This window comes from Cavia porcellus, unplaced genomic scaffold (assembly GCF_034190915.1).
Source record: "Cavia porcellus strain 051 isolate PalLab524CR breed Dunkin Hartley unplaced genomic scaffold, mCavPor4.1 scaffold_18, whole genome shotgun sequence".
Classification (NCBI taxonomy): Eukaryota; Metazoa; Chordata; class Mammalia; order Rodentia; family Caviidae; genus Cavia; species Cavia porcellus.
The window spans coordinates 64,389,020-64,461,108 of NW_026947501.1; the positions used below are offsets into that span (position 1 = coordinate 64,389,020).

The 72,089-nt window shown below is 37.3% G+C and overlaps 1 protein-coding gene across 1 annotated transcript; it reads left to right on the plus strand.

Moving 5' to 3' along the window:
* The first annotated feature begins 1,736 nt into the window (after positions 1-1,736).
* On the plus strand, positions 1,737-22,402 carry LOC100733382 (regulator of microtubule dynamics protein 1-like). Its single transcript, XM_013146533.2, is given in 6 exon segments — positions 1,737-1,882; positions 4,508-4,691; positions 19,679-19,788; positions 21,550-21,578; positions 21,581-21,813; positions 21,815-22,402. Coding segments are annotated over 6 exon segments (1,290 nt in total).
* The last annotated feature ends 49,687 nt before the right edge of the window (positions 22,403-72,089 follow it).

A 72,089-nucleotide genomic window follows, 5' to 3' on the forward strand; every position in this document is an offset into this window, starting at 1 on the left:
AATTCAAGATAAGAGAGCAATTATATTGTATATCATTTATCCAGTAGCAATATAAAATCAAAAATACCTACTCTAAAATGCCAAGAAACTGGCAACATGGTGTTGGTGTAAATCTGTAGAGAGATCATTACAATGTCAAAACAAAAATTTTAGCAGTCAATGCATGCTGAATGTACTGACCTCTGAGACTGGCTCACACTGCCAAGTTGAGAGGGAATTTGATCTTCTCCGCCATCAGGGGAATTTGCTCCGATCAGTCTGGGGATTAGTAAAGTAGGAAGCGCAGAGCTGTTCTCCATCTGAGCTTCACTACAAAGTCATGGGAGTAAAACGGAACCAAATGCACATGCTTCCTCTCCATCGGCCTTCATTCACTGCAGTATTCCAATTCTAGATTCCTCATCCATCACTCAACTGAGAGGAACAGCAATCTCTCTCTGTTCATTGTGCTATTACCTAAAACTTTTTCGGGATTTTACTTGGTCAACTTTACTGTTTGTTTAAAGTTTTTCTCCACTATTCAAATAACATCTATTCAAGAGGTTGTTTATTATTAGAATTTATAACAAATCCAAAAATAGTTAACTTAGGACCATTTTTGTAGAAAAATTCATATTCTGTTATGAAAATCCTTAATTCTTTACTGTAAGCACTAATACATAAGTATGGAATATAAATAATAGAGAAGGTTCACATTAATGGATTCTTTTTGGTTAAGCAGTTCTGTTTGCAAGTTTGGCCTGTGCAATAGAGAGGTCTTTACTTCCTTTTATATGGCTTATACCATTTTTGCCTAATAATTTGTCTATTATGGTGACTAGACTTTGCTTTATGATCATTATTATTTTTATTTTTGTTTGATCATTTCTTTAAATACTAAATTATTATCTTTTTCTTCCTAAATATTTTAAGGCTCTCTTTACTGTAATCCTCTTGTCAGCATTTGAATGATTTTAAGTCTCTCTAAATATGAGCAAAATTAAGCAAATAACAAAAATCATGTCTACCTTGGCCTCTTGCTGTCTTGCAGGTGCTTTCAGCAATAAACTTCTGAGAATCAGTCTCTCCGCTCTCCGCACCTGACTTTCATGTGTCCCTCAGCTCATTCCAGTCTGGATTTTACCTCCTTGGCCTACTCCTGGGAGCAGCTCACCGGAAGATCACCAAAAACCTCCAAAAGTACCTCATCTCTCACAGGATACTGTTCATCTACCTTTTGCTTTGCTTTTTCACACAATGATCAGCTTCCCCCCTATTACATCACCATAGTCCAGTGTCCCATCCCTGTCCCTCTGCCCTTCCCTTCTCCCCATGATCAGGCCTGCTTCTCTCATCACTTGGTTCCCAGACAGACCCTCACCGCATCCCTCCTTCACTCTTGCTTTATGCTCATCTTACTGCCCATGACAGCCAGAAGGATGCACTGTGTGGTAAAAAGTATGGTGAATGTTTACATTAAAATTTATAGTGCCAATTAAAGACAGACTGCCACTAGCTCCCCTCACTTTGAACATGTTTATCTCATCATTTTTGGCATCCTGAAGCAGTTCTGTGAGACTTTCTTCATGACTGTCTTTAGTTATGTTGTGGGTTCCTTGATGTTCTTATTCAACATAAAAAGCTTACCTTTCGTGGTCGCTTTGATTTTGGGGAAGAGTCAGCAGTCACACAAGCCTAGGTCTGTTGAATAAGGTAGAGGAGGACGCACGGTAGTGTTTCTATGATCCTGCATTTCCATGCGATGGCGCTGTCGCTTACCTGTGCTCACACTGCAAGAAGACACTCACCAAGAAGGATTCCAGAACTGTGTCAGCAAGCAGCAAGCCTGTGTGCTGCGCAAGTTTGTTCAAGACGAGATTTTCGTGGAGATTAATGATGATGCGTCTATACACTAATACGTTTAAGACCTTTACTTAGATTCACAGTACTATTTGAACACATCTCCTACTCCCATCACATTAGCTGAGTATGTCACGTATGTCTGAAACCTTTTCAGTGGTTCTCATTTTTCTTAGGACAAAGAGCCAAGTCTTTCTCCTGTCCCACAAGTTGCTACAAAGAGCCTGGCTCTGGCCCCTTTTGGTCTAATTTTGATTTTCACTTTTCCCAAAACACTGCCATGTTTCCTCTGCCACAAGGCCTTGACAAGTACTTTCCCCTCTACTGAAATGTTTCTTTTTTCTTGACATTTACATCTTTGGTTCTTCCTGTCTCAGTTTGATTGTGGTCCTGTTAGGAACCTGCTTCACAGCTAAGCTAAGCCATATCTCCTCTACTCGCTTTCCTACAGACGTAATCTTCTTTCATGTCATTCAGCACAAGAAAGAAACTGTACATTAATTTTCATAGTTGTTCTGTGCTTCCTGGATATTTATTGGAAGCACCAAAAGGGCTGGCTCAATCAGTCTTTACTTGATAATGTGGCCAGCATTTAACACAATTTCTTTCCAACTGTAAACACTTCTCAACGCACTGTTGTGGAGGGCTTCTTTTTCCCAATATGCTCTGACAGTTCATTTACGGGTTTTCAGTGCTATAGCTGTCTAGGTTTTTCCCTTTCTATTCCCCTCAGGAGTTACTCAGGTGTATGTCAACAATATCTGTGAGTCTACATTATGTAGACTGTGAAGATGGCCCCCGTCTCATACATCCGTCTTTATTTATTCACTTTTTCATGTGAGTTAATTGCTCCTCCTATTAAAAAACAGAGTGACTTTTCTCAAGCTTATTTTTGGTGCCAGATGTAGGACTTAGTTTGATGTTCAAGATCTGGGGAGCACTGCTACGGTGGGGTTTCTTCTTTTGTACCATGAACTTTTCCTCAGCAAGATTTTGCCAAGCATGAGTTGCTATTCCTAAAGCAACAGAGATAGAGCTCTCTATAGCTGAACTGGGTCGATCACCACACCTTTAAAGATCTATGAACACAGACACTAACTACATGTTCATTACCTGTTCATGCTTTGGGAATTATTGGAATTTTTCACTGCACAGTATGACTGTGACTGCAGTTAAGTGATACCGTGTTGGGGAAGATTAGAGAAGACGTGGAATATTTAAGCAGAGCCTGCTCCTTTTCCAGCAATCTTTGTGGAGCTTGTAGGAAATTATATATTGCATAGCCTCATACTTTCTTAGAAGCATCCAGCCAGAATTCTGATGTGTCTTAGTAGGATAAGACAGAAATGTAGTTCCAGTCGGTTACACAGAGCCAGAGGCAGGCAATTAGGGTGGCGTAGGCAGAAGCAACTATTTATCGAGCACGAGCTCTTCTTGGAGTTTCATTGATCTTTTTTATGGTGTCTTTGCTTACTCTTTCATCCCACTTGTCTTTATTATTTTCCTTTCTGTTTCTTGGACTTATTTTCAGATGCTATTTTGGGGCTAATTTTGTTGTTGTTGTTGTTGTTTGCTTTTTTCTTTTTTTTTTTTAGTTCTAAGTTTTTAGCTGAAGAATTCATTTACAATTTTAATCCTTTTTTGTTTTCTTTTATGAACACTAATGACTATGAATCCTGTCTATTTATGCCCAGAAACTTTTATTGCATTCCTCAATTATCTTTGTGATGTTTCTCTTGATCCACTCTTAAATACTATATTGTGTCATTATGTCCTCTCTGACATATAGTTATTTTATATTTTTAAAGAACAAAACAGAAAAAAGGGTAGAAATAATACAGAATTTAAAAAAACACAGTAAGAAATCAACACTAGTTAACGATACTACTAATTCTCTGTTAGTTCATCAAAAAAGAATAGTTTGTGTTGTCATTGATTGATTGTTTATTTTCTATGCTTAGATTTTCTAACTTGAAAAACTACTTCTAAGATAATGATAGTTATTTTTAAATAATTTACATTTTTACTGTGGTCTCAGTATATATCTTGCCTGTGTTGATGTTTAAATTTTTCTACATATTATGTATTTTGACAGGAAAATCCTTTCCAATTGAAGTAAGATAGCCCTTCCTGAAGTAATCAATTATTAAAATAGTAAGGATCCCAGAAACAAATGAATTAAATAAGGTAGAGATATTAAAAATACAAGAAGGTAAACTTTTGGAAATGGGGAAAGGGACCAGAGGTAGTGGAAATAAGGGAAAAGAGAAAAGTGAAACAATAAACAATGGTTAGATATACTATATGTATGCACCAATTTCCTGAAGTGAGTGTCACTATTCTGTACTGCTAACACATACACAAAACACAAAAAGCAAACAAACAAAAAACAGAAAAAGGTTCATCTAAGAACAGCTTTGGACCTATAGATTGACCCGAGAGAGCATTTTTGCCTTAACTGTTCCAGGGCTGGGTGCAGCCATGTAACCTAGAGCCAGACAGAATTGTTCAAACTGGCTCATAACCCTACAGCGTTCCCCTGCCCTGCATTGCTGCATCTTGCTCTATTCAAGTTTCTGTTACCAAACCACCACCACCACCACCAACAACAACAATAAACCCACTACAAACTGAATCTAAATCAAAATAAGATCTGGTGTCTGGGCAGCCCAAAATTCAGGCACCAGCAGCTGTGGTGTCTGGTGACGGTCGGCTTTCTGTTTCACGATGATGCCTTCCAAGCTGTGTCCTCCTGTGGTGGAAGGAGAAGACTGATCTTCAGCTCCTTTAAGGGCTTGATTCTCATCCTGGAGAGTGCAAACCTCAGGACCCTCTCACCTCCAAAACACAAGGTGAGCCTGAAGCCTCAGCATGTGGAACCCAAGGGTGTGGGGTTTGGGGCGGAGAAGGTCCAGTGGTCTCCCCCACTTCCATAGTCTACTTCCTGCTCATGAGTCTTTCCCATGCAACTCTCAGGGCACACTTCACCTCCTGTCTAGTCTAGCTCTGTGTGGTCTCAGTTGATTTACCATTTAATTTTTAAAAAGTAATAAAAATTACAAAGCATATATGGTCATAATTTATTTGGGGGCTGGATATAAGTTTCTAATTTTATTTTATTATATTCAAAGATGGACTGTATACAAATTATAAATCCTTGACTATTTGTTAAGGTTAAAAAAAAAAAGTTCATCCAGTGTTTTATCAAATGAGTTTGTAGCAGACAGACCAGATCTGCCCTGGTCCCAGGTCCTACCCCTGCCCAAGTACCACCCATGGGGAACAAGTCCACTCCTCCATGATTTCCTCACACAAGGAGCCATTTTTAGGGATCTAGTCCTGCTACTAGTTTGTTCCCCTGTGGGGAGAACCAGGATCAATGACAAGGAGACACAGAGTCAGTTTAACATGTGGGCAGCCAGGGCAGTCTCCTCTCTTGTTGGCAGAGGAACCCCAAGCCTCTGGCTCATTCACCTTTTATTCACTAGAACATGGGTACTAGCAATTAAAATAATACAAAATTCAACTGCCTCATGTTGGCTGTTAATACATGGTTAAACAACTTAATCTCAACGGTGTAACCTTTTCCCTAGATCCTGCAATACATCATCACCCCTGAATGCCGTCTTTCTCCTTTGTGCTAACAGAGGAGATTAATTAGGCCTCACTTTACCTCTGGTCCTCCCGCATGAGTTCAACAGTTTCTCTATTGCTAGCCAGGTATAGTGAGACAAGCTTGTAATCCCAGTAATCCAGAGTCTGAGGCAAAAAGATCCACTGGTTTCAAATATTTGCATTTGTCATTGTTTGGGGAAGTTAAAATTCTGGGGCAGGTCAATTTTGAAAAATCAGTATTTTTTCAAAACTTTCTTATAAGTTTTATTTTTCTCTAGGGTCAGATAGATAAAATAATTTTCAGTATAAAGCATCACCATTAATACTTAAAAGAAACTTTTGTCTTAAATGTATCAGATATAAATACTTTTGGCTAATTTATTTTTGGTTAATGTTTTGAGATACTCTTTCCTCTTCTACTTCAAACTTTGTTGTTTTGTTACCTTATAGAAATTTCTTTTGATAATATTAAGCTGCATTTGGTTGTTTGTGAATTCAAAGTGAGGCACTATTTTAGCAAATATCCTTAGACAAATTTGCGCATATCTGTTGTTTGAAAGTTATGAATCCTCTTTATTATTTGAATTGCTCCCTTTAACATAGGCCACTCTGGCTATTAGTAGGTGCCCTTTTGGGTGGCTGTGATATCAGAGAGTCACACATTTTGATTTTTTTTTTTTTTGAAGTTGAGTTTAAAAATGTGTTTCTATAGAAAACTGTTTTATATTTTAAAAACTTTCAACTTAAAATTTGGATTTAATATTTGAAAGATGCTCATTTTATTTCACCAGAATTTCTATAAATTCACTGCAGGACTGAGACAGGAGAATCTAAATTGTTCCGTCCTATGGCCAGAGATTGCCTTTGATTTTAAAATTAAAAAAAAAAAACTGATGGCAGAGTGTATTAAAAGTTTCCTGAGAAACTTTTACAGCTTTTAGGCAACAGCATCAGGACTCAAACCCACATCTCACAGTGTTTAGTGTTGTGTCTGACATAACACAGACTCTCAAGAAATGCTTAAGGGTTAGATGCTGAGAAAAGAAAATAAGGATTTTTCTTTCCTTTTTCCTGCCATCAATGAAGGAGAAGGTCTGAGCAGCAATGTTTTTGATTTCTGAAACTGGAAGTTCAAGGATACTTTCCACAGGCAGCGGTTTCTGGACCATTTCTATGTTTTAGACTCTGTTATCCAGATTCCTAAAAAAGAAGTAGTTAACTTTTCATGCTGGCTAGTCAAGGCAAAGAGATTGGAGATGTGAAGTTGGCAGTTTAGCAATGCTCAGTAATTTATCATTCAATTCTTTTGCAAATGCTGTATTTTCTTTGCCAAACCATCCTGATCCTTCTTCTACCCCGGAGTCACGTTTTCAACAAAGCAGTTGTTAGCAGAGGATAAAGCACCCAGCATTTTAATCCAGCTTTAAACACTGACTGCATTTCAGAAGAGCTTTGAAGAAGAAATATATATAACCTGTATTATTTCCAGTGAAGAAGAAGAAAAAAAAACCCTTTAATTCAGTTACATGTAGTGTATTAAATTATTCATGGAGAAATCAGATTTTGATTTCCAAGACAAATATTTTGTTTAAAACCTCTACTTGAAGTTTTCACATTTCTAGTACTATTTGAAAATACCTCCCCTTTCTCTCACCTTGTCTTGTGGGTGTGACTTCATCCTCCTGACTGATGCTGTAAAGTATATATTGGACCATGACCCTCCCTGCTGTCCCAGTGTGGACATTAAGCTCCTAACAATGGTCTATTTTGCTAATCGCATCTCTGCTCATCTCTCTAAATGTACCATAGTTGCCCATTTGCTGTTTTTGAATGTAAGGAGGCTCACCTGGGGCCTCAGAGTTCCTCTCTTGGTCTTCCCCTCGGAAAACTCCTAGCTTGCATACTCTTTCTTCCATCCAGCCTTGGTCAAGTGTCAACCTTCCAATGAGATCTTTCTAGACCACCATTTACAATTAAAACTTATTTTCTCTGTTTCAGCTCTGGTATTCTCTACTCCATGCTTTATACACTCACTCATCTAACCACTCTGCATAAAGAAACGTGCACACATATACATAGAAATATTTTAAAGTTATTTTATCTATTGTTTAAACACCACGACTACAATATTTGCTTCACAAATTTTCTCTCCCCACTCAATACATTCTCAAGCCCTAGGTAACATGATAAAGTCAGTTGCATTTAGATAATCTCCTTATCTAAGATTAACTGATTTCTGAGCTTAATTATACCTGAAACAATTCCCTTTGCCACATAATGAACCACAATGATGGAAGCAATTGTCCATCATATTTAGTGGATACAAGGGCATTTACACTAAAGGAGCATCAGAAGGCATGTTAAAATGCTGTCTATTGTACCTCCTCCTTTATATTCCCTTCATCCTGCATCAAATATGCATTGATTCTCAGATAATTTCTGCTTCTCTTTATGGAAATACAGTATCAACCTGACCCACACACAAAGACTGCTGACCACTGACTTTGGACTGTTCTTCTTATCTTGTTTTTGAGGCCCTGAGGTAGGCTGACAGGAAGGCAAACATGAAACCAAAAGGCTTTGTATAGCAAGTGCACTCATTTCCTATGTCATATGGATCACCATAAATCTGGAAGCTTAATAAAATGTACTTCTGCACAGGTCTTTAGGCCAGAACATTAGCTTGGGCTTCATGAGACTAAAAGCAAGGTGTGCACAGGACTGCATCCCTCCTGGGGGTTCTGGAAGTCAGCCCAGATCTCAGATGCTGCCCATATTGTGGTTTATGGGCTCATATCCTGCACTGCCAGAGCCAGCCGTGTTCCATTTCTCGTCCTTCTTCCCTCACTATTCTCACTATTCTCTATCTATCTATCTATCTATCTATCTATCTATCTATTTATGTATCTATCTATTTATACACACACACACATATATGCAGAAATTCTCCCATTTTAGGTACATATTTACTTAGATTGGATAATCCAAGGTCATACTTACCCCATGTTGCCATGTAAGGTGACATATACACAGATTCAAGCTTCTACAATCAATCTGAATAGGAGGTGGGCTCACTTCATAATTTTCTGAAGATGAGTTGAATTAGCTAAGGACAAATCTGCTTTTAGAAAGATTGGTCAGCTCAGTGGCAGAGGATTTACATAACATGTGCAAGGGTCTGAGTTCAATTCTTGATACTGCAAAAGGGGAGGGGAAAGGAGAGGAAAAGAAAGGAGAGGAGAAAGAGGAGAGAGAGGAAAAAGAAAAAGGGAAGAAAGAAAGAAAGAGAAAGAACAAAAGAAAGAAAGAAAGAAAGAAAGAAAGAAAGAACGAAAGGACAAGCTTGGTCTGCTCTAGGGGTAGATCTATCAATTACAGAAGAGGAATATTAACTAATCATAACTAATTCATAAGTAACTCAGTGTGCTGGCATAACCATATTTTTGGTACTGTTTGAAGAATGTTTCAATCCTTAACTTATGTGACCATTATCACTTAGAAAACATTATATTAATAATAGAAAATACTAACAATAGATGACGAAATATATGCAAGAAGAATTTAAATGACATTGTGCAAAATTTTACAAGAAGCAAGTGCCAGAGCCAGGATTCTGTCCAGGGACTCTGTCCCCCAGAGCCGATGGTCTCACCCCTTCATGGAACTGAGACTGACTTCTGCCAGACATGGAGAGAGGAACAATATTCAGGGAATGCATTATAGATGCCGTGGGAAATGGCAAAAGGTCATAAAAGGAGGGAGCATTCGAAACAGTAAAGAAAAGGGGAGAAAGACTCTTGATAAAATACCTTAGCTGCAGTCAAATCAATGCCTGCACTTTTCTATGAAATAGGAACCTTGGCCCCTATAATTGCACAACTCTTTAAATATTTGAAAGAGTAAATCAAGGATATTACGGAACAATACGTGCTGATGGGTATAGTCTCCCCCTTTGATTGCTACTTTGCAAGTTTCACAAATAACTAACTACCTGAGAACTTGCCTTTCTCAGACTGAATTTCATTTAGATTTTTTCTACCTTCTGGATTCTTATCCTTCCATGCCAAAATTATATTTTTCTAAAGATGTTTTCAAAAGTGTTTTTGTTCTGATTTAATGGGCTCTGTTTTCAGTGTTCAGGCTGAAATTGAGGAGATGCTTTATGAAAAGTGAATGCACCTGAATGGTGAAGGTTCCTGTGAACAGAAATGAAGTATTGTTCTCCTCTGAAGCTGCCCCTGTTATTTCACTTCTAGGTTTCCTTCTATGTTCTTCTTTAAAACTTTTCAAAGTGACATCAAACAGCCTTACTCTTGCTATGAAATAGAGAAAGCACTTTCATCTACAGGTAGGCTGATGGTGTGGGAATTATCAGGCTGGGGCATCCAAGGCTATATTCTGGTGAAATATATTAACTTAAATTAAAAAAAATACTTTCCTTACCAGCTACTACCCAGGAATTATCTGCTTTATATCTAAAGTCATTAAACTTAGAGAGAACCGTAAAAACAGGCACAGCGGCAGCGTCCACAGGAGGAGACCATTCACATGTGCATTCTCCTGGGGTGAGGCAAAGGTAGCAAAAGAGAAAAAGAGGCATCCTTGATGGATTAACTATTTTGTCCTAAGCAAAACTGAGTGTCATGCACTTTACACACATTAAATCACTTGGCCCTTTGAAAATCCCCTTAGCAAACTCCTCTTATTTTCTTGAACATTTTGTGCCTGGCCAACTTAATGTTAGAAGTCAGGTGTTCAAGAAACTGATAACTGATGTCATTTGCCCTGTCAACTTAGTATTACTCTGACTAATGATCGTGTATAAGGTTTCTGTTTCTCAGGTCACATAAAGAAGGAGCCAGAACACTGCAAAATGTTGTGCAGACAGATGAGGATTCATCCTAGCATCAAAGAAACATGTCCAATATGTAACTTCACTCTAGCCCTATCCTCAAAGCACAGCTTAGTAATATGATGTATGGCTTATTCTCATCAAAAAGCTTTCAGTATATGCTGAAAACCAAGTATTTTATTTCAATAATAGAGTTAATGAGTAGCACCCAATTGTGCTCAATTTTAGAGCGCAGACAATAATGTCTGGGATTTCACCAGTCCTTTTGAGTTTGCAAAGCCTTTCCCTACATCATCGGATCTACTTGCCCTTCCTTCCAAGAGGGAAGTATTCCTTGACTTACTGTTCTTTCATTAAAGTGATGCTAACGGCAGTTCAGCAGCATGATGAAGAGAACGGCTGATAGATTATGAAGCCAAACCCGGAATGCTGTTCTTCAAGTAACCAGACCTAATTCTCCAGACCATGTAGGCTGATGTATTCATTAGTCTACGACTAGAAACCACGAAGTCTTATAAATACAGGAAACAGCTGTTGTCAAGTAGTAGAAGGACATTTGCCACTCCCAGGAACTATCTACCTCTAGGTTATAAAAATACTGCTTCTCTCTTCTCCATTTCATGAACTCAAACTTCAGGCTCATGTTTGACCACTTCGGTGCTGGCATTTGGGGACACTCTTTCATTGTTGTTTTCCTCTCTTTTATAGCTTTTGTGTGGTTTATGTCTCTCCTGAGCCTTCCATATGATTGACTTTTTTTGCTATGGACCTGAAAATCAAAATGCTACATATCCAGGCCAGTTTAATCCTCTTCCACAGTGTCACATAGACCCACAATTCAGTGAGGTAGAAATCATGGGGAGAGGCTTATAGCTCAGAATAAAGCAGATGAATTTTGATAATGAGGAAAATATACTGAGATAAGATGAAGGACATGAGGCAGGAATAGAGCAGAATGAATTTAAAGACTAAAGGTTCTGTGGGCCTGGAGTGTGTAGAGAAAACTGCAAGAAGCTGAACTTTGTTTAACTAAATTCCAGAGATCCCTTGTTACAGATCTATTTTGAGTCTTTTTTCTGCTCTTGAATTATTTACTTTCAAGTACAAAACCATGTGCACTCAGACACAGAGATGTAACTATGACTATAGATTCACAGAATTTTTTTAATTAGTACTACCTGTTTGCAGTAACACAATGGTTACAATTATCATATGAAATTGGTACACATACATAATATATCTTAATTCCTTTTTCTCTATTGTTTTTTCTTTTCATCTGCTACCCAACCCCTCCCTCCTTGTTCCCTAGGACTGTTGGCTCTTTTCCCAATTTGTAAAGCTCTATTTTCACCATTTTCTCCCTCTGGTTAGAAATGTGAACACAAAGGGCTTTGGAGAATTTTATAATGATATCATCATAACAAATGCACAGTTTTGTCAGTTTTCTTTTAGAATCAAAGCATTTCAAGAATTTCACAGTAAATATAATCCTTGCTTGCTATAAATCTTTGAAGTCAGTATCATAAAAAAATGAAGTAAGAGACAGCTTCAGCAAATAGTGGCAAACATTGTAGTCCTAATGTTTTGATATGTGACTTCCATTAGTAATATCCTGAAAAAATCATAGCTAATGAATATTATCCATTATCTACTTGACATAATACACAAAGACAAAGAAGGCCCGAGAATAGATCAAGCAAGTTGTAGATCACTCGCTAAGTGACAATAAACATACTTGCTGCATATTTTACACGTCAGTGTCCTCTGACAGTAGTTTTATGTTGTAAACATTATGCAAATTTACAAGAGAGCTAAAATAAGAAGCAGAAGCTAATCTGCCAATATCAAAACCACTTACTTTTTGGGAATCAGGTTTTCAGTTTAAATCAGTTAGTTGCCAATGGTCGTTACTTGTTTTCAGTTGCAGGGTCTGACTGAACAATAAATATGTTGCCATCACCTTGTAATATACATATAGAGCTCCAGAAAATAGACAGAGCATAGCCTGACTTGACTCACTCATTGATTCCATTGATGTATTCATGATTTATTTGGAAGCAGATGCTAATTTTTAAAAAATGTTTTAAACTGAGATAAAATACATAGGGATGTATAATTACAAATATAAGTCTATAAATAATATATAATGTTATATATGTATAAATATTATAAAATGTATTTCAGATACAATGAAAGTACTTTGCTCCTATGATTTTAGTCAGAATGGATCAATTGTATAAGGACAAACTCTACATGTCAGTGGGTGAACACAATACAAGTCTCTCACTTTGTTTTTCAAGTAGAGAAATAGTGAGTGAGGAAATGTTTCTTCTCCATGCAGTATTTCCAAGATAAAAGGTCTCTTCTTCTTAAAATTCTACCATCCTTAGTACATATGACCCAAAGGAAGAGATCATATTTAAGGAACAGAGTACGTTAAAGCCAGAACCACAAAATCAACACAGAAGTGGTTTACACAAAGTTTCCAATAATGTTCTATTGGCCAGCACTAGCCACATGGCCCTACTGCTGTGAAAGGGGAAGGAGATGTGTTCCTGGGTTGAATTTCTTCCCCATAATAATTCTAAACCATGAAAAAAGCCAATTAATTCTTGATGACCTGAAGGTAATCTCTTTAACTATCATCTCGCCTTCCATTCACTAAATATACAAGCCTAAATATATCAGGTTTCAGTTATAACATATCAAATCACAATACTCACAATGCTATAAATCCACTACTTAACATTTTTAGAAAACTCCAAGTATGGCTTTGGCTTAAGGTTCAACAAGCTTACAAATAATGGGCTAGATTGTATTCTCAATGGGCAGTCCAGCAAGGAAAGGCTTATCTTCTAGCTCTCTTGAGCAACAGTGTAATTCATCTCTAGCATATACAGTGTCATATTCTTATTTCAAGTTAGAGGTGAAGAGATAAAGAGAGACACTCTTCTAGAGTGTGCCTGCCAAAAAGACGGTCTTCTATAAAGTGACGCAATCTTATCTCATCACTATTGCCATAGAATGCACTGGAAGTGACCTTTTATCTTGTTTGCTATTGAGGATGAGTGATTGCTATTGGTCCATTATTTAGAAGTAAGTCATAGCTCCTGTCTGCACTCCATGAATGGAAACTATACGAGGGTCTGTAACTCAGGGAGGGAGGACTATGGAGAGCACCAAACCATGCTTCCATGTTTCCTGCAAACATTAAACTCTGTAGCACTTCTCCAATAAGTAAATCCAAAAGATCCACTTTTTTCTATAATTAGCTGAAAGTCCTGTATTATTGGGTTAAATACAGTCTTTCCATCAGATATGAGTGTGGCCAGCAGCCCATGAACTAATAGTATCAGTTATTAATTCCCATATGCTACCACACATACCATAAGAAAGCAAGTACAAAGTCAATCCAGGATGACCACATTAAAATATTTCCCTCAAAAAGCAGAACACCAAAACAACCACGATAGACCCCAGCCCCTCATATGTATGAGATCTGGCTCATTGGACGTTATGAAGGTCTTGAGAATGGAAAGTTCCATAACTCATGAGTGACACTGCATGTGAGATAGAGGAGATGAGATATTCACAGGTCACCAGCCTTGGCTGCCCCTCTTTGTCCCTGGTCTTACTTCTCTGTTCTCCTGCACAGACTAGATTCAGGCATGTATTATCCAGTGACTCCCAGAACACATAACTAGTATTCTGTTTTATCATTTCTTGTCTGAGAATTATGAACTGTTTTGTCACAGAGTAATCTGCTCACCATCTTTCCAACCTGAAACATTCATTTCTTAGCTACCTATTATGGGCTGTATCTATATGTTCCCCCAAAGCCTCATGTGGTCACAGATGGGGCTTTCAGAAGTGGCTGGATTTAGCATGGTGCCCCTAGGACTAAGTGTCTGAGGCCGGGATAAAAAGTGTGATGCTTCTGTTAAGGGTTCTCTGCTTGGTTATGGGTGATACTAATTAATAGACTTACACTTTGGATAGAATATAAAGGGAAAAAGCTGTTGCTACCTTCTGCCTGCGATGAACTGTTCCTCCTTTGTGATGCCCCTCTGCCTGCCTCCCTGTCTTGGAGCCAACTGACTGTGAACTCAAAAACCTCTATACTCTGAGCTGAAATAAACCTTTCTTCCTTTAACTCTGAGTATTGGGTATTTTTGTTTCACTAACACAAAATGTAAGTAAGGTTCTGCCCTTTAGGAAAAAGACTCTAAGGGATTGATATTTGCTAGAAAACTTGTTTCTGACATCATATATGCAATTATCACAATTCAACCAAGAATAAGCAAACAGAAACACACGAAATTTTGGACAAAATATTTAGCACTGAGATATAGAGGCTTCAAAAACCACTGAAACAGTTTGCAAGAGTAGAGGACAGGACTTCTATGTATACCTTTTTATACTACTTGGAAAAAAGCAAATCTTTTTCCAGAAATTATAAATGCCACTGAATGAAGAAGACAGATTTACGTGGCATATCTGTGTATTTATTGAATTAATTACAAAATTATACTTCCATCCCTGACACTTGGGCATAAACGTAGAGGTCAGGATACCTGTCAAGGGGCCCACAGGATCAGTCTAATTCCTTTTAAGGACCATCCAACCCACTAGAAGAAGGATGATAGAGAAGTAAATACAAAACAGTATTTCTTGATACTATGGCACTGGTAGTTTTGGTGGTTTATATGGTAGTGTGTTGGAACAAATGGGAATAAAACCATTTGTGATCTCTTCTTAATTTCTTCCTAATGAGCCATGGGGAAATGTTCAATCCTTATCGCCTAACAGTGAGACTCAGTTAAACAGTTAGAGACAGAATGACCCGAAGCACATGGGAGATTCAAGAGTCCACACTGTGGTAGATCATCATTTAGCTCACTTGATAAGGAGGTGAAGGCTTTCGTATCTACATCCATTTCTTTCATATCTATAGACACATGGCTTTGATTTAGAGCTTGAATGAATCTGCCACTTATGATTTATATGATCTTGAGTAAGGTACACGTATTTTTGACCAACTTATTCTTGTCATCAAAATAGAAAACTACTATATTTCAAAATTGAAATAAAGAGCTGGTGGTTTATCTCAGTGGCTCAAGTGCCTGCCTGGTAAGCGTGAGGTCATGATTTCCATCCCTGGTACAAACAAAATAAAACAACAAAGGAATAGATAGTACTTAAGATTAATATAAAATAGGTGTTCAATGAAAGTTGGGAGATTTTTAATTACTGAAAAATAAAATGCAAAAGGAGAAGTAAAAAATGAAAAAATGGATAAATGAGAAGAGAAAAAATAAATTTAAAAAGCAGACAATGAGAAGACAACCATTAAAAACCCCAGATGAGTATGTAAAGTGAATAGTGTTTTAGCAAGTAGATCAAAGATTAACTTCAATGCAACTTACTTTTTGAGTGGATTCTCATGTTCTTGTTGGTGTAAGTGTTTGGCTTCTGCACACTACACTGCTTCAATGTGTTTCCATTCAGGAAATACATACACACCTGTTATGGATACAGTGAGCTCTGACAGGCATTCTGGTGTAGACTATGCTGGATGCTGAAACAGAAAACTGAGACAAATGTTACTAAGAGCAACTCCAACAACCTATGATGACAATCAGAGGATAATACTTGTTTTAATATTGTTATAATATTGGTCATAGGAATAGATTTCTGAAGGAGGTATTTCTCAACACCAACAAACTACACAATCTTATTAAGGTTATCAACAGGTAGAAACCACCATCCAATGGGCCCCTGCCCACTTTCTAAATATGATGGTTTAGTTTGTTTCTAAGTTTAGCTGTTGCCAACTGAGCTGCTATAAACATGGGTGTACATACATCACTATGGTATGTTGTTCTTAATTCTTCTGGAATGATAGCCAAAAAAGGGAATCATTGAGTCAAATGGAATATCTCGTTCTGGTTTTTTGAGAACTCTTCAAACTTATTTCCATGCACATCAGTCGATGAATGGATAAAGTAGTTTTTTTTTAAATAGAGTACTACTCAACCATAAAGAGGGGTAAACCAGAGACATTCATGGTTAAATGGTTGCACCTTGAGAACATACTCTTAAATGAAATAACTTAGACACATGTGTGTGTTTCTCTGGTATGAGAAACTGAAAGTGTAAATAAGAACCAAAATATACAATGGGCAATGTGAAATAGGAAGAAACTGCTTAAAAGGAAAAGGGGGTGACATATGGGGAGGAAAGAAGAGAAAACAAAAGAAAATGAAAAAGTGTAAGATGAAAACAAACCTTTTAAAATACGGAATAGAAGGGTCCAGGGGAGAAAAGAGAAATTGGAGAAAACAAAAAGAGGTATTAAAATGTACCGTGTACAAGTACAAGTTTCCTATAATAACATGATCAATATATCTATCTATATATAACTAATGATCTTAACAAAAATAAATAAATGAATATGGTGGTTATAAAATATTGGCTTAAGTTAATTTGCTGACAATTTTCAGTTTTCAAATACAAGCAAGGTACTATAGACTCTGGCAACTACAAAATTAAACAAACAACTAAAAATACTATTAAAATACCATTAAATTTACTTCAAGAAATGGAAATCAATAATTCATTAGGATCTAAAAAGGTATTTGCCCAATGGCTTCAAAGTTTGTTTCAAATTATAACTCAATCTTATTTTAGTAAAACTCTGCATGGTTTCTCATAAAACCATGTAAGAAAAATAACACAACAAAACACTCCATGAATGCTTTGAAAAATACATAAGCAATTCCTAGATTCTTTAAAAATCATTCTCTTTATGGAAATAATGCATGATATAGTGAACAGGCATTGATTTAGAACAGATATAATTTCAAATCTTAAGTATTCTATTCAATATGTTTGAGGCTTTAAATACTCTACTTAAATATCATCTGTCCAGTGAGAAGAAAAGTGCTGGTGGTGGTATTCAAAGTGACAGTGACTGCATGAAAAATACTTGATACAATGTAGATGCTCAAGGAGTAATAGCTGATCAAGACCTTGGGTCTAAACGCTAGTGCAGACTCTTCAATCTTTTCACTGTGCAACACCCACCAGGGCTCCATCGAGCGCATGGCTCACATGCCCCTTCAGTGCTGGTTTTCCCAGCTGTGCCCCATTTTCCACTCTCTGTCAAACAAAATTCATTTTATTTGTTTATCTCTAAGAGACAATGGAGGTAGAGTGATTTCCAATCTTCGTGCTCCAGAATAATTTGGTTCAAAAGAGAAACCCTGCCATGTCATATCTGAGACCAACTCTCCCTACTGGACCATAACAGAAAGTGGTGGAATCAGAATACAAAATGATTTTTGCAAAATAGAAAAGGCTTATCTCTGTAAGAAATGAGTTTTGTGGTTTTGTCAGACTCCTGGCATGCAGTTGCATTGATGAGCACCGAATCCACTGAATCATAGCGACTACAAATAGAACATCAATTTTTCATTATCCTAACTGGATACATAGCTTGCCTTTCATCACACTCTGGAGACAATTTTTCCAAAATAAGATACCAACAAACTTTATCAGAAAATGAAAATTGCTATTTGATGTGTAATCCAAACTTTCATGTAATTAGGTGGGCTTTTTTTTTTTTTGTGTGTGTGTGTGTCAGTTTATAAATGTGCTACTTTTTAACTTATTCTTTTTTTATTTTATTAAAGAAGCTTTGAGAAAAAACAATTTAAAACAATTTAAACTTTTGGAACTCTTGTATGAGTTTATTTGCCATCTCTTATGCTAAAACTGTTTCACAGAGGGTTTTCATGCTTTGTCCCTTGCCTACACCAGTGATTTCCCAGTATGACATCCTCCTGTGTGTTTATGATATTGCTCTTCTTTGGTTCTTGTTATAAAATTGGAATTATTCCTCCTTGATCTTTGTCTCTTTGTCTTTGTGGTGCACTCATGTGGCTTGCATATCTATAGTCTGCCCATATTTCTCTTCTTTCTCTCTCCTTCTCCATCTTTTGTTCTTCCTAATTCTTGCCCCTTGTCATTATCCCTGTCTCTTAATCTTTCTCCCTTTCTCATTCTTTCTGAATTTCCCCCTTTATCTATCATTTGTAGCAGTCACTCTTTTTGTGTTTCTTATTAGTGTTATCTAGATAAAAACAAGATCTACAAGTAGGCAACTTCCTCTTTACCTATACAACCACATATCCAACCAACTTCTCTTTACTTTCACTTGAGTCATTCAGCAGGAATCTGACAAAATTTTTCCTTTTTCCCCCAGGCCTTTCATCTGCAAAGGTGCATCTTATCATAGCTCTCTGAAAAATCCCAACCGTTTCTTTAAGTCCAACATGGGACGAGGTTGGATGGGAGATAATTTTTTTACCTGACTGTATAAACAATTATTGTCTAGAAAGGCTGAAGAAGTCCAGCTCTGTTAGAAGGCACGGTGTAGAAGATTGGTAACTGGTAAGTCAACTAAAATATCAGCTGAACTGAATTAGCACGGTGCTGAGTGTAGATGGTCCACCGGAGGATCATTGCCAGCAATAAAAAAGGGACCTGGAGAGGAAGAGTAGTGGTGTGGGTTCTCTTAAATGTTGTTGTTTGGAGCGGTTGGTTCTCCTAGAGGAGCTTGTCATTTTGGCTCTCCTAATATGAACTCAGCTGTTACCATCTGAGAAGCTTGGGGCCTTGTTGCTGAGAATGGCTGTGGTTCACTTTGTGGCGGGGGTGGGGTGGGGTGGGGCTTTGGTCCTTACTTTGAGCATTGATTCCTGGCTCTGGAGGGACTCATGTATGCTGTTTAATCTGCAGGAGAAGCTTGTCATGCTGGATTTGATATGAACTTGGCTGTTCTCATTATAGGAAGTACTTGGGACCTCATTGTCACTGAGGATGACTGTGTATTTTTCAGGGGATCCTTGGTCCTTATTTTGAGCATCAATTCTTGGCTGTAGTATAGAACCTTTAACCTGCTGGCACAGATCCTTCACCCTGCTAGCATACACTTTCTAACTTCCACCACTGAGTTTTGGACTCTCCCAGCACAGATACATGAAATTGACTTGCATGAATCGTTGTTGTGAGATTTAGGTCTTCAACTGAACTCATGCAGGTTATTACCATAGGATCCAGGCCGTTGGCTGGATTTTCTATGTCTTTAGTGTTGTGGACAAATTTCCCACACCTTCTTTGCATTTGCCTCCTTGGGTGATCATTATAAACAACACTGTCAATTATGTGTCCTGTATGTAATTTTTCTCCTTACAACCCCTGACTTCAGTACATAGTGTGAATAGTTGTTACCTCTAATACCATGTTCATGAAGATGTCATCCTACTATCTTTAGATCCATTTGCTTCTCATTCTTTGTTTATTCCACAGAGAAAAGAGAAAAATCCAAGTGAGAAAAAAGTGGTTTCACCAGCCAAGACGAGCTTGTGCAGAAATCCAATAGGTAAGCACCAGATCATGGATTTCTACAATCCAGACCTGTAAGAAAGTAAACACCTGGGGGTTTAAAACATCCCGACCAGGACAATTTTTTTTTAAATAGGATCACTTCAACTAGACTAATGCTTGCAAGATACTATTCAGTAAACAAGGAGGCCCACTGAACTTAAGTATAGGCATCATTCTTAAGCCCAATATTTACTTATTAAATATTTATTTAGCATTACTGTTTCCTTATTCTAACCAGTGTATTTCTAGTAGAAAATCTGGAAAAGCATGAGAGGAATAATTTTAGTATACGTGTTGCCCAAGTGAGCACATGTGTAAGAAGAATAAAATAGAAAAGCTATTAGCATATCAAAGCCACAGGAAAAGAAATCACACAGTTTTGAAACTTTACCAACTTAACCTTTATTGATCTGTGGGGAGTAGGTTGTGCAACTGATGGCCTTGACAACAGTTCCAAGCACCAAGAGAGGGAACATTTTGCATTTGGGTAGGAACATTTATCTAGTTCTCTGCCTGTTTCCAAGAGGGACCTCTTTTAGAATGGAACGTGATCAGTGCCTTTTACTCACTCCTCTCTGGAAACACAGGCTGTTTTCTTCCATCTGCCTTAGGCTTTATGGAAGTGTCACCAAGTGAACACCTCAAGTTTTTCTTTCCTCTTGGAAGACAAGTTTACTTAACTCAAGGTAAAATAGCATTTCAATTTGGCCATAAACCTCGATCCAAACTTTTGATAATTTATTTAAAGAAATAAATTTTAGTCTCAATGTCTAACCTTATTGTTGCTTCAGTTGGTTCTGAATTCCGATAGAAATTTTTTAAAATGTTGCTTTACAATTGGGCTATCTTAAAGTGACCAGAAAAAGTTTTTGTCACACTTTGGCAAATTGCAAAAGCACAACTGGATTTGTAAAAAAAATCTGGATTATTGTCACTTATATTTGGTTTCCTTCCATTTTCTCAAGTTGACCTCAGCCTGCTTAGAAAGTGTAAACGCAGTAACAATAAACCTAGGAACTGGGATTGGGATTTGCACACGGCTAGAAGTGATATATTACATTTTAAGAAGACAGGAAGGAGAGAAAAAGAACATTTTATCGAAGAAGACCTGAGAAATGAAAATTTTACTTGCCGTTTACTGGACTATGAAGTCAGAAGAAAATGTGATCTTTAACTCAGCAGGAAAAGACTGACATTCACCTAGACAGGGCTTGGCACCCAGGGCAAAATATAACCTGGGTATCCATAGGTTCACTAGATAATGCAAAGTGACTTGCTTTTTTATATGACCATTTCTGGGTTGATTGTAAGTTGTAATTATGACTTAAAAGTCATAAAATATATGTAACACAAAGTACTTTTATTTTAATATGTAATAAAGTACTTTTATCAAGCCTTGTGGATATTTTGTTTCTGATAATGATTTATAAGGGAAGCAAATTTTTATGCTTTTAGTTAATTACCTTTAGAGCACAAGGCATTCCTAAAAGAACACCAAATCATAAAATATAGAAGTGTTTTATTTTTATCTAGGGAAAAAGCAATAAAGGAGAAAAATATAAATGAGGGTAAAAAGTGGGAAGTGAATTAAAAATGTATTTTCCGCGGACCTTGGAGGAGGCCGCTCTCTCTTGGAGACTGAGTCTTGTTTCTGCTCCGCCCCTCTTCTTAGCGGCCTGATGGCTTGTAAGGTCTGGTGTAAGAGTATAGGTCATGGCGCTGGCCTCCCGACTATGGTGCTTTGTTTAAAGCTTGGGACATGGGGCTCCTCCGGGGCCTTGATTCCCTGCCAGGACTCCGAGCAGCCACGGGCAGTGCGGGCTTCGCCATTCCGCTGCTCAGAGGTGATAGGAAACCCAAGAATTTCCAGAAGAGGCCTTTTATTCCCAGCATTGTCTTACTTGTGTTTTGAAATTTACCAAGTTATTTCTCAGGCTGCTGTAGTTCATGCCACGACTCAAATTGAAGACATCCTCGAGCAAGCAGACTACCTGTATGAAAGTGGAGAAACAGAAAAACTTTATCAATTGCTAACTCAGTACAAGGAAAGTGAAGAATGCAGAGTTACTGTGGCGTTTGGCACGGGCATCACATGATAGAGCTCAGCTTAGCAGGACTTCAGAAGAGGAGAAGCAGCTTTTTATTTACGAAGACCTTGAGTATGCGAAAAGAGCACTCGAAAAGGATGAGTCAAGTTTTGCTGCCCATAAGTGGTATGCAATCTGCATTAGTGATGTTGGAGATTATGAAGGCATCAAGGTTAAAATTGCAAATGTCTACATTATCAAGGAACATTTTGAGAAAGCAATTGAACTGAACCCTAAAGATGCTACCTCAATTCACCTTATGGGTATTTGGTGCTATACATTTGCTGAAATGCCTTGGTATCAAAGAAGAATTGCTAAAATGCTGTTTGAAACTCCTCCTAGTTCCACCTATGAGGAGGCCTTGGGCTACTCTCACAGAGCAGAACAAGTGGATCCAAACTTCTACAGCAAAAACTTGCTTCATTTAGGAAAGATGTATCTGAAGCTAAACAACAAAAAGCTTGCTGCTTTATGGCTAATGAAAGCCAAGAACTATCCAGCACACACTGAACAAGATAAGCATCAGACAGAAGCTGCTCAGTTACTTACAGGTTTGTGAGGAGAACTGACAACCTGCAGAAAAGAAAATAAATGAATAACCAGTAAACTGCCTCTTCATTGAATTACATATAATAATTAACCACAGTGTTCTGAGCCTTTTTCTCAGTTCTTTTAATGTTGTAACCATTAAAGTGACTAAATGTTCAAAATTCTCACTTTCTTCACAAAGAAGGTGACAAGAAAAGTAACTGCCATATCATCCTAAGGGTGGTATATGCAAAACTCCCATGGCACAGGCAGAAGGATTATTTTGCATCTGAAACACCAATACAAAATGGAATGAAATTTCTAAGTACTGATCAGATCCAGAAGAGAGGGTATCAAGAAACGAATGATTTATAGAACTAGAAACACAGAGCTTATGAGTGTGGATTTTCAGGCTAGATTTGATACAGAGTTGTGGTCTTACAGAGAAGGCACACGGAAAGGCGCTTAGGATATTGAGGGATTCTTGGTATGAAGCACAGTAGGTTGATGTGTCTTGGAGCCAGCCTGCAGGAGGAGAGAACCCAAGTCAGGAGATGGAGGTGGAGTGGTTTCTTTTTAAATCTAGACTCACAAGATCACTGAACTTGTCACCAAACAGTCCAAACTGTATTTCTTTTTCTTTTCTTTTTTTTTTTTTTTTTGTGTTTTTCCTTTTTATCTGTACCGGGGATCGAACTCACGACTGCCTGCTTGCAAGGCAGGCGCTTATGCCGCTGAGCTAAATCCCCAGCCCCAAACTGTATTTCATATTGAGATGAAAAAATAGAATTTCAGAGTGAAATGGAAATTAAGATAATTTAAAATAAGTTCAATGTTACTTTCTGGTAGCGTTGTGGTTGGGGTACAACCACTGTAAAGTCTTAAGCCTTGTAAAAAGGAGCCTCTTGAAATGCCACTTATATAAATCTGAGAATGTATGTGTTGGTAAATTTTCCTTCATTTCTTTTATTTTGTGGTGCTTGGGATTGAATCCAAGGGCCTTGTGCCTGGCAGCCAAGTTCTCTACCACTGTGCTCTATCCTCAGCCATGTGGGTGCATTGTTCCACAAAGGATTTAAAAACTGTCATGTTACAATAGTATATGCTATTTCTGTCATGTAAATCTTCAGACATAAAAAATGAAAACGTTCTGTATACCTTTTTCTCAGATTCAACTATGGTTAATCTTTTGTTGTAATTTGTGTATCTGTATTTATTTTTATTTGAATTTAATTGCAGATGTATTTCAGTATGTATCCTCTATCCTGAGACTGTCTTCCAAAAAACAAATACATTACCACAACTATTAAAAAATATATTTTCCTTTTGGGAAAATACAAGAATATTTAAAAGAGAAGAAAAAATATAGATTTCTTTTTGAGATTTGAGATTAGAAAGGACCTACATAGCATAAGAAAATGCTCAAAAAGAAACACAAAACGCAGCATATTAAATAATAATTAAATAATACACATTTTGGAATGTGTTAGGAGGTAGGTGAACTAAAGGCTAAACCAAAATGAGAAAAAGTGAAGAAAACAGCTTTTAACTATTAAGGAAACTATTGATGAATAGATACTGCTAAAATGAATCAGGTTATTGTCAGACTTCTCCATTTCTTATATCTCTAAATGTTAGACAACAAAATTTGGGGGAAAATACAAAGTAGCTAAAACCCTCCACATTGTCATTCACATTTGAAAATGGCAGAAAACAATTTTAAGTAACAAACAAATATTATCATGCAGTGATTGAAAACTATGGTTAAAAGTGTCATAAAAGTCAGTGTTTTGCTTTAATTGTTAAGGAGGCAAATCAAAACTAGAAATAATAAAATAGAGAGTTTGCAGTTCTAAAGGATTTAGAGATCTATGCTTATCTCAAATGTACCCAAGTTCATTAATAATTGAGGTTATATGTGTTCTCTTTTGATTTTTACCTTTGAGAAAAAGCTTGACCCTTTCTGTACATTCATCCTTTGGCAATGTCAGCAAATGCTTTCCTCAATAAGCACATTTTACACTTGATGTGTTCAAGTAATTTCAGCCAATTATTGGTACTGTTTATTTCCATCATTTGACTATGGCCAAATGTGAGGGACATTTGGATGGAGAAATATTGTTAAACAAGCCATATTTTATTTCTGCCTTTCTTCTTCATTAAAGAGGGTAGTATTGAGCTACTTATAGTAATTTTCATAATTGAGAACATGTAGAAATAATTCCCTATGGTTATAAAGATCATTTCAATTATTTTGTTTAATCTGAGGGGTAAACACCATACAAGGGCTCCACTCTTATACTTTGTGTTTAGGGTGCCTATATTCCAGACTTTGAGACTGTGCCTGGAACAAAATATAATAGCTACAAGCAGAACTCTATAATCTAATAGGTGATATGGATGGACACATTGGCAATGTTTATAGAATATTCATCAGGAAGAACTATATGCGTTTATAGAAAACCTGTTTCCTATGATCACTCCTGTGCTATTTATTGTCACTGCTGTAGTTAAAATGCTAGAATATGGAGATTGGTTTCAACAATGGAAAGTAATCCAATAAAAAATTATAAAAACTTTAAAGTGTCCATGGTACTCATCTCTGGGAAATAAGATTCTGAGCCATTTCTCCTTCTTTTCCTTAATCTTTTGTATGTATTGTTCAAAATTCAAATTGGGAATCAGAAAATCAATGAAATACGCATGTTTATTTATCTATATCATGATACCAAGATTTGAAAAGTCAAATAATAGAAAGTTCAACCTTGTTTCCCTTGACCTTTTTGAATCTGAAGTCTTTTTCAAGTTTTAAAGATGATTACAATGGGCAGAATTATTTTATTACATGTTAAAGAAAAACATATGAGAGGGATAGTATTAATATTCAATTAGTATGTTTTTATATATTTGAGAATGTATTTGTATGGTTAGCTTTATAGTTTTAATATTTCTACACAAGAATTTTACATCTTTGATTTTAACTATTAAAATATGAGTTAGAGTTTTTTAAATTAAATTTGTGTGGAAATGTCATTACCTAGTGATTTTTCATTGCTGCCAAAAGTAGTCCCATGAGTAGATTGAGCCTCAGTTTTTGTCTGGATCAGAATATTTCTTTATAATGCAGTCTCAGACCTGAGAACACAAGGATGACAAGAAAGTAATAACCCATGACCATTCTACATGTTTATTCTGTTTTGGGTACAGAGGAAAGACCTTCTCCAGATTGTCTGTATCACTCTGGAGAGAACTTCTCTAACCTCAATCCTTTACCCATAAAGCAGGGCTATTGAAACCTCACATGTGGATTAAGGATGAAGTGAGAGGATGCGCTTACTTTATAGGATTTAATACAGCACTGGATACAGAATGGATAAAAGAGATTGTCCCTCCCGGCCCACAGTGATAACTGTGTCTTCTGCAATCTCAGAATTCTATCCCAAATCTCTGCAATTCACTTTTCATCCAGCAATCAAGAATACCCCTCTAACTCTGCTTTATGTAGCTTTGCCTTTCTTTTTGTATTTCTTATTCCAGTGACATTGCCTGTGCCTCATCTATATTAGAAAGAGCTTATCTTATTTTTCCACTCTATAAATAACAGACTGCTGATAAGAATAATAATGAAAAGTCAGATTGAAGCATAGTAGAATCAGGGAGAAAATAAAGGTAACACTGAGTGAACTTTAACTGGGAAGAAAAAAGACATAGTGGATAAGTGATTCTATACCCACGGGTGATAAATGCCATCAAGCAATAAGTATGTGAGTCAAAAAAGGTCAGTTTGAATATGAAGTATTGAAAAGAAATCAAGAACTACTGAAAGAACAAATGGGATACAAAAATCCAGGTCCTGAATTAAGAGTATAGAAAAATGATGAAGGATGTGAGTTATAGATGAAACTCGGAGAGTGCTGGGGTTGGGAACAATTGAGTTCACTATGAAAGAATTTCAGACTCAAAAAGATGACGAGGTATTTGAAAGAGCCAATGAGACCAGCAAAAAGTGGCTATGGTAAGATATTGATGTTGAAGTCCTTAGAAAACCAGATATTATTTTAATCACCTAGACATGAATGAAAATTTAAAAAGTAAGCATTAAAAGTCAATATTTAAAACACATCTAAGCTTATTTGAAGATAGTGGCTGTGTATAACTGTCTGATGGGCCAGTTACCATTTTTTAAAAAAATAAAGAAGATTTTTACCATAAGTCTAGTTTTGAAAGATGTCTAGCCTTTATATTACCTGTGACCCTTCAAGTGATCATTATAAGTCTTTCTGGTTGACTTTTTTTTTTTCCTGAGGATGAATTCCTAAAACAAATTTTCAGTGAGTCCTCTATTTCTGATGGTGGCTCCCTTAGGGATATTTTGAAGCTGAACTTAAAAGATGCATCCTTTTACTCAACACTTCTATGGCTTATTACTGGCCACATACTAGATCGTAAGGTCCTGATTCTGTCACCAAGATGTTCACCGGTTTTAGACCCAAGTGACCATTCCAAATGGATTCTCCATACTCCACATAAGAATTTTTAGGGTGTGCATCTACAGACTTTTCCACTGTGTGTAGAAAAATGACACTGCCGTTCGTCATGATGAATCGTTAATGAAAATGGTAAGCCAACGGTTTCACATACAACACACTGTAGAGAAGAGACAGGTAACACATTGGGATTCACTCTATAAGTAAATCTTTAAATGTCACGACAATGATCTTTGTCATAAGTTCACTTGTGCTGGTTATACTTCATTGTCAACTCTATTGACTTGAGCACTGCCTGGAAGCTTAATAAAGCACAATTTTGGGTATGTCTAGGTGGTTCTTGAAGGTATGATTTTGCAACTCAATTAGGTCCTAGCCTCTCCCTCTTTGGCGCTACTTCCTTCTGCTCAGCAGTGTTCCATTATGTCCTTCTACTGTGATGAACCTATCTTGGAACCAATTAATAATGGACTGAATTCTCTGAAACTGTCACCAAATAACTTCTCTTCATTTCAATTGTGTCACATATTTTGTTCAGCAACAGAAAAGATGTCTAATACATACAAGAACACATTTTCTCCTGCAACCTTCAAAAATAACTACAAGAGATAGAAAAGGGCTCTCTAGTTTTATAGATTTTATAGAATTATTATTCTCACTGTAGATTAGACAAGACAGGCAGTTTAAAGCACAAGCAGCATGTGCCAGAATCAACTATCTTGCAAATCTTGTGCTTTAATGACGATGTGTTATTTCTGCTTCTAATTTGTTTATTCTTCAAATATTTTATGCTCTACCAAACTGTTTGTCCTTTTTAAATTTTTAATCTGAAATTTTGATCATTCCTTATTATTTGCATCTTTCTAAGACTGTAAAGTTGATGTTATCATAGCCCATTTGAGAATAATCAATTCAGCTTGATAAAAGTCTTCCCCTTGGGCTTTGGAGTCAGAAAAAAGCTTAACTTCAGTGTAAGCTGTGCTTTCTGGAACATTTTCCAATGACTTGGGTAAGTCCTTAAAATTGTCCACACCTCAGATTCTAAAGGGAATGAAATCAAGAAGGAAAAGAGATATTTTCTTGGCCAATATTTAAAAGATGTTGAAAGAGTTTGATTAGATCACGAAAGTGGTAGTGATTTGCAACAAAGGAAGTGCCACACAAATGTCAGGAATGATTATGATATCATTTTACCATCATCATTTTTATGTCACTTAATCCAGCCTCAGACCAAATCTATCCCTAATCCTTTATTGGCCCTTTGATGCCCTTGACTATCACCAAAATACCAACAGTTCTTGTAATAATCTCCTTAGGATATTGAAAAAATTTTTCTGAAATACTTCAATCCTGGATCGAATTAAATTTAGGGATTTTCTCACCTGATCCAAAGGGCAAATCATTATACCAGAAGTCATATGTGACTTTATATTTTTCTTTACCTTTAAGTATGTCTACCTCTGTAAATTTGTCAAAAGGAAGAATGTCAAGAAGACGAAGCAATTACACACAGCAATTTATTTCTACATCCAATAGTCATGGTATAATATAGAAAGAATATATTTTCACAGATTTATTGCTCTACCAATTAAAAAGTCATTTAATCAGGCTTCATTATAATTTTCCTATTGTGCAGAAGCCAGAGGAACAGTTTTCATTTTTTAAAGGCTAACTTTCCTATGTCTAATAAAGAAAGTGGGAAAATACCAGACTTTCCTTCTAGAAGTTTAAGAGTCTCCAGATCTCTTTTTTTGAAACCCCTAAATTCTACTTACATAATAGAGAAACTTTATTTTTCATGACTATTTTATTTTTGGCCATATTAAGGGAATATTTGAACAATAAATTTGTAATCTATGCTGATAATAGTGACCTTTTAAAATGCTTTATCATGCATATGTGTTTGCTTCTATAGTCACTAGATTAGCACAAATGAGATTCTAAAGGATACACTCAGAACACCAGGTGAAGAGGCAGTTAGTAAGAGGTCTGGTAGAGTTGTAAACACAGCACTGCTGTCCTGGTGGAATTGGGATACGCCACCTCCAGGCCCATACCAGTGCTCTTATTCAACTTCCTAGTAACCCCTTCCCCTTTACAACTTACATAGCAAAGTTTGAATTTACTTTATTACTAACCACTATGAGATAGAAAGCCTCAAACTCATTTTTAAGATGAATAAATTAAGTCTCAGAGATCTGAAGTTGCATGCTGAACAATCCAGAATAAAATACTCCAAAACCTGCAGAAATAGTCTAAAATATTAGACATTACAATTAAGCTATGTGATTGTATTATATGGTCAATCACCTCCTCCGGACAATGATTTCCTTTTGAAAATGTATGATGCTTAGGTTGTAAGAATCATGGAGCTTCTCTTCTATTTCCCAACTAGGGAGGTGTCAGGCCATGGGGTGAGCCCAGGCTTTTCTTATTCCAGAGTATTATGTGGTCCATGAGACCATATATATTTTTTCCTTGGAAATCAGGAAAAGGCACATAAGGTTCATGAAAACAGTTTCTGGACGAGAGCACAGTGATAGGATCACTGTAGGATATTGACTGTAACCCACTGCTTTCACTGGACCCCAGAGGAGGAGCCACGCATAATTGAAACTCGGTTTTTTTGACTTCCTATTGTTAATACTTTTGTCCAAAATGTTCTCAGACAGAGGGCTCACTAGTTGACCTGATGGGACCTTGAAAAGCTCCTGAAACTGACCTCTGGTTCAGTGTACAGTTAACCTTGCAAAAGACATCTCCTCTGTGTAGATAAAGACATGAGCATAACTCAGAGGAACTGAGCCACAAAAGGAGTTTATAATAGCAGCTGAGGACATGAGAATGAGACATGGTTGTGGAGTCTGCCACCTCATCCTTGGCTGCCTGTCTAGGGCATTCTGTGGCCTTGGGTGTGTCCCATGTGTCAAGCTGTAAGAGTCTTGACCCTGGAGATGTGATGGGCATGGTGTAGTCTAGCATAAGGCATCAGGTTCCCCTCTTTTTTCCGTACCAGATCCTGAACCCAGTGACATCTTTCCACTAAGCTATGTTCCCAGAAAATTTCATATTTTCTTTTGAGACTATAGTCTTCACTAAGCTGCCCGGATTGGCCTTGAACTTCCAATTGTATTGTCTGAGCTTTCCAAGCAGCCGTGATTATAGCCCTGCACCACTAGCTGGGCCCATGCTACCTTTATATGAATCACTCGTACTGTGCTTGCTTTCTGTTATCTCTTTATTCTCTGCAAAGCGTTTTTTGCAACCTAAGCACCAACAACGAATAGGTATTATGGAAATGTGCCCTGAACTCTCTGCTTTTTTTTTAGTCTAACAGTAAGAAGTTTGAAGTATGAGCCCTTCAGTAGCGGGCCGACTTGCTCCCTATAACTGTACAGACTTAAGAGTTCAAGACTCTCCCTTTCTCTCTGCTTCAGTCTCTCATTTTCTCTCTCTCATTTCCATGTGAAGTGAAAAGCTTGCACACCAGCATCATGCTACCCTTCAAATGGCACACTTTTAAAAGTTTTTTATTGGTGGACAGATTTTTTTTTTCTACAAAATACCGTACATGCTATGTTAGATGAATTTCTAATATTTTACAATAATGTGTTACCATTAAATATAGTATGATTTCTCTAATTATCTTGGGAAATAGTGTCATGACTTCCAGGAATATTGCTGAATTCTCCCATTATGTGTTGTAGATTCACTATGAAGAGTTTTGATTTTCTACACTAATGATCAAATAGCCTATTGGAACTGCAATAAATTTCTTGCTATTCAAGGCATTGACTTGGAGACTTAAAATTTATTTAACCTTTTTTGGAACTTGAATTCTGCATCCTCAAAATGGGGCTGATATGTGTCTTCTAGGGAAACCTTTATTCTCAAATAGGTTAAGGGGATGTTCTACGGTTGCTTCAGTGTAGATACTGGGTAGAACAAGAACGCAGTAGAAAATTGTAAGCAGTGCCAAAGGTACTACAGTATAGCTGTATGCACAGAAGGAAATTAAATATCTTCTTTTATGTCACAGTGCTTTTATTCTAACCTGCAAATTTGCAAAATTTTTACTTGTCTAGGATTAATTCAGATTTATTTATTCAATCTTCTGTTGTACTTTTTTTTCAATTAATGGTATTGCTGCTAACAGAATATGGTGCTACCTCTGTTCACAAACTTAATTATTTCCATGATTCTTGTTGCAAACCGAATTGGATGAGAACTGAATAAAATTTCCCCATAACATCAGCGTGAGTTTCATTTAGTTCCCGTCCAATTTGGTTTGCAACCAGAATCAAGGAAATGATTAAGTTCATGAATTGTGATTGCCAAATCAAATGAAGAAATCTTTGGAAATGGGCCATTTATCAATTTAATCTCTCCAGCTTTATAAAATATTTGTATCACACATGTGCACCTTGATATTTGTTTGATGTCCAGACCAAACTAAAAAGGGTTAATATAAGACTTTTGGTGGTATTTCCAGTTCAAGTTCAAACTTATATTACCTTTAAACTGATGGAGAAAGTTAAGTATAGATGGCACTGAAGTGATATTAGGAACTTTTAAAGACCAGAAGAACCACACATTTGTTTTGCTCAGGCAAATGGGAGACAGTATCAGAGGAATCTGGGTTTCAATCCTGATTGCTACTCACTGCAAATTCTCTAGTGGGTTGCTTAATTTCTCTGCACCTCACTTTCATCATCTATCGCACTGTCCTAATAATGGCAGCTACTAATAAGAGGAGGAGATGATGAAGCATTATTATGACTATTATTTATCAGGGAAAATTTCAAAACACAAAGGTGAGTCTTGAGACAGAGCTCTCAGTCTGGAATCAAATGAAGGTCACCACCTTTATCAACTTACATCTGGCTCTCTTATTTTTCACAGATGATTAATCTCTGTGGCCTCAATTTACCCAATGCAAACTGGAGATACACATAAGCCAGGTCAGATGCACTGTACAGCTGACAGCAATAACTAAAATCACAAGGAACAGGAAGCATTTTGTAAGATATAGATGATCACCAAGGAATAATATTTCTTATATGAGTTACAAGGAGTTTTCCCCACGGGTGCTGACTGTCCTTATTCAGAGAACAAGAGTAGTTTTTCCAGACACAGTGTTTTCATTGCCAGAACCAGAATTGTTCCCAGGAAATGGGGACAATTGATCACCTTGCTCTTTCCTAAGGAAATCGCAGGAGGCAAAAAAGGAATGGAAGGATTCCCCGTGGAAAGTGTCAAGGACTGGGTTTCAGCAGAGCTGGAAGGGAAAGCTGGTTTTCTTCATTCAAATATTCATGACTGACCCACCTTAGTTGGCTAGTGGGTGGCTCAGTTAGAGAACCTAGTCAGTGTCTATCTAGCCAATCTCAGAAACTAGGGGATGGGGAGTAGCCAGGATCTTGGATTCATATGATGGATTGACAAATTGTTCACAAAGAGCAAGTTCTTTGTGATCCTCTTCTTCAGTTTGGTCTCCTTTAATCACACGGAATTTCTCTTTATGTGGCTTTTTCATGACGGTCTCATGGAGGTTTTCAAAAAATCTACTCTCTTTTCAGCTGCTCAGTGCTCTTAATAACAAACTTATTTACATCTATAAAGTTTTCCATGGTTTATATTAACAACACAGTCGGGCATTCCCCACAGGAAAGCAGAAAGACTTTAGAATTCCTCATTTATTCTCTATGATTATATTAAAAGATGAATTTTTAAGTCAAAACATCTGCTTACAATTTTTTCTTGCTTTATGTGCCTTAACGTTAGAGTAGAGAAGAATTAACATACATGGCAAATACACAAATTTACATTCAGTACATTAAATGGAAATTTCAAGAATTCTAAAGGCACAAGTCTGTATTTATTTATATATTCTTGCTTATGAGAAACTACTGTCATTTTTGTTTCTTTTTAGGTAAATTTTTAAAGTACAATGTTTGTAAATTTCATAATGGTGTGCCATATGATAACCATTTATAATTTTTTATAATACTTGTTATTAATGGCTTTTTAAAAACATAAAATTCCAAGTCATTCAACTCCTTTATTAATCCTTGATTAATACCCTCTTCTCTATTATTAGCAGTTTCTCCATATAAAAGTCCTTTCAATTAAATTTGGACTTTTCAACTGTTTGTGAGATTTATTTTCCCCTCTCATTATGTATTGCTTCATATTTTACCAGTTTTATTTTATTACACAATTATGTAGTTTTCAAGTTGTTCATGTAGCTACAACTTTTAATTTTTCCTGTTTATTAGGTTCAAATTGTTTTACTTTCTTAAGAATATCTACAAGTTGTTTTTTCAGTTATTTTCTGTTATTTAAATTATTTTTTAAATTCTTAGAACATATTCTTACCTTGATTTTTATGTCACAATTATTTCAATCAACTATTGTTTCACAACAAACATAGTCAGAATTGACTTATTTCTCAAGCTTATGTTCAATGATTGAGCTCAGTCAATTGAACTATTGGTTGGTTATTCTCATCCAGTCAGTTATATACTATCTGGGCCATAGAATTCCTTTGTCTTAAATTCTAACATATTTTCTCATGCACATGTCTGAGTCCTCAGTTAAGGTGGCTGGAAGGACTTGGGATGACCAGGGATCAATCACTCTGTCTCCATGTGGTTACCCTGAGTTCCCACACATAAAGGCAGGGTATATTCTCAGAATAGAGGACACTTTTTGAGTCACACGGATCGCTGCAAAGTGACTCCAGCAAGGGTCCCAAGCAGAAATAATGGATTCTTTGCAGCTAGCCTCAGTGGTACTAGAATGCTGCTTTGAAAGCTTTCCACTGGTGAAAGTAGTAGAAGGTCCCCTCCCATTAAAGAAGAGGCCACTTGGCTGGGTGAAGAGGAGCCCACAGGAGGAAAGCTGCTGAAGGAGGTGCTCTTTCGTCAGTACCCACCACAGTGCTGTAGTTTCTAGTGTCTGTGACCCCAGTGCTTTATCTGTATTTCAGAGTGAACAAGAGAAAAGCTGACTCTGACTCTATGATGGTTGGTACAGCCTGGAAAGCAGGTGTAATTTTATGAAGGCTTCTCATCACCACTAGATGCACACATGACAGTAGAGCTTCTGGAATCAGTTTGCTTTTCGTTGCTATTATTTTGCACAGGGAAATCAGTTTTAAGAGAAGACACTGTGGTTTTGCTGGTTCTGTCTTTACCTGATTTGCCAGGATTCTGAGAGTTCCATACCTAGCATGAGTCTGATGAGTCAAATAAATCTCCTTCTGTCTCATTCCAAGCTAACAGCTCTTCTCAGCCTCCTTTCTCATTACTGATCTTCTCCCTTCTCATTCCCCACTCCCCCATCACCAGAGTGTTCTAAAATTGGCTCACTTTACACTGTAGCCCCTAAGTATATACTGAATTAAAGCCCTGCTTTTTTTCTCTATTATGTCAACCTCCTCATCAAGATTGACTTTATATTTCCTGCACAGTCTTTGAAGTTTCTTTTTCATGGATTCTCACAAACTTTGCTCTTCCATTAGTGTCATACTCTTATGCTATGCTTTTTATTGTATCTCTGCTGGAAGAAGACCAAAAAAAGTGGTAATGAAACAGGTTTTTACCCTGCTCTCTGGAGCTGGAAGCCCTGTGTTGCTTTTTAGTTGAATGGTGCCTATCAGGTCTGAGCTTCTCCTTTGACAAAATCTTTACTTTTAATTTCTTGGATGTCCTCTAAAGTTCACACCCTGATTCTGCTCTCCTCACTAACCTTCCTTTTGCTCACTGTTCCCAGTCCGTGGTCAACTCCACCTCCAACTTTCTTATCTTTACATGTTCTGAACTTAATCAAAGATCACCGATGCCCATGTGCAGATTAACACCTATTTTCCCTCTTTCCCCATTTGCCAAACCTTAGCGATGCTATGGTCCAAATCATCCTTGATGTCTCTCGTCTTATCTTTATTGTCTTTGTTGTCTTCAAACCACCATTAGTTCTTCTTTTGTTTCCCTTTGGCCCCTATCCTCTTCCAATGCTTTCCTGAGCACAACTTCAGAAACCAAATTGTGGCATAAAATGTTTTAAAATAGTTCCATCATTTTCTGAAGAAAAATGCTAACTGCTTGACCTGATCTACTTTTCCTGGAAGATTTTCAACATTGCTTTCTCCTACCAGATGTCTCTTCTTTCTCTTACATTCAATTTTCTATCTTTCCTGGCCTATTGTTTTGAACTGCATCATCAAGACAAAGTCTTCCTGGCTGGTCTGCTTCTCTTTTTAATCTGTTGAATTCAAATGGTTTATAAATGTTTAAATCCTGTATTTATATTTTTTACAATATAATAGTATGACTTTTACTGTGTCCTTAGAATCACTTTTCAGACATGATATTGAATGTTGTTAAGTTGTATGATGTTCCCTACTATGACAGGTTTTATTTTCATGCTCTTATGGAAGCATTGTTTTTGTTAAAAATACATGGAGGGATGTCTGCTTTTTATAATTTTTTTATAGTGGAAAATGAAGACCAATCATTTCTTATAGTTTTTCCTTTCTCAATTTTGTGATTTTGCTTCATATTTTGGTTGTTGAGTATATAGCTTGAAGACTATGCTTTTCCAAGAATGGTCAGAGCATTATCTCTTAGTCTTTCATATGGGAGACTGATTTTCTGTGGTGGTCTCATAAAAGGACAGTTGTAAGGACCATGTAAGATAAAAGATGTGGAGGTCATTACTGCTTTCCCTAAAACCCAAATGTTAATGTGTTTGTTTTGTTCTTTACTATTACAGATTATAAGTCTGTGATGTCAATTTTATTTCTTTGGAAATGACTTACATTTATCTTCTGACAAGGTCATAGAATTAAAAAAACATTTTTAATATGACAAGAAACTGGTCTATTTATTGAAATTTCTTAGAAGAAGTTGAGCTTTTAGCTTTTTGTTCTCAGATATTCTTTTACTGAGAATATTTCTTCAACTTCTTATTGATATCAAAACATCTTCCACTGCTCCAGTGATGTTGCTTTTATTTATTTTTTGCCAAGTTTCTGATCTTTCTTTTTCAAATTCCTAACATAATACTCTTAAGCTTTTATGCATAACTTTCATCCCCATGTTCTTTTGTTCCCTTTTGGCAGATCATTTGCAGATTTTATGGCACAAAATTAATTTAACATTATGCAACACCAATTCGGCTCATTATCCAAGGTAGAGTTTAATTTTTCATTGGGTTTTACTGTGACTTTTCTATATAATAGAGATCTCTTTCCACGTTTTCTGATTATCTCTTCTTCTGGTCATTATTTCAATGTCCAGCTTGCTCTGATTCTCAGAAAAATGAAAACTCACCTGTTTTTTTTTTTTTTTCTCCTTCTCTTGCTCTAACTGCAGATGTGCTCAGAGTAGTGACATCCTGTGGGTGAAAATCCGAGAAAATGGACTTTAATGCACCATGGAATGGGACAAGAGGTCACCTTGAAGAAAGAGGTGACAGTGAGTTTCTTATCCATTTTATGGGGTACAAATGCTGCCTTGTCAGTGTCTATGCTCCACTCATTGCTTTCTGTGATTTATTTGGTAGTTAAACAAGAACTTTGTGCCAATGATTATTTTAGTAACATACCATAAACTGGAGAAAAAATGTTTTGTTGTTCCAGTAAAGATTGGGATTAATCCAATCAAAAATATTGGCTTTTCTGACCCTTTTGCAACCTGGTCTGATGAGCAGAAAGAAGGTAAGTTGGTAGGCAAGAGTTGGTGCCTGAGGTTAGAACAAAGAGGCCTAATACAATCTATGTTTGCCTTCCTTATCTTTCCAAATGTCTTGGAATTGTCTGTTTTAAGGAATAAAATGATCCCACTTTGGAATCTTTCTCCTGCTTACAGTCTCAGCACCCTTCTAGTTTATTACCTGTGTTTTCTACAGAAATTGGCTTCAAGTCCTGCTCCCTATGCTACTCCCAGGAATTGCTTAAAGCTTCTTCATCTTCTTTGCCTCCCTGCTTATTTTTTTCTTCTTTGGCTTTGCCAATAATTCCCCAATAAACACTTCTAAGTACTCTGTCACTACCTTAATTTTCTTAAGGACCTTGCCACTTCTTTGACCCCTACTCTACTCAGGTGATTCACTGTCACCTATTTGCTTCTCTAATCACAGCCTTCATAGCTAAAGGTCTGCTTGGGGTCTCCCTTTGTGTTCCTTAAGTGCATCGCAGTCCTTTAGCTTTGCATCAACTACTTCTCTACTTTAATATTCCGCTACAAACATAGGCTTCCCTTACTGTTCTTGATTTCACTAAAAGGCTTAACTGTCCATCGAATTAAGAAAGCCCGTGTCTACATATCATCTTGATACAGTATTCTAACTTTTACTTAAAAATCCCCAGATGGTTATTGTTCATTTTTCTTCTTAAGCACTGAACAAAACCCTGACTAGCCTAAGTTAACTGCCATTTATTACCAACCACCCAGATGACTTTCCTCCCTCATCCCTAGAATTATAGCTACAGCCAGAATGACCTTCCCCAAACCTGTATCTACTCATGCTTTCCAGGCTCCCAATGAAGCATTTCCAGACATAAAACTTGGAAGATTAAAGGAGAGCTCATAAGGACATTCCTGCCTCCAGAGACTCGTGTTCTGCCGTCTGTGGGTGCCTAAAACATCCCAGTCTGTCCTTCTCTCAGTCCTCCCTGTTTTCTTTGCTGCCTCCTGACATAAAATATTTGTGACCTTAGTGTTCTCTTCCTTCCTTTTGCTACACAGACATCACCTTTCAGATCTCACCTCAGGCATCACATTCTAAAGTAGCTTTTCCAGACAGCTTCGATGAGGTCAGCTTCTCCCAACATATAGTACTGCATTTCTGTATTTCACAACTCTCTTCCCAGAAAAATTCCACATTTGTATGTGTGATCACTTCGATGTTTATTCTCTGGCTCTGTGAAAACCATACCCTGCTACCACTGTGCTTTCTCAACATCCACCTATGTACCCTGACACAGCAGGAGCTAAAAAATGTTTACTGAAAAAAATGAATAAATAGTAAGGGTGAATCAAACCCAGCAGATTCAATATATTAAATCTTCTAGTGTACAGAAATCTCCACTGTATAGGCATGTCTGATGTTGATTCTCACACATTAAAACTGGGGCCCTCTCATTCTATATTGTAGTATGGGAATTTGGTGGTGTGGTACATTCTTATCTTGACCAGCATGAATTGGCTTGGTTCATCTGAGCCCTGAATCTCTACAGAAGCAAAAAGGCAGCAGACTGAGTTTCTTGACATCTCTTCCAAAGGGACTAGCATTTTAAAAAATGCCTATCAGGTCTCAAACTCTTTGCTAGATAATTTTGTTTGTTTATTTATTTATGTTTTAATTTTAACTTTATTTTTTATTTACTTAAAAAAGAAACTCAGATTATAAGATATAGGCATGAAAAAGTGATCAAACATTATAAGCACAAATTGTTCTTTTCAATGAATGAACAGAAACTAGTAGTGTAATATAATTATTTTAGGTATCTTGTGTCCCTTTCATCCTTTCTTATTTCTCCCATCCCAGTTGTTTCCTTTTGAGCAGTTTCTTTCTCTTTCTCAGTATCTGTTAGACAATTTTATATATATTCTGTCATTTACTATCCTGAGATCTTTCAAAATCAGTATTGTATTTCTGAGCAACAAATTTGAAGATAACAATGCACAATGTATTAACCATAGTTAATTTCTTATCTTGCTTTGAAATTCTGTATCATTGTTGCAATTGTTTGTTCTCTTAAAAATAAATAATGAAATTAAAACATAAATATTGTATGTATGTATGCAAGATGGATAACTATACTAATAATTTCTGTTAGTTCACCAAAAAAGAATCATTTGTGCTATCATTGTGTGTTTGTTCATTTTTTATGCTTAGCTCTTGTAACCTGAACAGCTACTTCTAAGATAGCAATATGTAATTTATTATCTGGTGTTAATTTCATACTGTTTTTGAAATTTTGTATCAATTTTATTCTTTTTTTCTTTTTAAAACAACAACAAAAAAGACAGTGTTGTAACCCCAATTTTATAGATTAGAAAATTCAAACTCAAAAGCTTTAAGAAATTTGGCCAACATCATACAACCCTTTCGAAGAGCAGTAAGATGGATTGCCTTGAGGAGAGCTTTTGGTGTTAGTGTGCTAAGTATAGAGACTGAAGAAGCAGTGTTCACTTTATTCTGAGAGATACTTCTTCTAGTCCACGTTACTTCCATTGATATCAGCACTCAGTGGATTCTGCCTTCCCTGAAATCAAAGTAGCCGCCCTCCTTTACATCGGATGACATTTCTAATTCTGAAGAAAGGTCTTCCTTGTTCTCTCCACTTTCTTGGTTCCTTCAATGTAAAGTGGCAGAGAATGAATAAATCTGTGGGCATTTATTACGTTATGGTAGCATGTTTTGCTACTGCTGTCAATTCACAGAAAGAGTCTAAAAGCTCAAATAGCATCATACATTGAACAAGTTCTCAAGAACTGTGACATCGATCCTGAAAAGAAAAGAAATGAAAAGCTGCTTTGACAGAGGAACAGGACTGTGGCGGGGTGGGGGGGGGGGTTGCCTTCACAGCAGCTCCCGGGTCCAGGCATGAGCAAGCTCCTTTCCACCAAGTCCAGTGCTGGTGGTCTCATAGTTATTTATTTCACAGTTTGGGAATAATCCCAAATGGGGCACCATATATTTAAATAGGCTACACTGAACCTACATGTCACAGAGATGAAAGTACAATGGGTAATCAAAATATACTGTGAATGGTTCAGAAAATTATAGTAAAAGGCATATTATATTAATTTTTCTCAAAACACTGCCAATTACTCCAAACACAGCTGTCCCGTTGATCTGCTTCTGAAGCAGTTAAGAGAGTTCTCTTTTCTGTTTACAAAGTGTAAAGAAAAATACGGTGAAAGCTGCTCCTGGGTGCCATCCACCAGGAAGGCATTCTTGTGCACACATTGCCATGTATCTTCACCCGTCTTGTTCACTGAATGTGGCACCTTGCGACTTCCGGCTCTTCCTCAAGACAGAATGACTGTGAAAGGTTAAGGTTTTGAATCAAATCAGACATCAAGGCAGCCACAACACAATCACAGACAACTAAAGACATTCACAAGGGAGGACTCTTAGGACTGCTTCAGAAGGTGTCAGGACAATAAGTGTGAGCCAAGCGAGGACTGGTATTTTGAGTGGTTCAGTGGCAATGTCCTTCTCACTGTAATAGATTTTAAACCATTCACCGTATTTTTTTAACACCCCTGCTATCATATATGCCTACTTTTCAAGTAGAACAGAAACTTACAGCACATGTCCAAATTCCTTTAGAGTCTAAATTTTTTTTGTATGTGGTAAGGAAGTGAATTGAGACTGTAGCATCAAGGCAAGCTTGTTTTTTCTGTAACCATTATCACAGACAAGGCATGGGTGCTCTACAAACACTAGAAATGAAGATGTACCAGTTTCCAACTGCTTAGGGGCTGGGAAAGTACGTAGCCATTCTGAATGTAAAGAGTTTCTTTTCTCTCTCCTTCTTGCTATTTAAATAGCAGTCTTTGGATTCTTAAGGAATTATAATGACATATTGCTTTTATTATATGCTAATAACAGTTGGTTTTATCTCAGTTAAGGTTCTATAATCATTTGATCTTGATAGCATTACAGTAGCAAACTATTGTCTTCAATTTCACTTTTCTGTGGCTTCAGCTACCTGCAATCACAGTTGTGAAACACTTAAAGGAAAATCCCGGAAATTAAAAATGCCTAGGTTTTAAATAACTTTTCTTATAGTTTATTGCTATAATAGTCAACTGCTAAAAATGTTTATTGCTGTTAATACCTTACTGTGACCAACAGATAACTAACTTTATCGTAGTTCTGTATTTATAAGTTAAACTTTATTATAGTTATATATCCAGAGAGAAAATGACACATACAATATGTAGTGTTGGATACTTTCTGCATTTTTAGGCCTCCACTGAAAGTTCTAAAGCACAGCCCCCATAGACTGGGGAAGGGAGTATATCCTAATCTCAGTTTTCCAGTGTGAAATAGATTTTAGAAAAAGAAAACTACTGTCAGAGCTGGGTCTCTTACCTGATTTGCACACAGAGCTGGCCTCTCAGCTTTTTATCTAAGAAATTAGTACAAATTAAACAGTGTATAAATGGACTTTAAAAATGCTTTTAATAGAGAAGAAATAGACTAGAGTCCTCCTCAGCCCCTCGCAGAGAACCTGCAGGATGTTTGCTTCTATTGGAAAGGGAGAGAGCAGCTCCAAACCTCCTTTTAGATTCCTCTCTGGAGAGAAGATTAGGCACCCTCTTCCCCAAAAGACACAGCCAGGGAGTTGGGAGATGAAGACAAGAAATCCTTTTCCAGAAGTTACCCATGAATAGGCAGTCCTCTCCCCAAGGGTATCTGCCTGAGACTCCATTTGTTGTTCCAAATTCTGTTTTTGACACATCTAGATTCTCTTTCTTCTCCTCAAAATGTATCCAACACCCTTCACATTATGCTAAGTTGCCACTGAGAAGTTGGGCAGAGGAAAAAAAGCTCCCTGCTGCCATGTGGCATAGGTTTTTACAGAAGTTCTCACGTATTCAGCACTGTTCAGTTGTATCACCTACACTCTAAGAGGTGGTGGGTTATAGGTCACAGGAAATACGCATTGTAATTGCCCCTCTTTTTACTTGCCTGTGGTCAAATTTTGCTCCCAGCATATAATCACTCTATTGTTGAGTCCCGACTCAGTTAACAACTCCACTTTTTTTTTTTTTTTTTTTTTTTTGGTCTTTTTCATTTTTATCGGTACCAGGGATCGAACTCACGACTGCCTGCTTGCAAGGCAGGCGCTTATGCCACTGAGCTAAATCCCCAGCCCCAACAACTCCACTCTTAAATAAGGTGTCCTTGTCTCCAGGGATAGTCTGTGAGGGGACTTTTTCTCCCTCATCCTCATGAGTGCCTGAGTACAATGCCACATGTCTCTTTCCACCGCTTCACTCCTTTCCTCTGGCTCAAGCCACTGCTACAGGCTCTCCATCACACACTCACTTTGTCTCATCCAAAACCTTCCTTCTCCATGACATTATGAACAGTGGCAACAGTTATCGATTCCTTTCTGGATGATCTACGGCCACCTTACCATAAAACATTTAATCTCCCACTCCTTTTAAGTGTATTTTCCAGTCCTCCAAGGCTGGTGTGTGTATACTAACAGAATCTGGTTTTTCTGTCTTATCATCAAACTCCTTGGATATGTATCAAGCTCTCCCAAGACCTTAATATGACTCTCTTGCTCTCTCTGTCTCTCTCTGTCTCTGTCTCTGTCTCTCTCTTTTTCTACCAGAAAAACCTTGGCTCATTGGTTTCCTGCTTCCAAACAACCAAGGGGTGAAAGATCAGTATTTCTTTTTTTTTTGAGACACACCCATGGCATGACTGGTACTTTGTAGTAAATAATCCCAAGCAGAAGCAATTCAGATATTCATTTAGCTCACAATCCTTCCAGTGGGAAATTAGGGTAGAGGCAGCTAGGCAGAACTTTTGGTTCTGGGTAAGCTCCCTTGTGCATCAGTGGTTATCTATGGCTATGCAAGGTTTTGCTGAACTTGTCTGGGATTTTCCACATCTCAGACAAATGGGCTGACTCAGCTCTGTCGGTGTGTCTTGTTATGCAGCAGACTAGACTGGGCAATTCACACAGTGTCTGAAAGGGCTCCAAGTGAGGGAATGGAGTTACACAAAGCCTTCTGAGGCATAGCACAATGTCATCTTATCACATTTCATTGGTCAAAATGAATCACAAGGTGACTCCAGATTCAAGAGTTGCAGGGTAGGTTTCACCTTTTGCTTTGTAAAATGCATGGATTCAGGGAACAGTGAAGATCATTTGTGCTATTTTCTAACAATCTAACTAATCCTCAGTTGCTACTATTAGATTCTTTGAAGTACCCTTTCTTAGTTTTGTAGGGTAACCATAATAAGAAATAAAAATGTCATATTACCTTACCTAAAGGACAACTCCTTAGTCCATTACAATCTTTTATGCTTTCAGTAGTCAATTTATTTGATTTGAGGGGCTTGAGACCTTTGTGTAACTTCTACAAATTTACGTTTGTCTCCATCTTTGGATCCCATGGGTACTAACTCACCATCTCTTCTTTACCAGATGCTCTTCTTCTCTTCTTACATTACATGAGTGAATATAGATGTCAATCTTTGATGTGCATGGTGACTATATTCTAGTGGGGGAGAAAGATAGTGAACAATGTAAATGTTAAATAAAAAAGAAGTAGAGTCTGAGAGGTAAATGCTATGAAAAAGTAACTAGAGCATTAAGTGAGCAATTTGGGGTAGTGAGAAGAGATTGGATGGATTAGGAGTCCTGAAATTGAAGGAACTGAGAGAGTTAATTGGGGAGAGACTGCCTGAAGTAGTCCAGAAAGAAGGCTAGAGGCAGGAGATAGCAACACAAGTCTGGGACCAGCAAGAAGGCTGATGTTGCTGAAGTGTAGTGAGTAAGAAGAAAACGAAGAAGCAAAATAAAAAATAAGAATGTGGAAACAGATGACAGATTCTGTAGAATAAGGATCAGCACCCACCTTTGTGATATTAACATTTGACAACGGGGCACATATGAGGATCCAAGGGAAATGACTCTCCCATTCAGTCAGGCCTTTATTTAAAGCAGGAGTCTGAGGTGCACAGCCCAGCAGTCCTGGCATTTCCTATCCTACACTGCATCTCCTTTAGCGCACGGTTCAGGGACCACTGGTGGCTGCTTTTGTTTTGTTTTGTTTTTTTCTGGGTGGGCTTTTGCTACTGCCCTATCAAGCTCAATTTTTAGTGTTTCATTAATTTTCTTTTCCTCTCTACCTAAAGATCTTTGCTACATACAGCAAAATGTGCATTTCTAGCCTAGAGATCTGATTCTGCAGTCTTGTCTGTGCTATTTAAACGCTCTGCACCTCAATATACTGAGAACAGATGTGCTTAATTTTATCTGCTCTGTTCTGTTGTAAGAATTAAATACGATCATTTCAACTCCATGGTCACACTAATTAGTAACTACCCATATTAGACTTTGAATACATATAATTCATGTTAATTTTTCTCATTACTTTTCTTTTCCAGGGGAGGTATTGCCTGATCTATGCAGAGAGGTGTTTTTCTATTCTCTGCATCTGTCCTGGAGTCAGCAATGTCCTCAATTCACCCAGGCTGGAGGATTACTGCTTGGTAATTCAAAATTTTGCAGCCTTGCTGTGAGGAAGGATCAACTAATATCACAGACTGGGCTGGGAGACTGCAGAGAGGAGTCATGACGTGGGTTATTCATGAGGTGCGGCATAATCAGGGTCTGCAGACAGAGATAGGAGTGCTGGGAGCTGGTTCAATTAAAGAGCTGCACAGTGAGCTGGGCTCTGCCTAGGATGGCTGAGATGGTCCGCTCCCGGAAGCAGGGGATCCTCAGGGTCACTGCTCCTCTACTAAGAGGCCGGAAGAAGAAGGTGTTGGGTTAGTGAAGGGAATGGCAGCAAGGACTGGAAAGGTTTTAATGGAAAGAGAAATAACTTACAGAGCTTTATTAATTAGGAAAGGAAACCTTTCCCAAGCTTTCCAATGGTGCAACCAAGTAGTAAACGATGCTGTGAATGCAATTACATGTCCCTGCTTTTTCCTTGTCTCTTTTGAAAAGTTCTGGGAGTTGTGAACAGGTCAGTAGAGTGTGACTTTAATTTTTGAGATGACAGTAGTGCATGGCTTTCTAATATTCAAGGTAATGTGTGCTTAAATAAAGCTCAGAATCAGGAAATAAAAAAATTTTCTCTCTGTCATCCAACTTATAGGTCAGCACTGTGAACACTTCAGTGTTTTTATTCTTGTTTTTGTTTTTTAAGTAAATAATTAGCAGTACCAAAATTGGTGAAAAAAGTTTCCTGAGGTTTTCCACAATCTCATTCTATCAAGTCTTACAGGTTTAACAAACCTCTCCTCATAGCAAATTTAGTCACCTGTGTAAGTTTCATGGGATTCTCAGGTCACTGAATAATGATTTTTTTCCTAAAGAAATAAGGTCATTATTACTTTTCCAAAGGTTTTTTCTTAGTAAAAATTTGAAATGTCAATGAAACTTCATAATAAAATCTTTAAAGAGTTAAGTTGGTTTTGTTGTGCCTGGTGTGGTTTTCTTGAGACAGAGTCTCCTTATGTAGCTTCATTAGCCTTGAACTTGTAGGCATCTTCCTGCCTCAGCCTCATTAAGTCTAGGATTACAAAGCATGCAATGCCATACACAGCTGAGAAGCTGAAATTTTAATAATGATGAAATAACAACAAAATGACCATTCTGTCTTTAAGCCATTTCTCGTTTATGCAACCCTCTCCTGCTAGATACATCTGCTTCAGATTTTAGCCACTGTGAATAGTTTTAAAATTTAAATTCCTATTAATAAGTGTCCAACAACATCTCTCTTTAATGCATAAAATCTTAAAAATAAAAATCTCAAAGTATATAATTAATTTAAAAAACATTGAAATACAAAGATCACTAAATACACACACACACACACACACACACACACACAGTCTTAGTTATTTTTCTAGTGACTGAAAAGTACTCAATACTCAATGTTAAAAGGGAAAAGATTTACCTGGCTTACGGATTGTGGAAGTTTCTATCCATAACTCACTGGCTCTAAAGCAAGTTGGCTTGGAGCGGGACATTGCAGACATTTCATGGTTCTCACAAGGTAGCAAAAGGACCAAGGTGTGTGGGGAAAGGCAAGACTCTCTTTGTTCCTTATATTGTACGCAGGCTACGCACCCTAAGGCTAGTGTAGTACTCAGACTCTTGATCTTAGCCAGAAGTAGACCAAACCAATCAGTGGATTGATTTAGTAATCACACACCTTTAATCCCAGCATCACATCCTCTGGATTCAGCCCCTCTGAAAAGCCTGACCTATGACTGCATGAAGCTTTGGGGGGCAGAGAGAGAGAGAGAGAGAGAGAGAGAGACAGACAGAGACAGAGACAGAGACAGAGAGACACAGACAGAGACAGAGAGACAGAGAGAGAGAGAGAAGCTCCTGAAGAGTTGCTTAAATGCTCTCAACTCCCCACCAAACTCATTGTGGAAGTGTTCAAAATCCATTCCCTACCAATAGGTAAAGAACAGTGATGTTTTAAAACAGCTAAGAAAATTTGATGGGAAATATTTCATCTTGCCTTTAGTTTTCATTTCCATTAGACTGGTAACTTTTCATTTATAATTTTTTTACTCAAGTTTTTTGCCCACTGAGATTCTTGAATATAATACTTTTCTAATTAGTTTATAGGAGGTATTTGCACACTAATGATATTTTCTCTTAATACTTTCATGGCAAATATTTATTAGGTTGTTTAATTTTAATTTTGCGCATGAAACCATGGAAGCTTAAAATATTCATGTGTTCAGATTCTTCTCAAGTCTGCTTGGAAATTTTCCCCAAATTTTTCACACAACACCGTCTCACCCCTGGGCCCCTTAAATCCTTACATCTGTGTTCACTCATGATTAGGCCATTGTTTTGGCACATGGGGATAGTGGGGATCTCAGGGGAGCAAAGCTTCACAGGCAGGAAAGAGCCTACCTTCAGGGCATTATTAAGCAATTACAATAGAAATACAACAGGGCAACTGGTTTACTTCTTTTAGGTATGAGTAAAAGGTTTTCCTCTTGTTTTAAGTAATACTCACTGTCCAAAAGTATTTCCATATCATCTCACTTCTGGATTATTGCTGTCAGCTCCTAATTTTCTCTCTTCAGTCTCCGCCACCTTTAATTATCTCTTCACATAAAAGTCAGGGGAAGTTTTCTAAAATCAGTATATGACCTTTTCATTTTCCAATTAAAAATCAACTTTGAGGTGCAAGATCATGGAAGTGCATACTGATCCCTGGTGTGTTGTCTCTGCTGATGGCACAATCTCTCCACCTTCTTTTTCTTGTCTTCCCTTTACTCACTCTGGTTGACAGGCTATTGGAGAGTTGGTGTCCTGGCTCATGATGCTGTATTTGAATACTTCTTCTCTATTTTCTTAGATCTGAGATAGGAAGCCTCTCTTTTCATGAGCAATCCCTAAAATCCAGACTCGGCTAAGTGACCCCGTTCTTTCTGTTTTTAGAACTCTGAAGTCAAAGCTATTTTAAAAGATGTTGTAATCATATAAAGGAAAAAATGTTCAGTATAATTGCTCAATTGAGAAGTGTAAATTAAAGTAACACTAAGATTCCATCACATTACAGAAAGAATGGCCAAGATCAAGAAATCAACCAATAACAAATACTGGAGAAGCTGCGGGGAAAAAGGAACACTTCTCCACTATTGGTGAGTGTATAGATTAGTGCATCTACCGTGGAAATCAGTGGAAAGTTCCTCAAAAGCTAGGATTAGAGGTTCCATTTGACCCAGCTATTCCTTCTGTGCATTTCCCCAGAAGAACTGAAAACATCATACTACAGAGAGATGTACACCTATGTTTGTAGCAGCACAATTTGTAATAGCTTAATCTTGGAAACCCAAGTGCCAGTAACATTCGGCACAGTAACAAGGGTTTTAGCAGTAGCAATCTCTCCTTTGATGGCTTGTAAATCAGCATGTTTTCATGAATTGCTCAATAACAGCTAAAAGATGCTATGGTTACCCTTTAGAGTGTTCTGGGATTGCTAGAGATTGGTTTGCTGGATGAAAGCGAAAGTCACTCTTTGGAAGTCATAGCAGTGAGTGGGCACAGGAGCCGAGCATCTCCAATATGTTGAGCCTGATGTTGAAGCATGCTTGACACTGTCCCTGCCCATCAGAAACTTGAGAAAAGACACACATGTAGGCACAAACAATGAGAAGAAAAGCATGCAATGAAAAAGGGTTGTACACATTGAGAACGAGGGTCACTGCTGTGTGTTGTCAGGATGGCGCTACCACACAGATGAAAAATTAATTTTAAATATGAAGATTTATTCTACAGGGACACAAGAAAGGATGTCACTCCATGTATAAGAAATAGAATTCTAAAGATGTGAGCATTTATTGTTCAGTAACGTGTTGTTTCCCAATATGTTACCGTGTGTTAAGCCTGTGTTCGCAACCAAGAGCAAATGCTGGTCTTACTGTCCTGGTAAAGTGAAGGCAAGTGAGGAGTAAGTCAACAGCTGAAATTCTGCATCACATTTTCTTTACCTAGTCACTCATTCATGGAAACTGGAGGTTGTTACGGAACATGAAATAATTCAGACAGAGAAATTCTGCATGTTCTTTCTCATATGTAAATGTTAAGAGCTGGGCAATTGGAATGCATGCTAGTGATTACTGGAGCCTGAGACTGGTAAAAGGGAGCAGAGTGAAAAGACGGGGAACAGGTGTCCGAGCTCAATTAGCAGGTGTCCTACCCCATTAGGTAGACTAGACCTGATAAGTCCTCTCATTCTGCATCACAGTGTCATTTCAAGAAATCACAAAATCTGCTTACATATTTCATGAATAACTAGAGCAAAGAGACTCAGAGAATCTAGTAATAAAGTAATGATAATGAGAATTTTCTCAGTGGGTCTTATAAATATGCACAATGATTATGTGTCAATCTCACATTTAAAAATTTTAAGGAGATGGAAATGTTAACTATTCTGATTTGACTGCTACAGTTTATATATGTGAATTGACTTATTGCACGATAGCACATCGATTTGTGCAATTAAAATAATAATACAGATAAATAAATATGCATATCAGTACTACAGAAAAAAAGTAGAGAATATAAGAAAAGCAACTCTGAATATAAGAAATTTACAAAAGTGTGACAAAGTTCTGGAGGGCAAGTGAACTAGGATGGTGGACGGTGGCCAGAGAATGGAGACTTTCATCTTACAGTCAGCTCTGAGGTTTCTATTCTGATGCCAGTTTAGACCTCTTGCAGGCTTCTAAATTGAGCAATACCAAACTTTTGTATTGTGAAGAAATTAGTCTGAAATAAAATCAACCAGGGCAGAAAAATGCAGTTCTAGAAGGCGTTAAGGAAATTGCACTGGACACAGTGAAGTAGTCACAATTTCGCCTTCAGCTGAAGAAAGGCAGAAAATAAATTAAAATCTTTGAGCAAGGAACATCAACAACCTCCCGCAAAGGGGTAGAAGACAAAGTAAAATATCTTACTACTATTTCATGTTTAGTCCAGTAATGGAAAGCGTAAGACTGGATGATATATAATGTACATAAATTTACTGCTCACATTCCCAGAGGCTGAGAAGGCCAAGCTCAGAATAGCAGCCTCTGGACAGAGCCTTCTTGATGGAAGGAAGAGGGCCAGGCAGGGCAGGAGCAAGCAGTCCCACCCTCCTCTAGGACATCCAGTCCCACCCACGGAGGTAGAACTGTCACAGCCTCCCCATCTCTTAAACTTTCCGCCTCTTAATACTGTCACCATGGTAATGAAATCCCAAGATTAAGTTTGGAGAAGGTACACATTCAAACCCTAGTATAAAACTAGCAAAATAAAAATGAAAACCAAGGACATGAGAATCTGAAAGGCATCAGACATCAAATCACGGCTATAAACTTCTCACTGGGAAACTGTCCAGTAATGAATTCTATAAACTCCTAACTCAGTGGGACTTTAGCCCCTCTTCCTCTCCCGCCATATTAAATACGAGATTAGACTTTTACACACTTTGCAGTAAAGCCAAGTCCTTGTAGTACTCATGGTACTTGTCAAAGAGTTTTACCTTTCATTATTTCGCACTTAATAGATGAAGTTGGGCAGGAGAGGGAAACAGAGGGAAGGGTGTGATTTATGATTGCCCTTGTTCCAAAGTGTCCTTGACAATCTGTTTTAGGATGCTGCTCAAATCATCTCAGAAATGTCTGCCAAATACTCTACTTCAAGGCAAATACTCAGTTGGTTTCATGTGCTCCTGGATCAATGGCCTATTTCTTCAGACTGTAAAGTGGGTTTAAAGTTTGTTGGCAACTTAAGAAAGAAAAAAAGTAAGAAGTTCATTGGATGACTGGTTGTATAAAAGCCAACACCTGCTACTTGTAGTTTTTATTTTTTTTTTCTTTTTAAATGCCTGGTTAGGGAAAATGTCAAGGGCTTTTCAAATTTGCATCAATTTGAATAAAACCATTGTTATACAGCTTGGAAAATTCAAAATACTTTGGGGGAAGTTAGAACAGATTTTTTTTTCTTCCTGAGACTGGCATAAAATCAAAACCTCAGAGATCTTAATCTGAACTAATCTTGCTAAAATTGCCCAAGCCCAAATTTGCCAATTAAACTCGTGTTTCAGAAGATAAAGCCTTTGTGGCATTAGAGTATATAATTTGACAGATAAGGGTATCTCTTCACTTCATAAATATTTTATCAGGAAGTGAAAACATGCAAGCTTATATTGCTGATAAAGTCATGAATATCAAGGAAAAGTGATCTTTTAGCTTGTTTTTCAAGAGAAACCATTTTGACTTGAAAAACTCATTTTCCATGATATGTTTTTCAGTAAAAAGAAAGCTAAACATCTGCAGACTAAAAAACATTTTAAAAAGTGAATGATGTGTTTACAAATAGATTTCACATCAAAAGTTAAATTAGAAAATAGAGGTTGCATACAGTTTTTTCCCTAAAAGATAAAATGAATCAGAATAAAAGAATCTAAAGAATCTCTCATCACTTTTGGCTTGATTATTGGCCTTATGCAAAAGGAATTATGGTGTCTTGTGTACTCAAACATCAACATCAAAGTGCCTAAAGAAGAGGTCCATGAGTCTGTACCCCTATCCTTTATGAAATGTGAAGTAACGTGGACAGCACCAAGATAGCCAGTGATACTGTTAAGGGTGATCAGTAATTGTAGCAAGTTTTACAAGACTGACTTTTTCTCAGTGTGATGGACATAAGCCATCTGGGTTCTATCCGATTCGAAAAACTAATTCAATAAAAGATAGAATAATAAGGTTTTTCAAACATTTTGTGGTGCGACCACTGGGTTCTTGGCCCTGAAAGAGACAGGGTCTTACTCCAAGCTGCCAGAACCACACCTGAGCCACTGTGATAGGCTGTGGAGCTCCCATTTGTAGAACTAGGAAGACGGAATTCTTAGTGTGAGGGCTAGAGTCTTTCATGGAAAGTAGATCATAGGAATGAAGGAATCGCTACATCCTTCTCATCTTGGTTTTCCTGCTAAAAACGAGATTTGCACATACTCTTGACTAGTAGAGCCCAGGAAGGTGAAAAGCAAGCTTAGCGAGCAATACAGGACTATTTTGTGCTGAGCCCCTGAAGACCCCTTTTACACCCTGAAACCACTTCCTTTCCATGCACAAAAATTATGTACCAGGCACTATACCAATGGCTGTGAGCTGATTATTTTTCTTTTGCTTGCACGTCACCATACTCTGTATTGTGTTTGCAGAAACTGAGGCACAGGTAGCTACATAAGTGTCCTGCTACATGACAGAGTTAGAATTTTTCCATAAGCAGCATGAGTTTACAATTCTGGTTTTTAATCTCCAAGTTCTACTGCCTTTCTAATTCATATTATGATGCAGACTGATGTTGGAACAGCACATCTGAAAGTCAGAGCCAAGTGTCTGTCACATTTTGCCCTACTTTCCTGTTTTGTTTTTTAAAACTTCAGTAGCATTATATGAAGAATCCATGATTGCATAGAATATTAAACTTTAGATAAGAATGTGCAATATCTAATCTATTTCATATGATACAAATAGAAAATATCAGAAAATACTGTCACTTCTCATTGTTAGCTTTAGTTCTTGTTCCAATAGAGTCATTTACTTTACACTTGGTCTTCCTGTTAATTTACAGTTGAACTCTCAGTACTGAGAGCAACTATGGCCTCCTAGATCCTACATCATTCATGGTTATAGTTTTGATCAGTTTATTTATTCTCCACCCTGGTTTCTTTTCATCTATTCCATGTACTCAATCTAGTGTCTGGCCTCTGAAACAATTTTAACTAAACAATGGATGAGGCTAACTTTTGATCCTGTTTACAGGGATAATATAATTTACATCAACTATCTTAGAGAGATGTTATGAAATCTGGAAGAATTAAAATGTGATGCAAATCAAGAGATTCTTCATTTTCATTCTCATCCAGAAATAAACTTGATTACTTGCAAAATATCACACACAAGAAAGTGATTATTTTGAAAATTTTCTAAAGACATTTGGGAAAACTTGATGAGTTCACCCTTCAATGTGGCAAATCCTGTTCCTGCATATGAAAGGAAATAGGAATATTTGCTTTCCATAGATGTTAGATATGGAAAAATTAATAAACAAATGAAATGCAGATTTCAAGTAATTATTTTGAAGGACACCAGAGCCACAACCCTGAAAGAGGCATTGGGATGTCTAATGAGATAGATAGATAGATAGATAGATAGATAGATAGATAGATATGTATATAGAGATAAAGATAGAAAATATATATATATATATATATATATATACATATATATATGTAAATGATGCATTTTCCAATGTGAAATCTCCCTGAAGCCTTTTAACAGTCATGTGAGACAGAATACCCCAATTGTCCATCTAAAAGAGAAAGAGTATAGCAACTCAGCCTGGGGTATACCTTTAAGTGGGAAGTATAATCAAAGCTTAATCAATATCTCTGGGACTCAAAAACCTTGGAACTTTCTACTGTGTCATATGGTTTACTAATAGTAGCAACTCCTGATCTCTCCTCCAACAAAGACGAAAGGTATGGTCCATGGGTTCAGGAAACAAAGCTTTCCTGTGCTTTTGCATGAATGATTAATATACCTACAGGTGATAAAAAAATTTTCCAACTGAAGTTAGTGTCTGAATAATACAGCATTTATTTATGAATGTTGGCACAGCATATAGAATATCTCTCAAAGGACAAGATGACAGGCAGATTTAATAAAACCCCATAACAAGGGTTTGGATGCTAACACAGGTTTTTCTCTGTTCCGTAATCCTGCGGCTTAGTTTCTCAATTCAAGCGTCATTGCCTCTCGCCATGGACAGGACCATAGACAGCTCCCAGGCACTGGGTGTTTTCTACTCAGTGGGAGTTCACTGGATGAAAATCTAATATCAAAATCACAGAGAAGGACCTCAGTTGCCTGACTGGGGCCCTGTGTCTGCCCCTGCATCAGTGAACAGAAGCTGGGAAATAGAATGGAGAAGAAAAACCCACTGGGCAGGAGAGGGACTGACCCATCACTCCCAGGCTGTCAGTGTTCTCGATTGAATGAGGCTGTGGGAGGATCCAGGACTAAGTGAGAAATGCTTCCCAGATGCAAAACACCAGTGCAGTTCCAAATGCAACAGGAATCATTTCTCTTTTCCCCTTACATCTATTTTTTTTTTTACCAAAATCTTTAGGGATTTGACAACGTGAATTCACTAACCATTTTGCTTAGCTGGTAAATAAAAGTTAAATAAGTATTCCTATTTTATATTCATGAAATCAGTATTTAATTAAAGGCTGACTGGTTTGTGCTTATACAAGAAAAAATTAACTGTCCATGTCCAAGGTAAAACACAGAATAGAGCTGTAAGATTCATGAAGTTTTCATTTTTACTGAAACTAAGGAATTTCTGAATCTATATCTTGTTACTTAAAAGATGCCCTTGTAATACTCAAAGCACTATTTTCAACATATATTCTTTTTAATTATTGAGTTGACCCAATTGGGTTACTTGTTAAAGACACAAGTAACAGACCTACTGAACTGGGATGTTTGTCTGTGTAACCTGAAATGTAACGAGGTGCTCATATAGTTTTTATGCAGAGCAAATTTGTTAACCTTTGTGCCAGTACAATAAGCCATTGGGCCTTTGCATCCTTCATGGGTCATTGTGTACATTGTTTTTTCTTAAATACAACATTAATATATATGTTGGACCCTTAAAATGTGTATAACTTTTGTTCTATTTCACTTCTGGGAATCCCTCCCAAGGAAAGGTTGCGAAATTTAAAAAATAAAGCTTTAACCATAAAGAGTAATAATTACTTCATAAGAAAGAAAAATACACACCTTAAAGGCGTAAAGAAAAGTTATGTCAAATTTGGATATTTATCTTCATCTAATGCTACTGAGACATCACAGATGATTATGAAGCATATACAGCAGTTTGACAAAATGATTAAATAAGTATAAGAAATGAGAAAAAATGACACGCAAGCATACTCACAATTATGTACACAGTAACTTTATAGCTGAGAAAAGACAAGCACGGAATACATTGAAATGATGATAGTTCTTTGAATCGTGAACAATTTTTTGTTCTGTCTGCTTTTACTTTTAAAATGTTGCATGATAAGTTATTTTTTGAAATAAAATTTACAAAAATCAATTTAAATAAAAAAGAATTTTATTAAATTAAGTAGAAATTTTAGCAGCCAAAAGCATTTTAGGACAATATTCTCCTTCCCGTTTGTCTCTGGCACATGAATGCTCTGAAATCACTCTCTTGTTAGAGGGCTCCCATGACAAATGTCTCTCTAACTCTGACTTCATTTTCTGGGCCTCGGTCCCTGTATAACCCTGCTTGTGTCCTTATTCCTCTTTTTTTTTAAGACCACAGTCTTCCATCGCAGCCTGAGAAATCAAGCCAAGTCCCCTCAAGCTGCTCCCACACTACAGAGGAGGTGCGTATGTGTAGCTCATGCACTTCACAGTTTTCTCCTGACTGCCCAGCACTGCAGATCTGACTGAAACACTGCAGACAGCCACGCAGTGCATTTCAAGGGATAGCAGCATGAGAGATGAAATGAGAACTTGGAAGCTCATTCTCTCTCCTACCTCCACAAGGTGTGGCCTCTGGTTTGCATCATCTCCTTCATGCATCATATACCATTTTCACCTAATGCAGTAGATTATTCCTCGGCAGTTCCTGGCTGATGAGTTCCTCATATTCTTTTTTGTCCTAAAGCATTTATGTGTTGATTTCTAACCTCAAAATGCTTCAGGCTGAGTCACCAGTCTTCAGATGACCACTGATTCAGATGCGTTATCTTTCTGATCACATTCATTTATTATATGATGCTCCGTTCTCCACTCTTCTCCTTTCTCTCCCCAAAAAAGTGCTGGTTTTGAGTTTTGTCTTTTTATGTGCAGAGTGTGCACTTTCGTCATGTATATTTAATTTATATGATATTGTGCTGTACACTTTATGCTGTTGCTTTATTTCTTGCACTCAGAATTCAGTTTGGAAGGAATGTTTGGGTTTCTGCGGGAGTGTTTAGCCTGCAGTTTACAAAATCTCCAAAGTGCCCAGCTTATGGAGCTTAGTTAATTTTCCTCCCATCATCAACAACTTCGGCAGCACCCTGAGAGCTAATATTTTAAAAAATGAATACTTATGCTGTAAATCTTTTCTCTAACTTTTGTGGGAATAGATGTTTAAAAAAAGCTCATCACCTGAAAGTGGCAGTTTCTGTCTTCCAATTGGACATAAACTAAATTGAACCTTGAAACAAAATATTCCTTTGTTTTGGAAGAAGCAAAGGAATAAACTTTAGTTATAAACTTTTCATCCTTTATCAGGGATTAGGGGAGACGAACTGATACTAAATTAACCTGATTTGCTATAACCAGAGGACATGTCCCTCTTGGTCACATAAAGCAGATACTCCTTAGCAGAAGTAAGACTTTGGAATTGAAGTTAATTTTTTGGAACAAATGGTGATTTCTTTCACTGTACTTTAGCTGACATTTGTAATGTATAATTTAGATGAAGTTTATGATTTTTCTTTTGGTGTGTGAGTTTGTTTACAGTCAATGTGATGCTGAGGTCATAAAAATGTCAATAAGGATCTGTATATAAAGGCTTCATTCATCCACTCAAAATAATTTATTTTTGCCCTTGTACCTGTGTAAGGACAAGTCTATGACAAGTAATAAAATAAAATTCTGCTCTCAAGAGGCTTACAATTTTTGTCTTGCCCTAGGAGAATGAGTGAGAAAAGTCTGTCTTTGCTTGGTTCTCATTTAAATACACTTGACCTTGATTTTGCATATCTAGTGTTATCATTTATTATGAAGTCATTAATTATGCAAATTGCAATTGCTTAGGTGAGGGAAATATCACATGACAAATACATTAGCAGCAACTGGTATATTTGAGGGGACATGTTTTCTTGAACTTATTTAAAAGAACACATGTGGATTGACTACTTAACTATCATGGAGTAAAATCATGTCCATATTCCTCAATGGACACCATCCAAAATAATTTTAGAAAGAACAAAATAAAAATAAGATACAGTCCCTGGAAGGAGCAAAGATGGTACATAGATAACAGCAGGCTACAAAGGTTCCCTGAGATAGACAACTTAGAATTCAACATAATACAGTGTGGGGAGTCCTGAACAGAGGGAAATGAATTCTCTCATTCCAAGAAGAAACTAAGGTGAGAAGCACCAACCAAACATACAGTCCTGGTGCTACTACTGGAACAGCTAAAGGTTCAGTGCTCCTGCTGCAGCACCCAAATTTGCGTGGCAGTGACTTACTGAGCTGTCTGAAATCTCACTGCTTTGACTCACTGGAAACACAATCACACTGAGGTTGGGGGTCAGCAAGCCAAAAGGAGAGCTGAGCTAGTGGGGAACCTGCATCAACCTGTGGTGAGTGACGGGAATAAAACCATTCCACAGAAAAAAGGGGCTCCAACAGATGACAGTCTGGAACTGGGCAGGACTGGCAAGAACAAGGGGAGCAGTGACTTCAGTCAGTTGTTCCCTTCCCGAACGGGATTGGTGGAGTGAGTTTGGCCTGTATCATGTGACCTGGCTGAGCCCCAATAGGTTATCTGAAATCAATTCCCTATGGCAGCGGTGCACACTAATGCAGTGAAGGCCTCAGCAGGTTGACTGACCCGGAGGGGAGGGGCCAGCATACACTGCCCCTGTTTGCAACTTACTAGCAAGCACACTGCAGTGGGAAGGGTCACCTAGCCAGCATGCTTCAGAAGAATTATAACCAACAAAGAAAGAAACTGGGCCTCCTGCAAGAAACAAAAAGATAGGAAGAGGAATCAATAAGAAAAAGTCCCTAGGTGAGGACAGCAAACAGGCAATATCACATACAGCACCAGTGGACATAAAGAGATATCTTCAGGACCTGACAGACAAGTTCAAAAGGGAAATATTTAGCCAAGTAAATCAAGATATAAGAAGATTAATAAAAGAGATGCTAAGCATCCCTCAAGAAGACACAGATGGAAGAATGGAGGAACTCAAACAAAGGAGAGAACTATTTGATGAAGAATATAAAGAAAATATAGGATGCATGAATCAGATTCAAAAAAATTACCAGGAAATTAAAAACTCCATGGAAAGATGGCAAATCAGCTTGAAAGAAACTAAGGATAGATTATTCAAGCTAGAGGACACTTTTGCACTGTGGGAGTATGAAAGGGAAAACTTTAAAAACAAGGAAATAAGCAGTAACAATACAAAGGCTAGAAGACGACAAAAGGATCTATAACTTGAGAATAAAGAATGTGAGTGAAGAAGCTGGGATACAAACAATGGAACTACCAAGGTTATTCACAGAAATAATTAAGGAAAACTTCCCAAACATAGGAAAATGAAATGATATTCTGTCATATGAGGCATACAGAACTCCAGCCACCTACAACAAAAACAGAGCTACACCTAGGCGTATAATAATCAAGATCCCAGAAATTCAATATAAGAATAGAATATTAAAAGCTGTTAGAGACAATAAACAGATAACCTACAGAGGAAGGCCCATCAGAATAACAGCAGACTTCTTGACACAAACCATCAAGTCAAGAAGAGCCTGGAGTGAAATATTCCAAGCCTGAAAGAAAATAACCTCCATCCTCAATTGATATACTCTGCTAAACTGTCTCTAGAAAATAATGGAGAAGGGGCTGGGGGTTTAGCTCAGCGGCATAAGCGCCTGCCTTGAAAGCAGGCAGTCATGAATTTGATCCCCGGTACTGATAAAAAGGAAAAAGAAAAAAAAAATAATGGAGAAACAATATGTTTACAAGACAAAGAGGAACTTGGGAAATTTGCAACCACCAATCCAACTCTACAGAGAATACTGCAGGACATTCTAGAGGGAGAGAAATACTGGGATTCCAGGAACAGTGGCCGAGAGGCTTCAATGAATGGAGCAGAAAACAGAATGAAAAAGATAAGCAGACAACTGATGGCAAAAAAAGAGCATAACAGAAATTAGGTAGAGAAGATTTTATTCAAAACTGATTTGATTGATAGTATGAAGTCTGAGAATATAAGGCAACTACACTGAAGATGACAAGACTTGACAATACACATTCTGGTTTGATAGCTGCTGGTTTTTGAAGTTCCATAATATATACAAAGTTATGTTTTTATTAATACTGTTATGTACTGATATATTCAGTTATACTATGTCTGATGATATAGCCAATTCTATTGGAGATAACAAGAGACAACACAAGAACCAAGGTGGAACTCTTTGTACAATGGACTTATATGTTTACTTTGTTTCATGTGTTTGTTTATAGGAATATGTTTTGTTTTGCCTTGCTTTGTTTTGTTTCTCCCTTTAATATAGAAAGGATAGAAACACTTGTTAAGACTCATGCCTGTGTAGAATCTATAAACAGTTTATTATAACTGATCTTATGACACACGATTAAATGAACAGATACTTTGAAGAAAAAGAGACACTAAAATACCCAATTCTGATCCTGGAGTGTCATAATGTAAAACCCAGAAATAGTATTACTTTTTGTTCAGAGTGATATTAGCCTGTTTGGGTTTATTCAATCTCAACATAATTGAAGATATGGATAACTGCATGTATGTGTGAATGTATAGGGTTGATAACCATATTTCTAAATTTTTGTTGGATAGTTGAACAGAACTGGTTCCAATCTCACTGTTTTAATCCACACTTTATATGCTCCACTTTAGTATCCTGAATATCTATTTGTAAGAGGACAATCTGTAATCATCAACTAATGATTTCTTACTGTTTATTTTTTTCTGAAAGTATATATTATTTCTACCCGTTTTCTGTTTTGTTTAGTCTTTCTTTAAATAAAAAATAAGACACTACAATACTCAGTGCTGATCCCAGAGTGTCATGATGTGAAATCCAGTAATATTATTATTCTTTGGTCAGAGTGATTTTAACCCAGTTTAGTTTGTTTAATCTCAACATAAATGAAGATATGGATAACTGCAGGTATGTTTATGTGTATAGGATTGATAACCATATTACTAAATTTTTGTTGGGTAGTTGAACCAAACTGTTTGCAGTCTCACTGTTTGAATTTCCACTTATATGTTCCACTTTTGTATCTTGAACAACTATTTGCAAGAGGACAGTATGTAAACATCAACTAGTGATTTCTTACTGTTTATTTTTTCTTTGAACATGTGTATTATTTTTACCTGTTTTCTGTTTTTTTTTTCTTTTTAGTCTTTCTTTAAATAAAATAAAAAAAAAAAGAAAACAGTCCCAGTTTAGTAGCTAAAGAAGTATCCACAATAATATATCTAAGGAATGCCTGAAATAAAGCAAGTTAAAAAAGATACAATGGATATCTCTTCTAATTTATAGATGGATGTGTATTTACCTAAAATAGAGGTCAAAGTTTGAAATATAGCCCACGGTCCTTTATTATTGTTAGAATCAAGGCCTAAATGAGGGCTGAATAGAGAGACAAGACTATATCTTCATAGAGCTCCCAGAGAATCTTGGTAAATGAAGGCACAAAATCAGAAAGACATAGCAACTTAACCAGCAATGGTTTTTCTTGAAGCAACTGCCTAAAAGCCACCTGGAAGAGGGAAGAAAAGTGGACACACATAGAGCTATGATTTCCAGAATGTTATTGTGAGCCTTTAAATCCAGTGGACACTTAAACCAGAGTCATGCATGATCCTGAGCCGGAGGATACTGGCTGCAGAGTGGTTGAATCTATTATTTCAAATGTGAGCACTGTCTTAGTCCTCTGCCTTCTGCTGTCTTTCTGTAGTGCTGGGAGAGAATAACATCAGAAGATATTGTCTCCTCCAAGCTTCAAGCATCTATCATGGAAGTGTCTTGGGACTTACACACATATTCTGAAATGATGCTGATGATGGTGATGAGATGCAGAAAACTAAACACCCAAATATTACCACTATTGTTCTAGAAAACAGAAAGCATCCAGATAACAGACTCTTCTAAACATACAGCTTTTATAAAACTGAAAAAGATCAAAGGATACATCTTAAATATCAAAGGAGAAAAAGGAACTGACAATCCAACTGGAGGAAATTTAAAAAGTGATTGATAATAGACTTGAAAAAAGAAAGTGAAATAAAACAACACTGCAGAGATGACAGCCACATTTTCAGTAACTAGAATAACACTAAAAAACAATTAAGCAATGACTGAATGCATGATCATAGTTGAAATATCAGATTAAAAAGAAATCATACAGAAGCCAGAAAAAATAAGGAGGAATACTTTGTGTAAAGATGAAAATGGAATGTGAAATTAATTTAAGACATTGGTTCAAAATCCAATTTCTATTAAGCAAAAAATAATTCAGAAGAACATATAAAGGGTGCCAAAATATAAGACCGATGTGGATGAGTGAGAATTTTAATGAAATGAATGGACATTCATTCTTTCCATCTCCCTGGGAAGTTGTAGTGTACGTGCAGACTTCAGAAATGAGTACTGAATAAGATGCCCCTAAAATAATATGAGGAAGTATGACTTCCTTTCTTTCTACAGGCCTCATGGGGTTGTAAGTCTGATCCTTTTGGAGGATGAGACACTAAAAGACAGTGAACTGGAAGCATGCTGTGGAATTGGCTTCTAAGGCCCTTGTCAAGGTAATCTGAAGACGCTGAGCCAGTCACATAGATCTGTAGAATTTCAAGTTACTTTCTATAGCTAAATGTGAAAATAATGAAGAAACAGCTGAATCCTACCAGAATTACTCGGGAAAGCAGCAAAATCAGACACCAGAAGCTTCTGAACACATCATTTCTCTCTCCCTTTTCTGTCTCAATTTCCAACATAAGTTTCATTGAAGTCTCACTGGAAAGTCGTATCTAGAGTTCCATAGTTTCACCCAGGGACACAGCAAGTATTTTAACTATTATGGGCTAAATTGTGCTTCTCAGAAATTCAAAAGTTGAAATGTTAACCTCCAAAACCTCAGAATATAACTGTGCTTGGAGATGGAGATCTTAAACATGTTAATACTTTAAACTGAGATAATAAACGCAGATGTCAATCCAATGTGTTTGCTGTCCTTATAAGAGAAATTTGAACACACAGGGAGGGAACACTGTGTGAAGATGGGCTGAAGAAAATATACATGCAAAGAGAGGCCTCAGAAGTCAAATTTGCTAACACTAGGATCCTGGACTTCTAACCACCAGGACCATGAGGAACCATCCATTGTTCAAGCACATTGCATGTGGTCCTTTATGTGGCAGCCCTGGGAAATTAATGCAATAATTAAGAGGAGGCAAATCAAATTATTTTAGTCCATTTGTGTTATTAAAACAAAGTACTTGTGTCTGGGTAATTTATAAGAACAGAAATACACTTCCTAATGAATTAGAGGCTGGAATGTCAAAGGACAAAACATGGGCATATTTGGTCCCTGCCAAGTGTCTGACCTTGGCTTCCAAGATTTCTCTTTGAATCCTGCCAGCTCAGAAAAGGAAGAATGTTGTTCCTCTTGTGGCAGAAAAGCAGAAATGGTGAGCCCATCCTCCACTGCCTCATGGTCTAAGAACTTCTTAGGAGCTGCACCCAATACTGTTGCACTGGTGATTACGTCTTCAACACAAAATTTTTAAGGGAGAACATTTATCCCAGCCATAGCTTTGTCAAATAAGTATTCAGAGCAGAAAACATTTATAGAGCATTTGCTATATTTTCTTCAGTGCCCTAAGCCCTATATATACTGGTTCACTCAAGTTTTACCACAACTATAAGAGAAGCATGAAATGAGTTAACACTGGCCAAATTCTTGGACAGCTGTCTCCATAAAATCAATATTCAGCTGGACATACTTGGATAGGCATTTAGTCCCAGATATTTGAGGGAGGGACGAGGTGGAAGAATTACTTGAATCCATGAAGTCAAGACAATACTGATCAATATAGTGGGACACCATCTTACAAGGAAAGAAAAAAGAGAATTTGATTAAACAGAAAATTTTGTCTATGATATTTTTGTATGGCAAAGGAAGGAGGCAAAGGAGATGAAGGTATTTATGCTCATTTTCATGAGTTTACATGTGAATACATCCATCCATTCCCCCAGAGCCAGGTGAGATAAACACTGACCACCAGCGCATATGTTCATCAGGACAGAGTTATCGTGATGGACATCAACAGTGGACTGCAGTGTGGTCACATGACTCTGGGTCTGAGAGTCATCCCTGGATACACTTACAACAGCATAAGTGGAGAATCTTCAGAGGCACATTAAATTCATTCATACAAACACATGCTAATTTTCATTTGATCCTGAATTTTTGGGTAACTTGCTTACCTTTCTGAATGTCTCAGTAAACACATGGGTTGCTTCTTCTAATCTTAATTAAATACATGCATTAGCCCAGAGACCATAGCCTAATTAATATTGGTTAAAGATCCTCTCTGTAAGAAACTACTTTTTCAAAGAGAGAAAGAGGCAAGGATTTCATAGTGTCGCTGAATTTTTAAAGACATGTCAAGAGCATGACCATCTATTGAATTTTGGGGTTCATGGCCTATTTTAAGGGCATTAAACAATATTCTTGGTTTTGCCTGGTATTCCTAAAACTACCCATGTTAAGCTTGAAGAGCTATTGTATCACCGGACTCTTCTTTCCCTGCTCCAGAAATGTGCATTGGACAGGGTAGAGCTCCCAACCCTCCTCTGCCCTACCAAAATACTTATAACATAAGATAGCACAAAGACAGTCAACAGAAATGGCTCACATGTCAAGACCAACAGTTTAGGTAGTTTTTTCCTTTTTGAGTTATGTGCAACGTGCTAACCTCACACTCTTGAGAAGCTAGAGAGTAGACAGAAGTGAGAGCAAACAGGAAGTAGAAGCTGTGTGGTAGAAAAATAATATGTACTACTTAATTATAGGAAATTCTTGAGGGTAGCTATGAGTCACCATCTGTTCCTAGTGGATACCAACATCATTAATCTGTCAGGACTTGCCAGTTCTTTCTCCATACCCTCAGCAATCCTAGCTGGAAAACAACATGGCTTCTCTCATGACTATTTTCTTGCTGTTTGATGCAACTGCCATCTTGTAATGTCTCCAGAATCACCATTTTTTCACCTTCCCCTCAACACATGCATAGTCAAATTAGTTACATGGCAGCAGCAGAGTGTGCCTTGGGCAAATGGGACAGGTAGGCACTATATATTTGTGTGATGTCTGGCTTTCTTCTGTAGGCAACGGGTGCTCTAATCCATTTATATATGCAAGATAGATAACTATACTGCTGATCTCTGTGAGTTCAGTAAAAAACCAAAAAGCGCAGTTTATGCTTTCATTGTTCAATTGTTTGATCATTTTATCATGCCTATATCTTGTAATCTGAACAAATACTTTGAAGACAACAATATACAATATATTAAATAGTGTTAATCTCCTATGATTTTGTTTTGAAATTCTGTATCATTATTTTTATACTTTTTAAATTTTAAAATTAAAAAAGAGTGAATATGCATTTGTGAATGTATACATATATTCACACATACATATATTCACAAATGCATATGTAAGTGTATTTGTGTGTGTGCCTGTGTGTGGAATAACTTTAAGGGAAGCACAAAAATACAGGAAGAACAGAAAGTCCTATTTAGGATATAAAAATCTACTCAGAGCACAGATCATAACACAAAATAACATAAAACATGGAGGAAAGTTAGTTCTGTGTCACATGAAAGTCACTAGAGAATGCAAAGCTACTTGGTTCCTCAACAGTTTTGTAGCATGAAAGAAAGTATCCTAGAAAGTCACTGATTTTCAAAGAATAATAAGCAGAAGTGATCAGCAAAATAGCTGGCATGCAAAAGAGAAGAGGAATGTGAGCATGGTTTCTCCTGAACATACACCAAAATTGACAACTCTAGTTGAGTTTGTGGTGCAGAGGATGAAATAGGAAGAAATAGACTCACATTGTGTAATTAACCTGAGATATTCAAATATTGGTGATAATGCAACATTGTTCATTTCACTCAGTTAGAAGGTGGTTATATATGCTATCCTAGTTAGTGGTGGGTTTTAGTTTGTATGTTTATTTTCCTTTTGGTATGTGTACAGAATAGAGAAATTATGGTCTCAGGTTTGGCCTTAAGCCCCTGGTACTTTAGATGTTCAGTCATGAAAATTGCCCCAATCACCAGTGAAATAATTGAGATAAACTACTTACAGGTTTTATTTACATGCTCTGAAAATATGTATTGACCACATAAAACAGGTTCCACTTTGTTAGAAGCATTTCTGAAATGACAGATCTGTATTATCTCCTAGCTAAAAGAAGGAGTGACAGGACTGTTTAAGAGAAAGAATACTAAGATTTACTTAATAGTTATATGTGCAAGGTACTTAAAATAATGAGTGTGTAGTTGCTCCTATAAAATCCACCATGATCATATAAGAAAATCACTGCTATTACAATTCCCAGTAACATATGAAGAAAATGATATTCAGAGAACTACACAGTGGGGCTGGACTTCAATCCCAGGTGACCTTGTTCTGATGTCTCTTGCTCTCAGTTACCTGGCATGCACATGAAGTTCCATCTTCTCCTTGGAAGGCACATAAAATTATATATGGATCCTTAAAGCATCCTGAGGAAAATAGTTTACTAATTTTGCATATGTCAGAAGAAAGCAGCCACTCTACTTCCACTACTCTTGAGTTCCTCATTCAGTCACTTCTCCATTGCTCTTCCTGGTAAGTCTTCATATAAATATTTTTAGTAGAATTTAGAAGTTTAAACCACAGAACACAGCACCTCAAATGCATTAAGCTGCCAACTACGATGATTGGGGAGAGCATGGGTACCATGTTGGGCCATACAAAATTCATTTCTCTCTTTCCCCATAGCACAGTCATAATGTACAGTGAAAAAAATTGATTCTTGGTCTTGGAGAGGAAGCTAAGCCTTTTCTTCTAATTACTTCACTATTCTTGTTGATTATTTGTGATGAACAGGTATTTGATCATACTCTGGCCAACTAGTCTTCAGGAGAAGTTGGTAGAAGGTTTAGAATTTCCCTCAGTTTTAAAAGAGAGAGGACTGAGGGAAAGAAATTTTTCTGTTTCTCACTATGAACATGTAAACTTGTTGTTAAACCAGAATCAGGTTTCTGTTTCTTGCAGTTCAAAGCATCTGAACTATTTGGTTTTGCCTGCAGAAGTCCCCATGGACATCTCTGCTGTAATTATTTAAGTAGGAACTTTTTGATTTTGATTTTTTATGACCTGGGTATTAGTCAGTTTCTACTTACTATGATGAAGTATCTGAGGCAGACCTGCTGTGAAGAAGAGAGATAGATCACAGCTTGAATGTTTAGAGTTCAAGATCTGAAAGTTCATTGTTTAGCCTCTGGAGAGGGGTGGATGGCATCACATCGTGGTGGGGTGCAGAAGAAGTAAGTCTCACTTGTGTCAGCAAGCAGAGAGACAGAGAGGGTTAGATGTGTTCTCTCCCCAAGAAACTCCTCCCAAGAACTACCAAAGTTGATAAGGACAACCTTAGTCCTTTTGTAGGAAACACCTTAAATGATCCAAAAATCTACCATGTGGCCCTCCAGTGCCACTCTGAGGATAAAGCTTTTGAGTATGCAGGCACCTAGAATCCCTTTAAAAATTTGACATTTAAAATTTTTCCAGGACAATAATTTTATTGTATTATACACAAGCAATTACAAATAAAAGCAATTATACTGAGTTCTAGCTATGAAGCACTGAAATAACAACAAAATCATGATATAGGAATAGTTGTATGCATCTATTAATATATTAAATAATATGAGTCACTAATGAATTTAGTAACATTGGTATTATAACAGTTTTGCAATTTTGGAAATAGCTATCGTGTAATGAAAATAGTCAAATTTTCCATAGCAATAAAGCCATAGCTTTTCCTGTTCTATTGTTTGTGGTATATGGAGTTTCTTGGGCCCAGGATTAAGGCCACTGAAGTAAAGAGAGGGTAAAGAACATTCAATTTCACGGGCTCTGAAAGTCCTTGCAAACAGCCTTTCTTCCATAATTCTTTCACCTCAAGTCCTCCACAGTGGCAGCTCCAGATTTGTTTTCCTTATCTGGTCTGTTTTTTTTCCTCTTGAATTTACACAAAAAAATTTTATCCTTCATCTCTGAGATTCACTGTGACACTTTCCTTCTTAAAGTTCCAGGAAGAAACCACACATATATGCAAGCATGCACACGTGCACATGTGCACGCACGTACACACACACACACACACACACACACACACAGATTGAGAGAGACAGAGAGAGAGAGAGACAGAGAGAGCAGTATTTCAAACTTCTTTTTTCTCAGTCCTTTGAGCTTCTGAGCTTACAATGAATGTTTAGTTGTCGAGATGAGTATTTAAACTCTAGCGATAAGAATCTCCAAGGTCTGTACTTTCTTTTTTGAAGACTGAAAGCATCTTGAGGATGACACATCAGTCTTTTGTATTAATCCTCCCATTCAGGAGTTAAACACAAAGTTAGTAACATGTTGCTAAAACACAGGAGCTCTCTGTTTATCCACTTTCTTTCTCTGGCTTCAATATCCTCTAAAATATTTTAGGGCTATCTCGGATAGGCTGGTAGCAGGCTATGGAACTTGGTTAAATACAAACATGCAGAGATTATAGAAAGAAACACATGGTGCTCTTAGCAGGGTGAGATATATAGAAAGAGATAAAGAATGGCTATTGTTTTCTTAAACTTTCTCTTGTGTTATTAAATGCAATATTATAGGTACATTATTTCATAATATTATAAACAACTTTTTAAAAATATAATATTTTCCTCAAACATATTTTCCTCTCCTCCAGCAGGAGAGACCAGTGATAACCATAACCTAGCAAAATTCCCTCAGGATTTTTACTTTCTTCTCTTCATGAGGAAAACTAACTGCCCTCAAAGGGCTTCCTACTTTACAAGATGAGGTCACAACCATCACCTCCTTTGGCACCTTAACAGTTCAATGAGATCGACAGCCTGGTGGCTTTATTTTATTTCGATTTTGCAGATGAGCAACTGTGGATCTGTAAAAATGACTTTATTAACTACTTCTGGAATTGGGAGGGCAAAACTCAACCTCGCAGATGTGATGCTGAAGCACTAGAGGGACACAGAGGAACTTCGGGTGCTGCATGCAGTGTAAGCAGAGCTAGAAAGCAGGGAGCACCGTGCCCCTATCTCCACACACCTCCCAGGTTGTTCCCATGGCTATGCAGTGTGCACACCACTGGACCATTTTCAGGCGAGGAGCTGTGTGCCTCAGAGCAGAAGCTCCACGGCCATTTGTAGAAGGCCCTGAAATAACTGATTCACTCTTAGACAGCCAAGGACTCAGCAGTCAAATCTTCCATGTGACCCCAGGCATAGCATGACATATAAGGCTCCACTGTTTATTTTCCCATTTGTTCCAATGTGAGCTGCATCACTACCATCTTTAACAAGGCCTTGGTCCAGGAAATGCAGGCTCCAAATGTTCACTGCATTTGCAGACTGTCAGGGAGGGTTGGGAAGTCTGGCCAATGGGCTTCCCTAGAATGATTCCCTCCTCTGTTTCTCCCCATCACCACCTTCCCTGGGCACTGCGCAGGAACTGAGGCCTGCCTTAGAGAAACTGGAAAGGTTAAATGTCTGTGTTACAGCTATGAGCTTTGTGCAAAGTGGCTGCTAGGCTGTGGATTACACTGCTCCCTGACCTTTTTGCGATGGAACATTCTTCACAGCTGTCATTGCGTCAGTGTGTAAGTCCAGAAATATCATTAGAGGAGATATATTAGCTGGGGATCCATGCCAAGCCTAGGGGAGAGGGACTAAGCTGAGGAAACATGACCAGCAATTCAATAAATAGACCTGCAGACAGACATGGATGCTGCTCAGGAGACACCAGGAGAGGCCAGGGTGCAGGGAGGTTTGTTTTCTCTATGACTCTCTCTGTGCTGCATTTCAGCAATCTGCTTCTGTGTCTGTCTCCCTCATGAGTCTGCAAATCTCAAAGGCAAAGACTGTCGTATTCCACTACATCTCACAGCAATGCCTTACAGATGGTAGGAGTTCCATAAAATGTTGCTGAAGTGAAATGACTCAAACCAACATCAACCCATATGTCTTAGTTTGTGGCTTGGTTTATACAAGTATAGAGAAGCTACATACAAGAATTATAACCAGTGAGCTAGAAACCCAGAAGAGTGCATGGTCCAGATGCAGATCAAATTGGAAAGGCTGAGAGCCAAGGGAGTTCATGGGGCAGCTCCAGTCTACAGCAGAGTCTGAAGGCAGAAGTCACACAAACAGTGCAGGGACAGTTAGGTAGATGGTTTCTTGGCCTAACATTTCATTTTATTTGGTCTTCGATGGGTTGGATGGGATTTTTCACAGTGGAAAAGATAATCTGCTTTACTCAGTCTTTTAATGCAAATGGTAGTGTCATGTAAAATGATGTTTTGCCACACATCTGGGCACCTGTAGGACCCAGTCAGGCTGACACACAAAAGGAATGATGATACCATGAAGCACAAAGAGAGAGGAAGTAAGAGAGTAGAAGAAAAGCCAGTAGCTTCTGGGGTATAAGGCTGGTCCTGAGGTTGGCAGCTAGAGCCCAGTCCCACGTGGAATCTCTGAGAAAGCTTGTAGAATGTGCTTCATACTTTAATTTTATTTAAGCAGCATAAACAATTGACGTATTTTTTCTTCCTTCTGCCCACTATGGGAAAGAATAAAGACTACTCACTATGCCAGGCCACAATTGTTCCTGGGGTAAGGATCTCTACTGACTACTGATTCCAAAAAAAGCAGAAGTTGTACAGCAGACTATTATTATGGTGTCTGGCAGAACTTTGCTTAAATCACAGGAGTCACATGAATGGGCTATGGAGCACAGAGCACATCCACTACTCCCCCCTCCTCATTTTCACACATGTTCATGGCGTGATGAGCTTACAGACTGGTTGAAACCGAGCTCTGCGGTTGCAAAGCATTTGTCATCCAGTGAGTTAAAAATGAGTTCTCTGTCTCTGAGTGCTGGGGAAGGTATCACTCAGAGAGAAACTGAATGGTACCTCCCCAAGAGGGTCTCAGTATTGAAGGACTGGAGTTGGAATGCCAATCTCTGGGCTATTCATCTGTTCTTTTGCTTCCCCAGCAGGAGACTTTCTGTCTCCTCTCCTTATCCTTAGAATTCCTGAGATCAGAAAAATGAATCACTAAAGGGAACAGAGAATTAGAGTAGTTCCAGGTTAAATTTGCAGCAAATCATAAGATTTATGAAGTCGTAGGAGAGAGGCAGATGAGCAAGGAAGTGCCCTGGACTAGAGTCGTAGATAGCAGACTTCTAATTGAGCTTGATCACTACCCAGTCATGGAACACTCTTTCCCTTTCTAAGTATGAACAGACCCTGACTTAGGATGATTTGAGTTATGAGTTTTCAACTTTATGGTACAAAAATAGTACATAGCACATATTTAATGGAAGCCCTACCAGAATACTGAATTTTGATCTTTTCCCTGGTTAGTGGAATATGTTATAATCCTTTCTCACTCTCCTGCACAGTGGCAGTCAACTGTATCTCCTAGAAAGCTGTGAAACTGTGAGAAGAAACAGCAGTTATTATACTGTGTAATCAATTGATAAACTAAGATGCTCAGTAGGTTAGGCATGTTAAGTGTGGGTTTAATTCACAATAGCATAGGAATGAGTTGCTAAGACATAATTCCATCATAATTCGAAGATTCAATGTGTGGAGAGAGAAGAGAGAGAGAGACAGAGAGAAATAGATTATCATCTGGCATCTGGGCAGGAAAATTATCCATTATAGTAGTACTTCATTTGAGGAAATATTGATTTTGAAGTTGGGGAGACCCGGTGGCATCTTGGTTTAATGAGTGATGCTTGCTAAGTAACCTGGTCTTTCTGGAATTTTACTCATTTATATATTAATTGAGCTTAATATTTAACTTATAGCACCAATGGGAAATGAGTACTAAAGAATATGCATTTCAATATTTTTGCTTTATGCATACAAAATACAAATAAATAGCTGTTATTTTGCTGTGGTTGTTTCTGTTAGTATGTTTAGTAAAACAATTTTCTTATCTAATTTTTTGAAAATTTTTCTCATTGACAAGCTAAGTCACTTTCTGCTTCTTTACATTTTAAGGATAAAATTTATCACTGCATCATCTGTCTTTAAGTATTGAGAAGGGGAAATTGTCAGCCTTTGTTTTGTAAAATGTACTCAGCCATCTACATTTCACATTTGAAAACTGCTGAAGCTCTATTTCTCTTGCACATACTCAAAAATATGTATTAGACTGATTGATAATGTCCCCTTCATTCTCTTTAATATAGTAGTAACACTTTTCTAAATACATGGATATAAAAATCACAACCAATAAATATAAGGATAAACCTAGTTGCTTCAAATACACTGGCAACTTAAAATACAGTAAAAATAGCATCCCATGTGGGCTAGATGGCATTGAGAAGTCATCTGAAATGTTCTTAAAATTATGGGAATAATTTTGTATGATTTTAAAAGGTTTTAGGAGCCTCCTGCCACTCACATCATCTAGAATTATAATTACTGCAGCAAGCGAAGAGAATGGAGGCACAGATGGATGAAGAACAAGGAGGATAACTGTGTGAATGTGGAAAGGCTGAGGACACGAAGACACACACCTCATCTTATGCGTGTTTGTACCTTGGGCCAGCCCCTGTGTTAAGAATTGCCCAGGCTCTGAAATAGGTGAACTTTTCCATCTGCAAATGAATGAAGGAGGAGTACTACAGGCTACTGAGTTGAGTTCTTTGTGAGTCTTACTGTCATTTATAGGATGGATCACTTGAAGAATCTTAAGCAAATATTGGCCCCTAGACTTTAGCTTCTCCATCTGTGCATAGCGGATTATCACAGAGAAGATGAAGATCTACAATGAGCAGAATAGAAGATCTATCATTATCAGAAAGTGACTTGGCCATTTTCAATAAACTGGGGCATTACTTCTAACGTTTTCAATTATTTTCCCATTCTATGCTTTTTCTGATAGACTTTTCCTCCATGTACTCCTGATGTATTCATGTTTTGTGAATTGTAGTGGAAAAAAGCTGTGTTTTGATGATTGGAGAATAAATCATTGACCTCAGAATCTAACAGACCTGAACTGTGGACCTATTACATGAAAAACTAGTATCATATGCTAGAGTGTGTGCTACAGCCTCTGTATATCTAAATTCTATGTCTTCCATAAAAAGGGTATGAAATAATCCAAAAGTTAAATGAGAATTCAGTGAGAAACTACTTGAGACATTTAATTCAGGTCTTTATAATAAGTACTTAATATGTATTGGCTTTTATTAGTATACATAGTTTTGAGCTATGTAGTTTAGATTTAAAACATCTTCCCCTCAATCTCATGCCTGTAGAGACTGGGCTTTTGGAAGATGATTAGATTGTGCTTACACTGTATTCATCAATTGGTTAAATGGTTGACGAATTCATAGATGGACATGCTTTTAGAAGGTGGATCTCTCTCTCTGCTTCCATGAGTTGAGTAGCTTTCCTTCTGCCATGCTGTTTCTACCTTGAAACCAACTGACCACAGACTGAACCTTTGGGAATCTTGAATTAAAATAAACCTCTTCTAATTTGGGATTGGCAGGTATTTTGTCCTAGAGTTGTGAAAGATATTAATACACCAGGTAAACTGAATCCCTTTGAAATGACTTGTCTACAATTTTGCAAAAACATAAATATAAATAAAATATTCATTATTTATTAATCAGTCAAACACAGAAGAGCATGAATAATACAGATGTAGCCAATATAAAGATGGAAAGATGTTTATTATAAACCATACTTAAGGAAGTAGTATAGGTTCACATTAGAAAAGTTAACAGTCTGGAAGTTATTGCAATGC